At 40.0% G+C, this 72,089-nt stretch overlaps 1 protein-coding gene across 4 annotated transcripts; it reads right to left on the bottom strand.

Annotated features, from left to right (window-relative positions):
* Positions 1-20,616: 20,616 nt before the first annotated feature.
* Positions 20,617-50,163, bottom strand: LOC137262287 (ETS homologous factor-like). Of its 4 annotated transcripts, XM_067800102.1 has the most exons (8): positions 49,610-50,026; positions 43,856-43,929; positions 38,281-38,327; positions 33,014-33,143; positions 24,896-25,048; positions 24,151-24,372; positions 22,857-23,055; positions 20,617-21,994 (listed from the first exon to the last, which is right to left on the bottom strand). In XM_067800102.1, exons 3-8 carry the CDS (start codon positions 38,314-38,316, stop codon positions 21,892-21,894), a joined length of 843 nt encoding a protein of 280 aa, XP_067656203.1. In that variant the 5' UTR covers positions 38,317-38,327; positions 43,856-43,929; positions 49,610-50,026; the 3' UTR covers positions 20,617-21,891. The 4 variants fall into 4 exon arrangements, with proteins under 4 accessions (XP_067656203.1, XP_067656202.1, XP_067656204.1 ...); XM_067800101.1 differs by lacking the exon at positions 43,856-43,929 and having other exon boundaries at positions 49,610-50,163; XM_067800103.1 differs by lacking the exons at positions 43,856-43,929; positions 49,610-50,026 and adding an exon at positions 42,186-42,328.
* Between the last annotated feature and the right edge of the window lie 21,926 nt (positions 50,164-72,089).

Genomic DNA, 72,089 nt, shown 5'->3' with positions numbered 1-72,089 from the left:
GGGTCACAGGGTCGGATGTAAACACATCTGATCTCCCGTGCAAAAAGTATTCTGACACTTGACGTAATTTCCATGGATTTAGATGTTATTTCAGTGTGGCATAAATAATTTTCATGAAGTGAGTTTAGAGTGGATCCATAGTGCACAGTCACATAAACCGCCATAAACCGAGGCCACGGTACTGTACACATATTTCATAAAATGTCGCCGTTTGATATATAAAATTACAATTATACCCTGTCAGATATTATGTGATTGTCGGTAAGATTATTCCCCACAAATGTGAAAAAATTCACTTGGGTCTCACGAAAATCAAATCCATGAAAGTTATTTATGCTACACTAAATTAACATGTAAATGTATGGAAATAACTTCAAGTGTCCGAATACCTTTAGACGCCTCTGTGTAACAATGCTACCCGTAGCATCAGACCATATTCCCCGATGCAACGTATTCATCCTATCGCCATGTTAAGTGTACAAGATATCACCTTTTTGTATTTTGAAGATCACTAGTGACTCTATGACAAGTAAACAAAATACCCCTTGACTGGATTTTAAAAAACAGTGAAACATATTCCGGCCAGTTTAAAACTACTACACAAATGGTTGATTGTGTATAAATTGAGTCTGCAAACGATTCTGTATATATAGTAGTTTAAAGAATGTAGTGAAAGCCGGTAAATTAATGTGTACTTAGTGTACTAAAATCCAGTTAATCGAACGGTTTTCGAACACCAGGCAGTATATGCGTCTTCTTATGACGGAAACCGTTGTTTGCGCAGAGTTTGGCGGAAGGTAAAATCATGTATATTGTAACAACATTAGGTACACATGTACGGAGGCGCGTGCAACGTAAGTACACGCTTTACCTTTTGCTTTTTTAATCAAGGACAGATATATACATGTATTTATTTACATTTGCGACATGTGAAAAATACTGTATTTATGTTGGTATTGTTTTAGGTGTTTTGTTTTAACTGTAAGTCTCAAAATATTAATTTCATAATGAGTTAAGAACCCCAGAAGCATCCATGGGGAGCCTCGCCACCTGTGTAAGGCTACGTCACAGTTCATACCTTATACAGACTGCACTGATTGGCTTAAAGTTGATGAAGAGCTTCTCACTGGATGTAAGCTTATGCCGATACTTTTCATGCAAGGCAAGAGGTTCAGTATTTTCATCCTGACAACTCACAACAGAAGACACATGATTTGATCTTGAGGAAATCTATGACGTACTGAGAAGACGTCTGAGGAAAGCATCTGCCAATTAACTCATCCCACAGCTGAATTGATCTCTCCATCTTGTGGGATGTATTCACTCTTCTTCATCTGGTCCTTCTAAGACAAACCCGTTTACATATTTATAGGCCAGTAATGCAAAGGTAAAATAAGGCAACACCATAGGAGCGAAATTCATAGTCGTTTGAAATATGTTTAATTAAATTCATTCCATGTGACCAATAATTCACAAACCAGGATCTTGTATAACGTGACACACGTGCGGCGTTTATCTGTCTCAGTATGACCGAATCTGGGGAGGCGTTATGTGAACCACAGTATGGGCCTTTATTGGCATTTTGATTTGATGAGGGTGATCTATGAAAGGGTTTAATTTCAGTTGCGTGTATCGGAACCCGTTTCCACTTGGCAGCAACTTGTCACTGCACGTTGGCAAAACAAGTGATGATATGCGCCAAATAGACGTCTAGTTATCATTGCACAGGGGCCGTGAAGATTCCTGTTAGAGTTGGCCTCCTTTTAAAAAGCACTGAGGTGATCGTAAGTCACTAAGGTGTGTGTTAAGCTTAAGTTTATTAAAGGTTGCTTCGTGGAGTCTTCAGAAACCCATGCTTACCGTAAAGGGTAACTAAATGAATCAGATGGCAAGACTCGTTGACTTGGTACATGCACCAACATGCTCGTATTACGGCTGTCTGTCTAAGGTGTCATAATATGGCCTTCACCTTGTGTGACATTGCTTAACACAAAGACTCGTTTACTCCTTGTGAAATTTGAAACTTCTCAGAAGAGCAGCCATGCGTTGATTCTCGGAAAACATATATGCCAAGGACAACAGGGAAAATCATGGGGAATCCCCTAGTCTATAAGTACAGCTGACTGCCAACACAATGCCAGAAAACAGATATCCTTAACATGCAAATATGCAAACACTATAGATATTATTCTGTAGATTTTCTCGCATTCCAGCAACTGCAGATGATTGTATACTGCATTGGCAGGTGTTATCACCAGCCGATCAATAGTAATGGTTTAGTTTGGTAAGACATACTAGTATGCAAGCTTTGAAAAGTATGTAAAAGGATAGACTAAGATCAGCATCAACCGTCCGGCTTTTTGGTATCGGACATATATATCAATTGTTTTCTACAGAACGATCTACATCTTAATGGTTTGCTATAAAAACACACTAGCACCCAAATCAACATATTCTACCAAGGTAACTCGAGGGGCATTCATATGCGATGAACATAACTTAAACATTTAGTATCACAACTTCTGTTTTTGTTTAACACAACGTTTCGAGTCAACAGATAGGTGACATATTTTGTTCTACACATCAGTCACACAACGCCGTGTGGACTAGGTTTATTGCACCAACACTCAGGAACAGATCTAATCTACCTAATCTTGTTGTTATCTGCACGTGCAACCCCCTTTCTTGTTCTGTATCAACTGATACGTATTTCCGTATGTTATTGTCGTGGCATCCCACTTCCTTTAACACGTTTCCCTTGTAACCACCCATCTTCCGCCAGCGGTACATGCTGGTATCCGTCCGTTGTTCCAGCTATCGTTGTATGTCCCGATCACTGCTTAAGATTGTGGGCCAGCGTACTAAGCTGCAAGTAGAAGAACGTGCAAAATGACCCTTCCACAGATAGCTCTTTAAGTAGTCTTTGTTTTTCCACCCAATCCTGGCTGGTGGAGTAGCCTACTGGTCAAAGCATCCGCTCGTCATGACGAAGACCTGGGCTCGATTCCCTTCATAGAGGTCCATTTCTGGTGTCCCCCGCCTTGATACTGCTGGAAAATTGCTAGAAGAGGCGTAAAACCATACTTACTCACTCACTCCTCGCACTTACTAACCCAACCGCGTCCCATGCTGTCCCAACGGCATATTTCGCCACTGATAGTATCTTCCCATCATAGGCGACAGAGGCCATTCAACGTCAAAGCTTCTCAATTTTCACCACGAATGAGCAACTATTCACCAATCAGGCAAGAAAAATAATAAAACCGCGATATCCTAATATGGGAATAATTTCTTTTACGCCTTGTCAGTGGGGATATCAGGATGGGGTAGCCTCGTGGTTGAAGCATTCGATCGTCACGCCGAAGACCCGGGTTCTATTCCCCACATGGATACAATGAGTGAAGTCCATTTCTGATATCCCTGTGATACTGTGATACCTCTGTGATACTGTTCGAAGATTGCTAAAAGCGGCCCCAAACTATACTCATTCACTCAAGGAATATCAGTTCAAGAAAGGTGTCTTAATAAAGGTATTCTTATCTTTTTGAAATTGTCTTTTGCTAGCTTCACAATTGCGACATCTTTCTCAAACATGTCACAACTCTGACAGCCTTCATTTGAACTGATCGGCCAATTTTCGCTCGAGGGTCAACAAACGGGATTGCATTGAGGCGCCCTCCGAGTTAGTGTGTAGGATGAAACTGTCTAATTTAAATGATACTAACACTGCACTTTCTGTTCTCAAAGATGTCGCATGTCACAAACAGATAGGATTCAAAATATGTAGACGACACATCTTCGGAAGGGAACCTTTTATAAATATCAACGTATTTCCCAATGGGTCCCTCGTACATCCGTAAAACCAGGACCTCCCTCGTCAAAACAATGCTTGTACCACCAAACACACATTTCAAACGGATATTCTGAAAATGAAAATCTAACTTGGATACCACATATGGCAATGCTTGTGAACATTCCAACAGTCAAAGGACACCATCGAGTGACGCATGAAGACTGGAAGATTTTCAGTTACCCTTGCCTAAATAACTCAGTCCACAACTACACCTTCACCTATATGAAATCCGTCATCAAGTGAAGTAAAGTATTTCTCTTTCATTGACTTATATTGAATTATATATCTTTATTAATAAGATATTCATACAATACCAGTAAATCCTGTATCTGTATGCATCACAGTTTTGTAGAGACCCGTGAAGGTCCCGGGATAGAATAGGCCTTCAGCAACCCATGTTTGCCATAAAAGGCGACTCAGCTTGTCGTAAGAGACGACTAACGGGATCGGGTGGTCAGGCTCGCTGACTTGGTTGACACATGTCATCGGTTCCCAATTGCGCAGGACGATGCTCATGTTGTTGATCACTGGATTGTCAGGTCCAGGCTCGATTATTTACAGACCGCCGCCATATAGCTGGGATATTGCGGCGTAGACCTAAACTCACTCACTCACTCACAGTTTTGTACATATGACATCTTGGAAACCAATTTTAAAAGGGTGATGTAGATATTGAGAATCCATCCACGCAACATGGATACGTGGTCTTCCTGAAGTCAGCGAGCGTGACTGCCCAATCCAGTTAGTTGCTTCTTCCAACTTCGCACAGGATACAACAATGCAGTCTCTCAAATATCCGTGGCCAATTAATATGTTGACAAACTTGTAGCTACATCCTACGCTCAAGAGATGCTGATGCTACAATTACCTACACAGCGACATCTGCTTTCAAGAACAGAAACCTTCACACACGTTCTCGAAGTGAGGAACATCAGGTTGCTAAGAGACGGGGATTCTCATTATCGACTCTGTTCTGACAAAAAGGAAGTACACTTCTCTTTGGTGATTGGGTATCACTGGTTGATACGTGGCCGAATACTGTGAATCTCAACCACCTGTCACCGTGCTACTTGCAATTGTTTGTTAAAGCGTTCAAATGTCATTAAGAAATGGAGTGAGTGAGTTTAGTTTTACGCCGCATTCAGCAATATTCCAGCCATATTGCGGCGGTCTGTAAACAAATGGAACGACGTTTACGTTATATTACAGAACCTTTTAATATATTACTTGCAGTATCTTGCTTTAACCCGCACATAGCAGTGCACTCTCCTCTACATAATCGAGACAAGACAATATTTACCCGTGATGGATATTGTCAACTACAAATAACTGAGTCACCGAGACAGAGAGACATTTCCAAGTACCGGTAGTTTGGGTGGCTGGTTGAATGGCTGTTAAGACATTACGATGTGTTGCGATATGTTATCGCACTATGCATAGGGTTTAGGATCGACCAAAGGGTATGTTGCTGACCCAATCGATGTCATAACCGACAGCTGGTTAGATAAACACGACCCCACGTCAAGCTCTGTTCGTGCAAAGGAACTTGATAATCATCTAGAACGGTGAACATTGTTCCGCCAAGAAATATTTGTCGAAAGAATTTATTTTGCACAAGCATTCCTTGTCAGCATTACATACATGGTGAGTGTACGTGGACTGAATGCTTGTAATTGTTACTCTTACTCAGCGACCAGTGCCTGTGCTTCTGTGTGTGTAGGTGCATATGATCGTATGGGCTAACTTTGATTACATCATGCTAGTTCAATGGTTCAGTTCCTCTTGAAATGTCCCTATCGCCAGTAAAGAGCACAGTTTTAGCAGTCTTTTTATTATAGCATTCTTTCTACTGATAAAAAAACACCTTATGCCATCAACACATCTTTTAACTATCGAAAATATTGTATTTTCCAATATAAACTTTTATGTATTATTATATAACATACAACGGGCGTTGTTCATGTAATTGTATATGGAAACAATCTGGCCTTAAATGTAAATAAACACGTCACTTAACACTTCCGATCCGATATCTGCCCCATGTGTTCTCCGTGGAACGATTTGATTGAACCTAGTAAAGGCTCAGGGATATTTAATGATAATTTCATATCTGATTATAACATTCCGAATGTGTGTCTCAAATGGAACAGGGAAGTACATGATTTGATAAACTGGAAAACCACATCTTCACGATAAAGAACGTCCACTGCAAAATTTCAGTATAAGTTTCTGCACGGAGCCATTTACATTAAAATGAAACTGATAGATAATGACCTATATGCATTATATGGTTCTGTAAGTGAGGATGTTTACCATGTATAGCTTGATTGTCCAATCATCAAATTATTCTGGACAGGTTTTAACAATTTCATACGTCCTTGGTAAAGCGTACTAATTGTCAAATCATGAATCATGATATTCTATTTTATTTCAGTGGAAATACTCAACCACATAATAAATACTATTGCCAAATTGCCACACTTTTTTAAATATAAAACTGCTCAAATCTAGCTTCACAATCTACAGACCATCATTATTAAAGGACGTTTATCACAATAAGAAATGTGTATATAAGAGAAGCGACAATATGAAACATGTTTACAGAGAATTGGAATGTCCTAGACGCAGGCCTGTAACCAAATTAGAAGTTAGTCTTTTACATTATCTGTATTTATAATGCAGCATTAAAGTTGTGTAACCTAAATATTCCCCGTGCAAAATACATGGTACTGTCTGCTTTATAATATACTATTTGTAACTTACTATTCAATACTACTCATGTATCCTGCTGAACTGTAACCAAGTACAGTGAATAAAAATATTTTATTTTTAATAAAAACAATCATGGTATGTGATTTATTACGTCATGATATACATGTGTCAAAGGTTGAGAGCACGTCTAGTGTAAAAATGTACATGTGATAAAGAAACTCGCAGTTATCACCTGAACGCTATTGTCGCGCTAACAACAACCCGTCATAACTGTCGTGAGAACGACAGCGTTTTCAAGCAGTCATTTTATTAAAAATGAAGGCTGAGGTGAAGTTTCTAATTTATTCTTAATACCACAATGCATACATTTGCTTCTACAGTCGAAGCGTACTCGTATCTGTTTTCGTTTCCATGGTGTAGATGTTTATGGCAGATGCCTTTGTTTGTCGCTTTCAACGCTATGCGTTTGATTCACCACCAGTGTGGGCCTGTTTCCCCATCACGTTCACATGCTATGACGAAAGCGTTGTTAAACCAATCCCACTCAGTTTCTGTCTTAACATTGTGGTGTGAATACAACTTTCATAAATCGATGAGCATTTACAATTAGCACAGCAGAGTAGGTGCCCACTAGACGTGCCATCATCCGACAAAAACGGGTCGAACCCCTCATGTGTCCTGAATATGGTTCGTAGTGTGTCATCAGCTACAGGGCGGATTTCTCAGTGATAATAAACATCTAAGTCTTACATAAAGTGTGGTGTCTTATCATCTGAAGATTACACCGTGGTAGGGTAGTAGCACTTTTAATCTGCTACAACTATCAGCTTTTCCGTGTGTGCGACATCTGCAGAGGAATTGTGTTTCATCAGAACATATTTGCATGCATGTCCCATACTCTGAATGTGCTTCTCATTTGTAATGCATTGCTATTCATTGCTTCGAAATCACTGACTCGGTATGTCGAGCTGTCTAAAATTATTAGACCACAATTATATGATACTAGTGAGTGAGTTTAGTTTTACGCCGCTTTTAGAAAATGAGCTTCACATATTGTACTCATGTGAGGAATCGAACCCAGATGACGAACAAACGCTTTTCCCACTTGGCTACGCAACCACCATGTTATTATACTAAACTGTAGTGCCACCGATATGGACTGACTACCAAGTTACTTACTGTATGTACTGACTTACCTGAAGATAAACGGTAAAGATGAAACTATGTTAAAAAGAAGATGTTTTGTGTCGGTAAGCAGATGTAGACTGACATTTTCCTCACCTTTTGCTGCACCGGGAAGACGATGGCACAAAAGCAAATCTCAATGTATTGCCAGCCAATGAGGCATCAGGATGACACGGTAATCCAGACAGGATCACCTTGAAACACTATAGCAGTGTTTGAGGTAACCCATGCGAATAGGTGTCTTCTGAACAGCCTCTTTGTATTTCACTTTTGACTTTGAATGCTATTCTGATCGTCTCAATGCTCCGTTGATTATTTGTGTACTTGTATACGGCATGGTATGCTGCAACAGGAATTTTGTAATTGAAGGCCGGCTGGTTAGCCAAGTGGTCAAGGCGTTGGTATTGCTTCCTGGTGTGGTTACAAAGGTGTCGATCTCATTACCAGCTGTTCTTGATGCACGGTATTGTTGTTAGTGGTTACAGTGGAAATCCCGATAGTAATAGTAATAATAATAGCCCGTCTGTATGACTGTATATCCAGGCACATTACCGTATCACAGCAATTCCGTATATTACTATCCTCGGTCATAGAATACCATCCAACTGTCTGATACTTAGTCAACTCCCTGGGGATCATACAGCCATTGTGCCTATTGAAACGAACAATGAACCTAACACCCTCATTGGCAGCACATCCTTATGGGTACCCATTTTACAGCTGTGTGAACTGAGTCAATGTGGATTTAAGGATGCTACACAAACATGCGTACCATGGGACCCGAACCTAGGTGCCTCCACCGGGGATCGAACCCATGCCTTAGCGTGATAAGCAAATGTCAGGGAGAAACACAACCAAAACAGAAATAGAATCTGTAATTTACTATGAAAACGTAATCCCAGACATAACGTTTGTTAAATTTGACCACTTTCCAAATGGCACTGAGTGTTAATAGTTACAGCTGATCTTAATCACCCGACCCCATCCCCCCCAACCCCACCCCCACCCCAACCCCCTACGTGAGATCTATTGTTGCTGTGACCCGACACTGATCTATTTTTGTGATATTGCATACATGTCTAGTTCTAAATATCAGTTAAACCGCAAGAATATTTTCAGCAACCAATAGGCACTGCCCAATGGGCACACACAAAGGCAAGCCAGTTGGTCACCTGAAAAACAGGAACATATGCTAGAGCTCATATTCAAATTAGACAATGCAACACTGTTTAAACACGTGCGGTATTCCGGATCAGTGTTTCCTTTGCCCGAGCAAATCATATTGTACGATCTTTGTTGAACTTTTATGAGCTTAAGATGAAAGGGGGATTGGCAAGAATCACAACTGGCATGCAACAGGGCTGCCATTTAACATAGGCTATGCGTTTTTCTTACCAAAGGCACTTTTCATTCTACCCACCCAACCGCTCAAGTCCCGGTTATCACTGAATGACTTGTTTAACCTGTTCATTTCAGAGGCAAACCTTCATCGGGGCACCGTATGTATACTGGTAAAATACAATACGAACTTCACAAGCGTCAATATGATGAACAAAATGTGGAAAATACACATGTGCTTTAGCAATAGTTTTTCAAAGAATCAGCTTTCATATTTTAAAATGCGTTTTGATTGACATGCGATTCACAAACTCGTCTTGTGTAGACGTTGCTAACCTTTTGTGCTAGGGTTACTTTCATTTTGCGGGTCACTTGGGCAGTCGGTCTTCATTTTTAGCTAAAGAAAATGGCGAATGTTATTTGTATTTATGTGTAAGGCGACATAACACTCTCTACTCTCCATAAGAAATCTCGATCGCACAATTCATACCACATGATGGACCATCAGTTCAGTTGATGGACCATCATGTGGCACCAGGTGTTCGGGAAAACTGATAATTATAATTGCATTATAGCAAATATCATTTATTGGTCAAGACAAGGTTGGTGTGTGAGACAGGTTTGGTATGTCCCCATGGTCCCAAGTATGGTGATCTATGTTCAGTTGTCGACGATCTATATCCTGTCTTTTATATTGTCGTGCCATATATAGTTAAACTGTTTTAAATTTCGTTTCTAGTTTTACATTATATATCTGTGGTAGTCTAGTTGCTTTAGTGTCCTTCGTTTTATACATTATGTGTCTTACATTTACAGCTCTTTGTAGTCACGATACGGCTGAAATACTGCCGATGTGGCTTTAAAACTTAACTCATTCACACACAGATTTGAGATTTGAACTCATTGTTCGAGCTTGAATCACAGCGGCCACTGCCCCTTGGACTTCCATTTGGGTCAATATCTGAAGGTAACATACCAACATTTCTGACAGAACTGGTACAGGTTTACGTTGCTAGTAAAATACGCATTCACACATTTACAGATAGACATTTATTGGGGTGCCATAAATGGATGCTTCAAAAGAAAATCTGATGTCAAGCAAGTGTTTCAACTGTTTTAGAAATGTGTGAATTTATTTTCAGTCACATCAACGGATAAGCTTGGTGCAAGGTGTGACCTTCAAGAGATGCAAACCTCGCCAACGACCATTAGCAAGGTGCTAACAAAATGACCCCTTTACAACAACATGTGTTGTACATTGGTGGCATTTGGCAAACAAAATAAAAATCAAGTTGATTGTATGTTACCACTAAACACGTTCACAATTACTACCATTTCTGTTAAGCTATGTGGTGTGCATCCGGGAAATCGTGCAAGTGAAACACAAGTGTTGCCTCGAGTGTCGTGTTCACTTTCTGTGCCTCTCAAAGCGGTCGTTGAGCCCAGTTGATCTAACTCCCATACTTTAACATAGAGTTACGGCAGTCGTAGCGCTGAGTTGATTTAACTCCCATACTGTAACATAGGGTTACGACTGTCGTAGCGCTGAGTTGATCTAAGTCCCACTCTGTAACATAAGGTTACGACTGTCGTAGCGCTGAGTTGATCTAACTCCCACATTGTAACATAGGGTTACGACTATCGTAGCGCTGAGTTGATCTAACTCCCACACTGTAACATAGGGTTACGACTGTCGTAGCGCTGAGTTGATCTAACTCCCACACTGTAACATAGGGTTACGACTGTCATAGCGCTGAGTTGATCTAACTCCCACACTGTAACATAGGGTTACGACTGTCATGGCGCTGAGTTGATCTAACTCCCACACTGTAACATAGGGTTACGACTGTCGTCGTGGTCAGTTCCCATACTGTATCGTTACGATCGCTTTTTGAAACGGGGTCAAGGGCACAGGGTTTCGAAGCTCTCTTAGCGCTAAGATAGTCGTAAATACCACACATTAAAATGAATTTACGACTATCCTAGCGCTAAGAGAGCTTCAAGAATCTAGACCACTGTGGGATATCCTCCAGGGCCCTGTTCCTAGAAACGGCCGTAGCCCAGTGTCATTCCCACGGCTATGTTAAAGTACGAGTTACGATCATCTGATCATCGTTTTGTGGAACAGGGTCCAGGCAAGGTTACTTGTACAATTGTAATATTGTACAAGACTTCATATCAATGGAGATTGTGACTAGTCAAATACAAATGTGCACACAACTATATTTAACACAAAAGCTTCACTCAATACAGGTTTTTTATAAGCTGGGTGTTTTGGATAGAGAATTAAAATTTTCCAGGTTTAATTCGATGTACTCTCCACTACGAGTGAATGAGTTATTATTTAACGTAACATCGGTAATATTTCAGCCAGAACATTTAACACTGCCACGAACTAAATGTATATTATAAAAGATCTGCCGACAAAGGACAATAAACCAACTAGAATATCACAATTAGAATTAAAAGTAGCGTGGAAACTTCAAAGTGATATCACTGTTTGGACAACACAATATAACCACCGGCCATAGATCGCCATCAACTGAAGGTAGATCTCCAGACCAGGGACCATGGTGACTTACAGTACCTTTGCTGCCCGCATGGGCCCAAGCTGGACTTACACCATCCCCTCAGATGCTGGCGATTGTGGGAAATGTCATCCAAAATTAACACAATATGAATGCTACGTATAAAAAGCCTGGTAAGTTTAAATTTATTTTGGAAGTTTCGGGACTTACTTACCCTCTCAGGAGGACAATAAATTTTAAACACTTCAACCCCATTTGAGGGTTCAGCCACTAACAATCTCAGTTACTAATGTAAACTGCCAATAATAAAGTATTTACTTATTTACAAGGCATTTGACAAATATAATTCTTCTAAATACGCAATAATTATATGAGAACTTACTATTAGTAACAAGATGCCTCATAGTTCGTGATTATACATATTTATCCCTTGAGATGGAATATTCAACACAGTCAAGCAAGACATGATTGATTGTGATTTTTTTCATCGAAAGGGATACGGAACGAAGGAACCTCACCTTTCAATAAATATTGAATGATGACGCGTGATCGTCGCATGTTGACCTCTTCAAATCTGGACTGACAACACGAGTAGGTGTAGCCAATATAGGGTTTCATAGTATGTAATTGTCTAATACCTACTTGAGTGTCCCACTTCTTTCGCATCAGATCTAATCTAATGCTGTCTTTGTAATCAGAATGTGGAATAAAAGGTCGTGTTACAGATCTGTTAGATGCTACCTTGGCAGCAAGATCGGCCATCGTATTCCCAGAAATACCAACGTGGCTGGGTAACCAACAAATGACGATGTCGCATTTGGTCAGTAGCAAGATCATTATACGGTTCAATAATTTCTATTAAAAGTGTATGTTTACGTGATAGTTTTAATTCGTCTGAACACATGAAAGAGAGTCTGAATAAATTCTATATTGTTTATGTTTATGGTGTCTTTGAATATGTTTAAGGGCTGTTAATATAACGTTTGCTTCAGCTGTAAAACCTAGAGCAGTTATCTGGTAACCTAGAAGATATTATTGAGAATACTACGAAATGAAATACATGGTTGTTTTGCTTGTTTACCATGTGACGACATTTTCAGATGTAATTTTCGAATTTCTTCTGTTTTGGTAATTTTTCTAAACTATGCCATTTTATGTCATCTGCTGAATTAGAGTAGGATGCATTTTCAGCCAATCTTTGGAGCCTATCGATTCATTTTCATGCCTAAAATCAACGCCCGATGGCCGCACGTAGCATACATTTTAAAGAGCTATTGGTTGTGTAAGTTAAGGGCACAAATTCAAATATAACTCTCTTGTGCATGTAATATGTTATATCTCGATCTAGACCGTGAGTATGTTTACAACTATCCTAGCATACAAATCATCGATCGGTCTTTCAGTGTAATCAACACCGGCAAGATGACAGTTCTTTTCGCTTGCTAAGGCGAGACACATGTTTTCATTTCCCGGCAAGCAGCCAGTTCCTGTGCTTGAATCACATTTTTTGTGTCACAACGCTGAACTGACAGGTAATGTCCAATAACTGCTCTATAGCGAATTTTTTGTGCAAATATACTTTGTTACGTTACTGAGGCCTGTGTCCTCTGTTGTTAGGTGATTTCGTAGGGGAGGATTTAAACCAGTCAATATCAGTTGTTTGAAATGTATAGGACACATTTGCCCAAATATTCACCACGCCTTGTTTCTCATTACCAAATTCGTACTCACAATGGGAACATGCCTTTGTCGTGCTAACCTGAGAGTATTTGTAACGTTCCTCATTGATCGTATCTTCCCCATGATCTGTTTATTTTGATAGCAGGTTCGTGATTTCTTCCTAACGGTTGTGCATTAACAATGTTCTCACTTATGATGCATGTATGTTGGAATGTCACTAACGTGTGTAAATCTTGGACCAGTCTTTGGATGAGTCCTTCTAGCCACTTAATCTTCATTGACGACTTCATATAAGAATGATTAAAATATGTTCGGTGCAATGTGTGCTCGTTTGTATTGTGTGTTCCAATCAGTCGTGTTACCTCTGAAAAAAACTGTACAAAAAACATTTGTTTGCGTTCCCCGCATGTCTCCCATGAAAGATCATGTCAAGTCTACAGTGCAAATATGAAATATTAAACCATATGTTATGATAAGATAAGACAGGTATGTCAGAGTGTGTTAACATATGAATCTGCAAACAAACATATTGCAGTGGGCATTTGAATCACCTCTGAAGTCAAAGTCCAAAGATTTTTGGGTGCTGTACATATGTGATTACACTCACAGGCATAAAGTAAACACTTTAGGGCGTGGTGGTAGCCCAGTAGTTACAGGTTGGCATGATTCACAATTTGAGAAGCACCTTTCTGGTGTCTCCCACTGTGATATGCAGGTAATATTACAGAGCACAGCCTGCAACACACTTGCTTACATACCCATCTGACCCTCAGCACTTCGCCTTGTTATGAACGATTATTGCTGGGATATTAAGCGTGTCTGGATGGGTACATTACTCCATATAATGAATGAATACGGGTACAGTTACTTGGCGTGAGACAGGGGGTATAGCAATGAAAAAACTAAATAGACATTACTAGATCTGTTTTAAGAAACAGTAGAAGTCGGGCACTTGAGTAAGAGCCCCTTTGCTCTGAGTCATGGTAGATGGGAAGAATATGGGACAGGAAGCATGGTTGTTACCTTAATTCTTTATCTATTAATCTGCTTTATCCTAAGTACTTGCAGAAGCACAGTGACTTGGGAATTAGGAAAACTATGATCTCAAGCCCTTGCTATAACCAGCTCTCTGAAGATTTTTTAAAAATATTTATCAGGGCATTTTATGTGATGGTTCTTTTATTATTTGCCTTGATGTTAGTTTAACAATTGTAAAGACAATGATATTCTAAAATAGAGAATTACCAAATGATGAAATATATCAGAAGTTATGGTTGATTTTAAATATTATGGGGTTATCCTTGAATGATAAACCGTGGAGGATTTTCTTTGTAATAGTATCTTAAGTTTACTTCACTTCCCACTCCAATTGTAGGAACGTATAATTTCTCGCTTCACAAGAAAGGAAATTAATGCAAATGATATTCATAACATTGGGGAAACATCCAGACCACTCAACATACGCATTAAAGAACACAAAACCTCCACAAACAAAGGTGACACAAAATCAGCCATTTCGGAACACATCACCAAATTTCCTGACCACAACATAAACTGGGACACTGTCACAACACTTGCTAGCAACAAACATGACTTCAAACAACGCAAACTTGCTGAAGCAGTACAAATCCGCAGACACAACCCAACAATCAACAGGGATCAAGGCGTCTTTGTCTCTCCGGCATTCAACTGCATCATTAACACTAATTAATCCACTCAACCCACTCTGGCCCCCAGTCTTAATTAATCCACTCAACTCACCCTGGCTTCCACCAATTAATCCACTCATCTCACTCTGGCTTCTGTCAACTCACCCTCTTACCCCCTCCCCCCTCCCCCGCTGGCTTCAGTCCTTAATCAGCTTACCCCAACACTTCTCTAATGTATTGTTACCTCAAATAGTTATTGTTAATCCTGTTATTGTTGTATTGTCATCACATGCTCATCTCTGCTGTATATATATTGTACTCCCCCTGCCATTCCCCACACGCTTGAAAACGGTATAAGAATCTATACCGAAACGTCGCTACCCTGGAATAAAGAAGTTGATCATCCATAAAAATTCTTGTCATCGATATTCATAACGGTGGAGGAACTTACTTTAGTGGACATCGGTAAAATTAATTTACATTAATTTCATAACAGCCTGAAAGAATTCGCGTGCAAATTTAATAATTGGGTCACAATGTTTAGAGATTTGAGTCGTAGTTACTATGGGTCACATTTTGTATCATGGTAAAAGTATTTTAGTTTCACGCCTTTTGAGGTAGCGCTTTAAAGTTGCCCCCATTTAGGCGCTTTTCTGTATATGCGAGTGTGTTTTGATTGTTGGTAAATACAAGACCGAACGGGAAGTTCTACGTTAATGGCGATGTTGTAGCACAGTGCTCGGATGTTCAAGAATCTGTGACTGTATATTTAAGAATGGTTGTTGAATTGACACACACACATGACTTATACTCGGAGTTCTAATGAAGTTGTGTCACCATTCGACTTACCTTCATCTGTCTGGCTCTACATCAACGTTTGACCTACATTTAAGACTACTAGCTGATTAACATTTAGTATATCTGTGTCTCACTTGGTATTATATTTTAAATTTGACTCAGTTGTATTGTACCAGAATCCTCTATTGTGAATTGTTATATCTTGTGATTTGGCTGCTTAATACATTGTATTGAATATTTTAGACTTGTCTGCGTTATAGTTTTGCTGGTTCACAGAGGGGTATTACACCGTTTGTCAAGGCAAAGTTTTAACCGCTGTTGTAAGAAAATCGAAAACGTTGTATATGCGTATAAACCTTGAACTTGCAGTTGCACTTCATTTGATTTCTGCAGGGATTCTGTTGTGTCGTTGTTAGCTGGATGTGTACCGTATTTACTCAGTTTGGAGACAGTAACAGTTTCACACTACAATCAGTAATTAAGAAATATTCGTTAAATCCCGGGAGAATAAGTTATGATTATTATTCAGATTTCCAGGAATCCTTTGACTACCACGAGAACTAGAAACATGCTTGCTTCCAGTAAACCATGGAGACGAAGGACGACATTGAACATTATTACAAATAGGAGAGTTACAAATTATGAAAAGTATATAACTAAAGTATATATGTTGAGGGTGGTGCTTGGACCTCTTTCTGAGTTCGTTTCGTAATCTTATTTCCAGTATGATTTGCACCTGATGTCATCATACCAACTTTCTTATATTTAAAGGCTAACATTTTTTGTGAACACAAATATTTCTGTATTCTGTTGGAAATTCACTGCAAATTAACTGTGAAACTTTGTCATTAAGTGTTCAATGCATTGTAAATATTCAAACTTTACGTTCTTTATGATGAGAATCGCAGTCCGTTACCTGCACGTTTTACCACCTCTAACGTTGCTCTAACCTATGTATCCATGTTGAATTCTGTGGGTATAAGACATGGTGTCTGAGAGACACACCATAACAAGCTAACGCTGAAATGTCTAGGCTACTCCTTGCCCCTCGTCGGAAATGGACACTTCCTCAAAGCCAATTTCAGGGACCATCCACTCAGTTCAACTCTCAGCGCGTGCTATGAAGCAGCATCAAAATGCTTAGAAAATACGTCTTAAGCGAAACATTTCCTTTATCTCACTGTCATTTATCTAACACTGTGTGTATGATATCAACTTGCGATCTCCTGTATGTTTTTAGAGAGTGGGACGATATATTGCAAAATATGTTAATGTTCGTATATATCCCTGTCCAAAGTAAACCGCTTATGTCGAAGAAAATATTATTGTTGCATTTGACAGGATATATTCGGTTTAAATGTTGCTAAAAAGGAGCGATAAATACATATCCACAATATCGCTCATGCAATACGTAAAGTAGACACTTTAAAAAGATTTTAATAATTTGTACGAAACCGGTGCTCCCAATTCCCTTGATGGTCGTGTGAAATTCACGTACTCGGAAAATGAAAGAGACAAACCCTTTTCCTAACGTATCATAAGAACCTGTCTACGTATCACTTTGAAATGAAACAAACACACTTTAAAAGCCATAATTGTCTATGAATTCATATCTTACAGATGAGAGTCGACCTTACCCTGCAGGTGTGATACTCAATCCTGTATCAAGGACTTTTGGATCATGAAAACATTCAAACTAAAAACGAAATAAAACAGGTAATTGCTTCAAACATTACCTGTGTAAAACCTGTTGCATATTTCCCTTAAACTAGTTGCCAACTAAGCTGCGACACCAAATTTAAAACCCTGAAATTTTGCCAATATTTGAAATAATAGCTGATGCCATGGATGCTGCAAGCTAAAACATGCAAAACTGGAAACCTGTTATAGGCTTGGAAATGCAACTCCGAACAAGCAGCTGTTTACAAGGTTGTAGTAAGTGCATTCAAAGAACAATACTGACACCAGTTGTATTAAGTACATGAACACATGTATATACTCTTGACGACCATGTCAATTAATATTCTGTAAGCAGTTTCTCATTCAGTTCTCAGTGACGCTTAACGTCTGAACGAGAATATTATGCAGAATTTAGGAACATGCAAGGACAAAACAAGATCGCAGTTCACTCATGTCACTGAGTCTGGTATTATCTGCAGGCAAATGGGTTCGGGTGACCTCAGGTACTGAAAGGAGGAGAGAAGCGTGTTTGTCGTGTCCAATAGTCAGAACAACCTAGGATGAACAGTAAAATGCATGCAGTTATTTAAATCACGAATGCATATTCGTAACCTTTCAATTTACTTCACAATCACTTTGTCGTCCGGTAAACCCACGAAAATGACACCGACAAGCCTATATTAAATCAAAGAGGAATACATGCACATTTGTCTTACCTCACACATAAGTGACGTTTTCTGACTGGCTGAGCCAATCAATGTACCTAGATTACAAGCGAGTAACACGTTCTACGTTACTCTTTGGAATAGACCAACTGGGGGAATTCATTTGGTACTTCGTGTTAATAGTGTTTGGGCTGGTGCCCAACTCTGTTACTCCTTATTATGATTCAATAGCAGTGCTTCAACCAGTTCAAAATCAACATGGAGGTGTTCGGTAAGGGGACACAAACATAGACGGTACATCAGCCCATGTCCCTCTCGATCATGAACACCTTACATTATCTTACCTCACATATAAATGTCGCCGTTTGATTGGTTGAGCGCTCTTCTATTATTTTCAGTGTACCCCGTCTACAAGTATCATGCATGAGATTCACGGACATTACCGATGTTTTACGAAGGGAGATAACTATATAACTGTCTTGTGTCGTCCGCCAAATCTAGCGATAGCTACGAAAAAATTTGCCTCGCATTCCAATAAATAAATTTTGACAAAACGTTCAAATGTAGTCCCTGTGAATATCAAGGAGGGTTCTTACATCGTGGCGACTTTACTTAGTCAATACCTACGTAACAAAACCAGCAAGATGCAAGATTCGAATCGGTTGATTCACGCAGTTTTGCTAAGTGTACTATCCGACACTCGTGCTTGAGTCAGTTCAGAATTTGAGGTGTTAGGTAAGATAAAAACGTGATGACAAAAATCGAACGCCTTCAACGACAGTACCGTAGACGAGCTTATCTAAATACGAATGTACAGTGTATCAGTTGTATACATTCATGTATACATTCTGTGTCCGAATGAAAGTGCACAACGCAGTTAAAGGGGTATATATGTGAACTGATTGTACATAGATTTCAAGTTCAGCTCTACATCACTGATTCCAGGGAGAATACTATTCATTTATGTCTAGAACCTGTATGGTATTACGTTATATGTTTTCCTAAAACAGTCGTGAATCAAAGAAACAGCAGGAACACATACCTATTTCAACACAGAGCTCATGTAACTGGTCTTACTTGATAATAATTACCTGGGTAATCTGTCTCTTCTCTGTGTGGTGCGTCTTGGGGGCATTGGTGGGGGTGAGGGAGTGGGAGTGGGAGTGTATAGGGTGGCTCAATACGGATTAATATTATTATTTCTTGTGTCCTTTAATTATTTGAAAAAATATTAAAACACATCTCTCCTTTACAACTCGTATGGCTGTATTCTTTCTTTGCTTTCATTTTCATTAAATCGCACATAAATGAAACATCAAATGTCCCGTCGATTGAATATCTTGAGTGATTTTGTGCTCACATGGATCAACGCGTGTCCTAATTTATCTCAGTTGTCTTCAAAAGGGAAACGACATACTTATGTACAGTTCTTTCCCTCTAAAGGTGTTGTCAACTGGAGCCGTGTTTGTATTGTTTTATTAAAGTAGGAAACATGTAAGAACATCGAATATGCGGGTCTACGTTCAACTCTGGAGTCCACTCAAATGACGGATATGTTGTTCTGGGGCCCCTTTCACAAAACTCTCGTAAGCCTAAGGTCTCGTAACTTTTCTCGTAGCATTCGTAACTCCTATACCATAACATAGGAGGTGGAAATGCTACGAGAAAAGTTACGAGACCTTAGGCTTACGAGAGTTTTGTGAAAGGGGCCCCTGATCGTTGTTAAACCGAACTCCACAGCAATGCACTCACTCTCATATCAATAGCGTTACATGATTATATCCACCTGGCTGTTGGATGTACAGCATTGGGAGATTACGTGTGCTGTGTCCCACGTGAAGTAACTATGTAAGCTGAAAATATTGGTGTGTTGTTATCAGAATATATTTACGAGGAACAAAATAATTGAGCAGTTTACATTCCATATATCGTATTTTCATGCCAAAAAGAAGACGAAAAATAGTAAACCTTTAGTTCCAATGAGGTGTGGTTTGTGAGGTCACGAACAATATGACGTCACATTTTGGTCATGCAATGAAGATTGCGCACGCCGATGGAGCTAACCAATCAGCACTGTGTATCGGTAAAATCAACATGTGCGCATATCGGCCTCTTAAATATTACCTTGTTGGCAATAGCATCGGATAAGCACATGGGGTGAATGCTAAATCAAGTCACAGAACTTGTCTCCTATGTTATGGAGTAGGGTGCGGTCATAACACCAACGCTAGGTTGATAAAAATGAATCGATACTAATGGTGACATGAAAACACTATATTTCCTCGCGTGGTTCTGTCACCGTGCAGTTGGAATTATTGTATCTTTATCGATCTAACGATTATCGTCAAAGGCAGATATTGGATTCGATGGCCAGGTTATTTTTATTGATTGACTGCATGTCACAACTTCGTACGTACATGTTCCTGGTATCCATCACATGATTTGTTGACTTGAAGATTACTATTAAGGTGTTGAAAAAATACAACCTTCACAAAACATGATCGTCATAGAAAACTCGAACCATGATAAACGGTAATAAAACAATAAATTTATTTTAAGAAAAAATAGAAAACAGTCTTATGTCGAAGTGGAATGTCGTTTGCATAATGAAGGTTGAGCAAATTGATAAATACTCTAATAATACCAAGTTCTCAGGTGTGCTGTTACGACCTCACCACACCCAACAAAACATAAGGCACTTTTATGATATCATACTTTTGTTCCAAGGAGATCCTGTTCTCATAGTGATATCGATCTCACAGAGATCTAATCGAAACATCTTCAGTGCAGGGCTGCCTGGACACCATAGAACATTCCAGTCGAATCAGAAACACTTTGAAGTGTATCGAATGCATGAGACAAGGCTAAATGTACGTTGTATAGTGAAAGTGGTTCTATATACACTGAAACCTCCTTAGTACAGATTCCGCTAATCCGAACCCACAATACTGAACGTCCCAGACATCATTTATGAAAAGGGATTCGTAATAGTAGAATCACGGTAAACCGTACGATGACAGAAGATTCTTGCGTACGGAGTACATTCGCTGTATAAAGCTTTTGGTCCATGATCTTGATGATTACCATTTTTGTTCTTATCGATAGGAATACGGACAAAACAGTTCAATAACATACGATATGCAAGTGTATGAAAGGCCAAATGATGGAATGACTTGTGACACCTATCGAACGGCAATGCCTGCATTGTCTCAAATAGGACTGAGCTTCCTCTGTGTTTGAAATGCTATAGACCTACACTGTCGGACAAGATGTTCATGCATTCAGATCCTAGCAACATAACAGAAATATATATTTCGTTGCACAATGATAATGTGATGATTACAGGTGACATGAGACAGTTCGACAGATTTCACATCATCAGAATCCCTTCACTTATTTACATCTCTCCACAGATGTCGAACTTTGGTTTGATCTTCATAGCATGACTGCTTTTACTATGAAAATATAAATGAAAATATTACAATATGAAAATATGAACATGTCTGACAGTGCGTTATATACACAGTGTGGGAAATGGAAGGGTAAAATGAAATGAGCCCTCGACGATCGACACCCTTGGACTTGAACAGTCATTGTCAGCAGTGGGAAGTTACTGTCCACGGTTGACTGAGGAACGTCATCAACAAGCACCCGCCTTTCAAACACAAAGCATAATGAGATTGTCCACAAGTTGGTCTTTTGTCACATTCATCCAATGAAAAACAGTTCCTCATAACTGACAACAGGAATGGCGTCGAGGTTCTTGACTGTTCATGAGTTCACACGAATGTGTTAGGAAAATGTCACTGCCAACCCGTCGATTTGGGTCCGAACCGGAAGCAAAGTTTTTTAGGGTAGCCACTATTTTTAGGCAGGTCGATGAAATAACCTTCTTTTCTTGAATACCTGATGAAATGAAAATATTGCTTCAGCATACAGCAAACGCTAGTCATGCTATAAACATATAATGTCTACTCGTCAATGTTGTATAAATGATCATACACTTTGTAAGGGACGGATAGAATCTTTTTAAAGAAGGAGAGTGCATAGTTCATTTTTGACCCGTTTTAACGAGCTTCAAAGGTAATTTAATGACTTTCAGATCAAAAGGGGGTGCTCACCCCTGCACATACCCCTCACCACCCTCCCTCCCCTCACCACCCTCCCTCCGGATCGGCCTACACCCCACCCCCCGAGAAAGCTTTATCATTTTTCAACTGCAAAGGCTCGTGTCTCAGACATTCTCTTCCCACAGAGGTTACTTGTCATATCTTCCTACGAACCTCTGTTATAGTACGGCCAAAAAAGGCAGCAGATTTATCTGTCTTTTTTCTGTCTCATCAGAACACGTGTTACATCGACTTAGATTCAACTTGACAAATGCAAGCAATGTGGAGAAACAAATATGCCATGATTGAGTTCTGTCTAGAAGAAACATTTGAGTATCGCGCTCGGGAAGAGGTTCTAGTTTTTACGATGCATCCGGAAATTACCGAGATCTTTCGAACGATCACTTTTGAAACAAAGTCGCTGATTGCACTACTAAATCTGATTGCCTCCAATCACGAGTCTTGAATACTCGCACCATGAAAGGGTCGTATTAGAACAGAGGTTAGGTAGGAGGAAATGACAAGTAACCACTGTGGGAAGAGAATGTGTCTCAGATAGCAAGTGAGAAATAGGGTTCATCTTGAACGTACATACTGTCACATAACCTTCAAGCCAAGCAAGGGTGAAATGAATTAATACGTTTTTGTCGGGTACCCACCTCATGGACCTGCTCATCTTCTCATATGTCATCTCTTTCTTGTTTTTCTTTTTCTGACCCCAAAGAGTTGCAACTTCCGATGATTTGACGACTCTGAACACACCCTCTTCTTTGTTTTCCCATTGGATGATGTTACCGTTGCATTTGGGATCTTTGAGAAGGTCTCTGATGAACTCCCATAAGTGAAGGACCTTGGAAGCTGTAAAGGAAAACAAACAAATTGAGAGTGCTTGAGAATTCTCAACGACTCATGTCAGCAATGCTAGAGCTACAACAAGATGGCTCATACCAGATCTCCGATATTGCAATTCAATCACCACTCACTAATTTGGAAACTTATTAATCTGACGATAGGTCCAGAATGAAGCAGTTACGTAGAGAAAGCTTGCTGTTTTACCCATTAATAGAATCTGGGTTTAAAGAAATCGAGATTTGTTTTCTGAACTTTAAACTTTAAGGTGTAACAAATGTTAAAGATTACCGTTTTTTAATTGATATAACACAGTAGTGGAAGTGTTTGCTAGTTTAACCGAAAGTCATGGTTTGATTCTCCACATTGGTACACTGCATAAATTCAGTATCTGGTGTCATCTTGGAGTCATCTTCCATCACTAAATTTTGATCGGGTTTTGCCAAAACAAGAAAATCATAATCACTCAGTTTCTTTAACTTTCCAATGCTTACTGTACGACCTACACAGGGTTGATCTCGTGTCGCTGCTTGCTCTATATAGAAGAATATCTGCTCGTTTGCTTCCGGGTTTTAAACGTACACGTGAATGACCGGAATTCCTCCTTGTGTTACTTTCAGATAACACCATGACTTACACAGACTTCTCACTATGCATGAGAACCTTTATTTATTTATCAATATCTTCTTACTAACCGAATAATACTTTGTTTGTGATTCTAATTATTACCACAACGGTTGGTGCACAATACAGTCTGTGTACATGTCAGTTTGACTAGGCGTCTGTATCCAATTCTGTCGATTTGCTGAGATATGAATGAATGTAAAGATGTTTAGGAGTCTGGGACGTTTTGAATGTCAATTTCCACATACAAAACATCACACGAAACAGTATTCATGTCACAAATGTCACATGAAACAGTATTCTTGTCACAAATATCAAATGAAACAGTACACATGTCACAAATGTCACATGAAACAGTACTCGTGTCACAAATGCTACATGTAACAGTATTCATGTCATAAATATACATAATCCCCAAAACAGAGTACTAAGAATCTCAACTATTTCCTTGCCCAACAGATATTCTTTCCATGAACTTACTCTGGCCCTTTTTCCGTCCCGGCTTTTTCTTCTGGGGAGGTCTGACGGGGTCATGACTTGGCATATCCGTCGCGAAGACTTGACTTAGTGGGGAACATTGGAACAACTCCTCTGGCTGGTAGAGGGATTCGTTGTAGAAGCTGTTCTCGTCTTCTTTCATGCTCATGATGCTGGCTGTGTTGTCATAGGTGTCGCTGTAGCAACTCCCGGGGTCGCTATAATCTGAGGAAGGAACCACACAAGACTTGGATAACGCTGCACATATTGCACAGAAACAGTTTTGTTATCTACATCTATTTCCTGAACATTTATAAATCCACAGTCAAGGAAGTTTGTTCGGTAAGATAAAGTGAGTGAGTGAATTTAACTCACTCACTCTTAGTAATATTCCAGTAGTACCACGGCGGGGCATACCAGAAATGGACTTCACACATTGTATCTATGTGGGGAACCGAACTCTGACCTTCGAAGTGACGAGCGAAGGCTTTCACCACTTGGCTACCCCACTGTGCGATAGAGAGGAACACCGCATATGCGATACTCAGTTAAGGCGAATGTATCTTGTTTCATACTGGTTCATTCACTATTCGTCCAGCAGAATAGAAAGCCTTTATTCAGTGTTGCGATTTCTGTCATGAAATTCATAGATGATTCGCCATAAGTTTCAGATATTTACACAAATGCCTTAGCACATATGTGCTGTTCTCTGTGTTTAAATATTCTGGATAGTACGTAAGATACCTACCTGAGCCGCTATCATCAACACCATCTGAACCCAATTCTGTTCGTTCAGACATTAGTTCAGACTGAGGTAGTTGAGACATGTCTTCAACGTCTGTCCAAGAGAGATGAGCTAGAGGTGTGTATTCCGTCCCTTCAAACGCACCAAGAAGTTCTTCTGCAACAGATGAGGGAGAAATTTTACGCCGCTTTTAGAAGCATTCCAGCAATATCACGTGGAGCACATCAGAAATGGGCTCCATACATTGTACCCATGCGAGGACCCACTCGAGTCTCCGGCGAGACGCTGCAATAGATGGCAAGTTGTTCACATGGTATGGACCATGCATTGATATTGTGTGCTGTATACCTGGTTCAAGCAAACTTTTTTCTTAATCACAAAACGAGAAAGGACACACAAAGCGGTTCATATTTGACTAAAGTTTGGTACAGACCTGGCATTGGTCTAAACAGTATGCATGGTTCATATAAGCCTGGGTAAATGCGGGTATTCTACATGTTATATTTAATCATAATTTTCTCATCTATGGTCACATTAATATTTTGTATATTTCATTAACGTATCTCGTGCTTTTTAAAAGCGGACCCTTCTTAACACACAGGGGTTTCAAAACATGTACAGTTCTCCTTCCTCCATCTGATATTGATGAGTGAGTGGGTTGCAATTTATATAGGTTTGGGCAATATTTCCAGAAATATCACTATATTATACACATGCAATAGGCTCCATTCCAGTTTCAATCACTGTGGCACCCATCCGTCTCCCTCCATTAAAACCATCCAGCGTGTGTACTATTTTACGTCTGTACAATAGGTCTAGAATAAACTTTGGACTGGAAGTGTTGTACAGCAGTATCTTGGCATCTTAGACATGACACAATGGGGCGGTGGGGTAGCCTAGTGGTTAAAGAGCTGGCTCGCCACGCTAAAAACCTGGGTTCGATTCCCCACATGGATACAATTACTGGAATATTGCTAAACGCGGCGTAAAACCACACTCACTCACTAACTGACTCATTTGACACAGCATCAACAATACCAACATATATTAAATAATTCCCTCTTTGAAAACTGCGATAAGAAAACAGGCGTATTTCATGGAAGTTATTCAGACCCGAGCATTGCGAAAGAAATCATTCAACAATATAATATGTATCAATAAAAGCCGGAGAATTCACTCCATCGTGCCCATTGATAATAACTCGCGTTCAGTCACCGACCCAGTTTACTAAAAGACGACATGGGGCTAATAAAACCCTAAATTCGCCACAAGTAATTTCAAAAGGCATGCTGACATTATAGTGATACGACACATGTCAACATGTTAAGGAGAGTAATCCGAAACATGCAGTTCATTTTTATCTTACATGCATTCGTGATTCATATTGCAAAATTACAAAAGAACTACTATATCGCAAATACGCGCGGTGGGAAACTTGCTATCTTGTGACAAGAACATACATCGCTAATTTGGTCCCAAAACAAAGTCTACATGGACCAAGTTATTGCGAGAACAAACAACTGCCGCAATTTGAAACGGAGTATATAAAATTATCACCAAATAACGCTGGACTGTAACTCCATGGAGGGCTCAGTACGGTCCGATGTATGGTTATATGCGGTACAGATTATCACAATACTTTGTCTGATACAACTTGTAAAAATTTCGAACTGGCAGAAGCAACATACCTGCCTACTGATTAGCAATGTAAAGAGAAACTTCAATGAGGCTGGCAAAATATGTGGTTAAAAGAAGTCATGCAAAGATTGATAGCCAGTGGATTAGCAATAATGTCAAAGCATGATGGCGAAGCAACTTTTTCACTTAGTAGACAGATTTTCATGATATCCTGGCAAGAAAGGTATGCGTTCGTAATATAATAAAATAAAATGTTATACCTTGTATTCAGCTGAATATTCAGTGTATGATGATACGTTATTCCTTCCGTTTGATAGTCCCAATGTAGAATGAAACATGTCGCAAGATGCACACAAGGAAACAGAAACATTTGGACAGAAACAACGGCCATCTGGTTTGAATTGTGTCACACAAGTTTTCCTCAAACTAGCATTAAGGAAACGAAAACAAATACAAGGATTTTCCTCCTAGTTAAGGCTTCGTACAATGAAACAACCCCCATGTGTGGACAAATACTCTGATCGTGCAGATTAAAACTCTCAACCAGGAAGAAGATTTTTTCAAGAATGCAAACATTGGACTTCAACTGTGTAATATTATTGTAGTGTTGCTGTACCCTTTTTTAATTGATATCTGAGAATGGAAGCACACTCACCTACGTCGATCATGTCCAATATGGCGGGGACGAGGTGCATGGACACTGGTATAGAGGGCTCTCACGTTGGATTGTGTTATCCACCATGAGTACCCGGGGAATTTATAGCGGCTTATCTGGGAGTAACTTCACGATATGCCACTGTTTAATGAGTAACTTTCTCATAGAACATGACTATTAATGATTATATTGAACTTGGTATTTGTTTTCGTGTACAAATTCAGCCATATGTGTGATAAGATACCACGTCGAGGGATAAAACACCAGGAGTTAAATCACTGAACTGTCATGAAACACTGACAATGTATCACGCTTTGAAACATTTCCTTTCAATCCTTAGCATAGCTGTGGCAACTGGTGAAATTACAAGCTCACAGGCCATACAGTTTTTTTTGTATTTTTTCTCAAAAGATTGGTGGCAACATTGTGGTGTTTTACAATCTCTTTAGGAAAGTGCAATCTTAACCCAAATCGCTCTAGAAGGGTGGTTCAATAGTTTATACTTTGTGTTAAGGTTTACACTTAATGAATATCTTTCCCTGAAACGGCTGGGTGTTCTGGAACAACTTTTGGTTCCTATACAGTTTAATCTCACCTAATGAAGCAAGTGATACGATTTATGAAAGTGTGAATCACCACAAGTAATATGTTTGATTCATATTGATAACATTTTCAGTCATAAAAAGGCCGACATACATAACTGATGTTTTCTTTGACACTGTTTTAAATACAGTCATCGATAGGCGCGTAACTCGGTTTGAATTATATTTCAGTTATAACATCAGTGGAAGAAAACTTGAAGTTGCATGATGCGATCAGATAGTGCTATCCACTCTTCATACAGGTCGAGATCAGTGTTGTTTTGGTTTCTTAATGAAACTCGTTCCATATCCATAAATAAAAAGCGCCAAATCCCCTTCAACACATGCAAGGAATTTCTGGTAAAGGTAAATCGGTATAGGACATTTCTGGAGTACATGGCACATTTCCACAATGGCTTGGTATTTGTGTTTGTTTAACTATACGACATTATTACAAGCGTATTACAGTTTGCATCAGCCAACTGCGCGAGTAACATTCTGAGATAAGACAGAACTATCACAAACGGTCACTACGTCGTGATGATGCTACGTATATATAAGTCAGTCGAACAACTCAGACCGAATGGGACAAGTGACAACCGGATATCATTGCATGGGGTATCATGTTTGTCACTGATGCATCAAATTTTCATATGTATTCCATATGTCTTCCATAACATCTTTTGAAAGCTTTACTATGGCGTAACCTTGATTGAACACCTTCTGAACCAGAGTCCGTATGACGCTCTTTGAAATCTTGGCAATAAGGGCATGCTTAAAAGTACTTTAGAGAATGTGAAATATGAGCTTTTGAAAGTTTACAATGGGAAAGGAGAAAGCATCCCTTGTGCCGCATAGCCTTGTATTGAGTTTACTGTCACTCTCAAACTGTGTGCACAAAGCTGAATCAATGGTAAAGGCTGGCGGTCTGGTTGAATTGTTTCCTTTATTTCGAGTTCAGATTGGGAAAGTCATGAAAGAGAAAAGGGTATATGATAACTGCTGAACGAGATTAGATCATCGATAAACATGATTCATAAATAAAACTTCTTGGCATAATCACCCTGGGGATGCCTACACCATGTCTGAATCTCAAGTGTACACTTCCTATAACAAGAGAATGTGTTTGTGAATGACTTTCAAAACTTACAAACTTATGCGGTTGATGTAGTTGGAATCTTATCAATAATAATCTGCTACTTATACTGCCTGTTATCTGTTTTTCTTGCGCAAAGGGTTTCCTTGCATTTGTTACAATTACCCTTTATACCAAACAGGGCCCAAGAGGTTTCAGTGCATCATATATTTCACTATACACGGACCATGATGAGTTTCAACAGTCACAATCCGATTACCTTTATTAATCCCATGGATCTAGAAACACACTAACACAGGATTATCACTAGATAAAAAACAGCTTCTTCGGTGACTAACTGTAACCATAAATGGTCTTTCGCATCCCATGCTTGTCGTGAAAGTCCGCTAACGGGATCGGGTGGTCAGACCCGCTGACATGGTTGACACATGTCACAGTGTTCCATATCCTAGATTGATGCTCATGCTGCTGATCACTTGATTGCCTGCTCCAGACTCAATTATTTACAGACCCCAGTCTTATAGGTGGAATGTTGTCGAGTGCGGCTATAAATAGCCAACCAACCAATTGTACACTGCACAGTCGACGCATAACTTTTAGGTCAAGTTACCGTTTAAAAAGTAGATTGGATCAGCGCCAGTAGTGTATGTTTTGTAGTTTACAGTCTCCAAACATGTTAAACCCACAGCGACAATGGATAAACAGCCAATCAAATGAAGGCAGTTGAACAATTCACAATACTTGTTTACTCTATCTAACTTCCTGATTCAGTTTTTTTCATATGTTTGTTTTGGAAGTGGAATGTCTCCAGCAGATCATTTTATGATTCCGATGAACCGATTTAAATAAATATAAGGCATGTAAACTGGTGAACAACAGGAAGCAATGAATGATTGTACCCAAAACCAAAACACGCACGAAATGGGTACTGTTGACACTGATATCACTTTCATGGTCTAATCCTTTCTAACAAAATCATTCGATGATTTGACAACGTTTTTAGGTGAAGCAAAATAGGGTTCAACGCCGCACTTGTATGTGTGTGAGTATGTGTGGCTGCTTGTCCCAGACCTACGGTGGTTTTATAGTGGGAGCCCACTGAGATATCATGTCGCAGTTTAGCATGAATACCCCACTCAGACACAGTATACATTATGCCATCCGACCAGTCGTTGTTGTACTCATCAATGCCGCGCGCCAGACAGGGACCGGGGATCGAACCGGCGACCTTCCCCTCTCCGGTCGAACGCTCTATCCACTGCTGTTTATGTTGTCAAGTGCAGACGCGTACTCTCAGCAACCGAGTGATTTAGAACGTGTGTTATGAAGAACGGATCATTTTATACTCGGTGAGGTACGCAGTTCTTTTTATCACTCGTTTCTAAAGAACACTGTGAAAAACTGTTGAACCCAATTTAAGAACCATAAGATTATTCACCGGGCGTGTGGTATGTGTTATGAAAAACACCGTGGACACCAAGTACTAGCAGTAGGGATTCGTACTTTGAACTGTGGTCTTTTTCGATTTCGTTGAAGTATTGTTCGAAAGACCCAATCAGACTTTCATAAAACTCAGGGCCTATTGATTCTACCCTAGTGTTGGGTTGTTATAGATGCATTCTGCATGTCACAATACATTCAAAGCACCCATGCAATTATGCTACAGTTTAAGCATAATGCATAAATATCATCAACAGTAGTTAGAAAACATTGTAAAGGGTTACATGAGACACGTGGGATTTTAATGGCATATAAATGATAAATGAATATCTGTATAAATTATCTTTGCTTACTCGACCTTGAACGAATACATGACACGTTTTATGGACACCGGCTTGTGTTTGTACTTTATCCGAATGTTTCAGAGCTAATCAGTAGCAATAAACAACAAAGAGAAGTTATTAGATCGTGCACAGAAGACATGCATCCCTGAGTTTATTAACTAAAAGACGCCATTACTAAACTATGCGCGTGGTGCAGTAGCGATATTTTGAGTGATATATACTATTTTGGTGACAAATTTGACAATGTGGGTTTTTCCCGGACGTGGACAATGTGACAGTCACTTCCTGTTTTCAATACGTCACACGTCATAGTCACGGTGATTTTAGCAGAGTAAGTAGAAACTGGGGACTGGGTGGGTAAGATGGATGCAGGGTGGAGGGCGGTAGGGTGTGTAAAAACATCATACGTTACAGAAACATACGGCTGCTCTATTCAGATAATGTCTTGAAGTAGACTTGATCTTAAACATAGCCTCTGTCTACCCCTTCCTCATTCACACCCCCACCCCACTCCTACTCACAACCAACCCTACCCCACTCCACCCCCACCACAAGGAACACAAAATACACTGCCTCTAATTCACAAGCAAATAAGTGGTACACAATTTATGGACTATCGAAATACCCCGATATAGTTAACATCGATTCGTAAGTTAATGAGAAATTGTGGACTTGACAGTTATGATAAATCGATATATTTGTAGTTACTGGTTGAGACCTGAACATGGCGGGTTCATTGAAACAGCATTCCACATGCCAGGACGAAACAAAGCACGTATTGAAACAGATGTAGAAGAGCAATTTAGTGTAGTCGTTAAGTAAACAAACTGCAGTTTACATGGCATGCAGACGTTCACCCCATGTTCTGTCTGGCTATATGAGTTAGTGTCTGATATGTTGTGCTGTGTTCTTGATTTGCCAGTGATTGCCGTATATTTGACGGTATGGTGTTGCCAGAAAGATAGTGCATGGAAACACCTACAGACATACTTAAACATGTGGCTTTACATCGTACAGATTACATCATTTTTATTTCTGACGTGTACGTGTATCCCCCATATATAACCATCACAATAATAAAGTTCAATCCCCTTCATAAACCCAAACACCCATAAATACCTTTCATAAACATCCGTTTTGATATTGTACATGCAGGTGACAAGAACCTACTCGTATGCTTCTTTAGGCATACTGTACTCATAAAGCATTTTCACCTCCCCGGGGATAATGCAATGCAAAATCGATACATCCCACTGACGAAGCATATGATGACACGCAGCGACTCTGCGGGTGCCAATCATCACCCTGTTCTGTACAATGGACTATCAAGCGTGTAGGAGCATGCCTATATAACAACGAAATGATATATATGGCTCCAGTCTATTGCCATATATTGCAGTCACAAACCCAGGACAATATCACTTACATCCATAAATAAATAGCTTCATTAATGATGATAATACTGAAGACCTTTCCTCATTGACCTTTCGTGCCGCCTCAGATCGCCATATATGTGGTCCATTTCCAGGGACCTATCTGACATAACTGCACCTGCCATGCACACATAAGCCTTTCATGGAAATGCAAAAAATGACAAACTTGCACATAGCTAATGGGAGTGAGTATATTTATGGGATATCAATAGCAGACTTGTTAGTGGACTTTCGTTTGAATCCGATCAAGCATGAAGATCAAGGTCGTTTACTACGTGGAACCATGTAGTGATGAGGGTCATCTTGGGAATCTTAAGCGATTCATGTGATCTTATTGACATCACTTCTGTATTTTGTATGTTTCACGACACGTGTTTTCCCCAGCCATCATCACACGTCTCTCTATATATTCATATGTTTGCATCCGCCCAACTCTTCCTCTAGCATTTGAACCTTGTGTTGATCATCACTTCCGGAAATTCAACAGTTTCGATGCATCTGAGAGTGCGGAAACTATTCATCTGAGCACTTAAACTGCGAGTGCACCCTAGCTAATATAGAAACACATATACACACCAAACTGTCAAATAGATAACTAGAATCTAATTGCCCTGTCGCAGAGGTTTAGTAATGGCAACAATACTCAACCTATCCGTCAACCCATTTCTGAGATGACTGAACCTACTATAGTCCATTGCTCATACAAACTTATTCATAATGAAGAGTGCGTTCGAAATACCGTTATGTGTACGCTTATATCTGTCAATGTACTCAACTGACACAGATCGAGCCATTAGGTCATATCAAACGTGCTATGGATCTTAGTCTGCAAAAGTTCATAAATCGTTCCTTGCTCAGTATAACCTGATACCATTGAAACCGACCATTTGACACTTCCTTCAAGAGTGGACTCATTCAGAGAACCAATACTTACCATCAATGCTGTTATGGATGTCAGTATTCATAAAGTCATTCTCTTTCAGGTACTCCATTCTGTAGTAATCCTGTGGGGTCGGGTGGTACTGATGGTAGCTGAGGTACTGTTCAGACGGATACTGGGTAATCTGAAACAATCCGGCCAAAGTAGGGAGATCATATGTGTGTGCCACAACCACCGACTGCTAGTGTTATGAGCAGGCAGTACACAGTTCATATTATCTTATCAACGCAAGGAGGAAGTTCACCGGCTAGGTCAGCTAAGCCGTGTATATTGTGTAGTAAATGCATGGGGGACATGAATGTGATGTCATTGTATACTCCAGCTAGGGTTTCTAAACACATGTTAAAAGATCGCGCACTGAATGTGAATCATGATATATTACGTATGTCATAGTACAAGCTTGGTGAGAAAGCGAAATGATATGCTTGTTTCACTGCGATGAATTCTAATGAGGTGCATGTTCTTTCTTGAGTGTGCGTATGTTTGTGCGCGAGTGCCTATGTGTATGCGCGCACTTGTACTAAGCTATGGGCGGAGGAGTAGCCAAGTGGTGTTCCTCGCCGAAATATTACATGAATATTGCTAATAGCGGCGTAAAATGTAACTCACCTACTAACTTAATAAATCAATCACTAAAGAAAACAGATAACGAAAGAAAGTGAATGGTGAAAGTTTGCAAAAAATGTCTCATCGGATGATGGAAGACTCGTAAGGCAAGTGGTGATGTTATTGATTGAAAGCCTGAATTGCCATTATGAACTACTGCGTGAAAGTAACTATTAATGCAGTAAAGGGTGGTTGTAATAGTCGCTGGATTGATTACTTTGCACTAATCGCCCTTCGCCTATCTACTACTAGACATAAACCATGTACCGGTGATACACTTCGCAGAATGTATTCAGCATAAGATTGGACAGACTTTTTAGTGTTTTATACTGAGTGAGTGAGTGAGTTGGGTTTTACGCCGCTTTTAGCAATACAATAGCTTTTTCACACCCTATACCCACATGGGGAATACACACTGTACCCACGTGAGGAATCAAACACTGGCCTTCGGGGTGACTAGTTAACCCTTTAAACCTCAAGGCTACCCACCGCCCGTTCTATGCTGCACAAAATGCCTTACCGGGACAGAGAGCAGTTGTTAAAACCCATTGTGTTCCATGTTCATGTTTGCTATGTGTAGCTGGTGTAAGTTTATATTATTGAGATCAGTCCAACCAGGAAGTTGCATCAGGTAACAACTCTTTGAGGACTTCAATGCCAGGTTATCAGCAGTGTACATTTCCCGCCGAAACACATCTTCTTGGGGACCATGTGAATCATTGATGACTTTGCATGTTCACAAAAAGGATAAGGGTGTCCTTTCCCACGTATAATTTGTATAAATATGTGACTGTTTCGTCAAATCTCGGTGTTACGATTAATACGCATTTATCCTTCCTGTCTTCACCGTCCATTAACCTTCTACACCAAACAGAATCTTTTTCGATGGATAATCGTGACTGTGTATTCTCTGGCCTTCACGTTTTACAACAGTTATTTTTCCATGTATGTACTCAAACCGGATAATTAGATGTGACTGTAAGTTTTCAAACGTGAGACGGTGGGCAGGCCTGGAAAACTGGGTTTTGCCATTTCAAGCGATTCCACTTTTAGGTACATGGTGTGGAGCCAGATTCTGGCATTAGACTGTGGAATATTGCTAGAGGCATAGACACAACTACCCTTTCGTCAATTCTGAATGAATTTGGCCTTCCGTTGGGGGTGGGGAGCTACATATGTACAGGAGTATCCAACTTAAAACTACCTAGTGGCTTGTAGAAGTAACCTCATATCTGATGTGTCATCGTGCCAAACCAAAAGAATGCATGGTCTTGATTCGATCACTCGTGTACCTCCTACTCATCACCTGACTGACGTTTCACTGCTCCACAGACAACGGATATGTTGCTGCAAGGTTATGTGCAGGCGTTGGGCAAGGGAAATACTCTCAATCTGCACATCTGCAGGCCAAGCAAATTTATGTGTATTTCTGCAATATAATACTTGTGGTACTATCTGCATATCCCCAGCTACCTCTTCTGGTACTAAAGACCTATGACTAGCTATCCTCCTAGTACTACCTGCCTATCCCCAGTTACCCCTTCTGGTTTTACCTGATAATACCCATCTGTCTCTTCTGGTACTATCTGCCTGCCACTTGTTATTCTTGTGCTATCTGCATATCACTAGCTACCCCTGTAGTATTATCCGCCTATTCCCAGCTATATCCTGTAATATTATCTGGATATCCCTAGCTAGCCCTCCTTATACTATCTACATGCCCCCAGCTACCCTTTCTGGTACTATTAACCCACTGGTATCCCTCCGTTCTCCTAGGTAACCGGTCTTTCACTATCTGCTTATCACCAGCTACCCATTCAGGTACTATCTGCCTATCACCAGCTACCCATTCAGGTACTATCTGCCTGTCACTAGCTACTCGTTCAGGTACTATCTGCCTATCACCAGCTGCCTATTCAGGTACTATCTGCCTGTCACTAGCTACTCGTTCAGGTACTATCTGCCTATCACCAGCTGCCCATTTAGGTACTATCTGCCTGTCACTAGCTACTCGTTCAGGTACTATCTGCCTATCACCAGCTACCCATTCAGGTACTATCTGCCTATCACCAGCTACCCATCCAGGTACTATCTGCCTATCACCAGCTGCCCATTCAGGTACTATCTGCCTGTCACTAGCTACTCGTTCAGGTACTATCTGTCTATCACCAGCTACCCATTCAGGTACTATCTGCCTATCACCAGCTACCCATCCAGGTACTATCTGTCTGTCACTAGCTATCCTTCTGGTGACATCTTGCGTATCCCCTGGTACTCTCTTTGAAACCTCAGCTATCCCCTTCTGTATGGCTTACTCCAGCTCTCCTTCTGGGTAATATCTCACTATTCTCCGCTACTCTTTAGATGAAATTCTACTTTCCCCTTCGGATACGATCTGATTATCCCTAGCTATACCTTCTGCTACGATGTGCCTGCACGTTTCTACTCAATCTGATAGGATCCCCCCCTTCTCTCTTACTCTCCTTTTGCGATCTGTCAACCCTTCTGACAACCTTTCTGATACGATCTGACAGGTCCTTCCCACCTATTCGGGTACTATCTATGTAATTCAATCACGAGTACGGTTTTACGCCATTTTAGCAATATTCTAGCAATCTCACGGCGGGGGACTGTGGACATGGGATTCACACATTTTACCCGTGTAGGGAATCGACCCCGGGTCTTCGGCGTGACGAGCGACGTCTTTAACGACTAGGCTACCCCACCGTCCCATTGTATTTTATTTTCACGAGGTAAATCTACCCACAAGCTTGTCTGATGTGAGCAGTTCGTCGTTATTATGAAATTATCGCAATTAATTGAATATCGTATCCTTCTTTCTTCATGAAATCATAGGCGGTTTTCCAAAAAATAATCATTAAGTTTAAAACAATGGTCATGAATTGTGTTTTACGTTGCAAAGGCTTTTATTAAGAAAATGGGGAGTTATAATTCAAGTTTGTGAATTATGAATAGTTCGGGGAAACAAATCACTATTTTGAACTACTGTGTCATGTGAATAGGACAAATGCCTCACAACCCGCTTGTAGCTCACATTCGTTGTCTACTTGGGACTGTGGGGGTGACGAAACGGGACTGTGGGGTAGGCAGGTTGCTGAAGTGTTTGCTCGTTAGGCCGAAGGCCCGGGTTCGATTCCCCAGATGGATACAATGTGTGATGCCTATTTCTATTGTCCCACGCCGTGGTGTTCGTGCAATATTGCTAAAAGCGGCGTTACACCAAACTCACTCACTCACTCACTCACTCGTCTACTATCCCGTTATAGTCTGTGTCTCTGTCTATCCATACCGATCTGCCTGCGTCTACTCTTCATCAACCCCCCATTCCTTATCCATTCACTCGTCTCTCTATCCATCAACTCACCTACCTATCAGATCAGTTCGATCTTTTTTGTATTGAGGCAGTCTTGAAGTAAGGATAGACTTTGGACAAAACACCATACTATACCCAGTGAGTATGATATACACTACACAGGCGTTCCAAATGATATGAATTTACTATGTTCAAGTACAACATAAACAATTTGTTTCCTTGTTATCAAATTTGGAGAATATATTTTCCTCGTTTATGAGAGATTGTGTTTTCATACCACCAATCGCAGTTAGTTCCTTAACGGTGAAAAACGGAAGTTTCCTCGTTGAGATAAATAACCACATAAGTCACGTGATAAAGATACAACATCAGTTGGTTCTAAGGCGTGTCATTTGTGAGGAAAATATCCATATTTGGAAAGTATCACTTGCGGGGACATTGGTGTTCATGCGTCATCGTTCAAAATGCTAGGATCATTGTAAATTTGATATCAGGCAAATTAATATGTACAGGAGGCTTGTATTAAAACATATTCATTCTGGTAGATTATTACCACATTATGCGTGTATGTATAGTTTCCAAGCAGTTCGTTTATCCACTGATCGGAGACGATTACCGGTTTGAAAATGAAACTACATAACAGACCAGTAACAATCGAAACAATCGTTCACAAAGTCAACTGGGAAAGTTCAAGAGATGCATCTGATCATTATAATCAAAACATACAACATGGAAATTCAAAAAAATTGCTTATGAGAACACGACTGAGTGACATTGACGTCAAACATGTCAGCGACAGTCTAAAACACACCCTGTAATCTACAAAAGATACTATGAGTGAGTGTTGTTTTAAGTCAATTTAACAACATTCCAGCAGTATCACGACAGGAGACACCAGAAATGTATTTCACACATGGTACCAATGTGAAAAATCGAGCCCGGGTCGTCGGCCTGACGAGTCAGCACTTTGACCACAAGGCTACCTCATCGTCCCCATAAGAGACAGTGTCGATGAAAATATGCTTCGTGTGCCGTGAGGAGAAATTTAGCAAAGTGGGATGAATCTAAAACGACACGGTTTCACATATTTTACGGTACTTAAGTTATAAGTTGCTAGCGTATAGCTTATATCCGTCATGTCACCAAAAAAAGAAAACGAACTTTACTGAGTAGGTCTTGCAGCATCAAAAACACCAGTTGCCTGCATTGAACTGACAGTCCACCCGTCTGTCACCCATTAACAATGAACATTTAGTGATGCAGCTGTGCTTGCCTGAAACTGTAATGACCAATTGTTCGAGTAATTGATATGTATACTTACAGCATGGGAAATTGAGTACGGGAGCGACGCAGCCATGTTTGCTGTACCTGTAGCAGAAAATATCAAAATAATTCACCCGGGAACATTTATAATAAGCATAACAAACTCAAAAGATAAGAAACATAATGTGTATTGTTGGGGCGAACTGCTGTTTGAAGTGAGTTATTTACAATGCAGCGAGGCATTTCCTAATATTGATAGATGAGTCGTTGACCTCCCCTCCATTTAACCCCGCCCCCCTCCCCAAAATGACACACACCCTCCTACATCCCCCTCCGCACACATACATTCAAACGAACATACACGTCATGTTGTTGTAAGAGCACATGTATGCTATGTTCATCAACCAAGTGTATTTATGACGCCTTTCCTCATTCGATTTGATTGCTGATGGATATCCTTCAGTGATACGTTTAACTCCATTCACAAAATATCGAGTAGACGAATCTGAACAGACCAAACCAGCCAGGGTTCCGTTCCTATAGACAGTCGTAGCGCTACGACAGTCGTAACTCCCATACTTTAACATTGACATACGACTATCGTAGTACTACGATCATGTTGAAGAACGGTGACCAGGGCTCGCTTGCACAAAGCGATCTTAGCGCTATAATGATTGTAAGTCGCATTCTACAACATCGGCTTGAGGTAGTCGTAGCGCTAGGATTGCTTTGTGCAAGTAGGCACAGGGCGTAGACTTTCGAAGTTCTCTTAGCGTTACGACTGTCGCAAGTACCATACAATAACATAAACTTACGACTAACTTAGCGCTAAGAGAGCTTCGAAAATCTAGGCCACATTCCCAGTTTAACCTCCCAAATTAGAACCACACGTGACTGGCTAGTGCTTCTGGAACACACATGGAGCTTGACAATGAAGTGTTCAATGGCGTATTGAAAATAAGCTTTTAAATTACTATATGCCGAAGACATGCTTGAATATAATCGTGCTAAACGTATCAGGTAGTTCACACGTGTTTATGATTGTGGGTGGTTGGTCACGAGAATCTTCAAACCCAGCTAAGTGCGAATAGCCTACATCCGGTTAATTCGGAAGTCTTCGGCGAAGTAGAGTCAACATATTAACATATTATTGAGAACATCTTAAGGAACAATAATTTATACAGGAAAGGCACAGCTTCGTGAACGTCAGTGACAACATCGCGGAGACCGCCGGATATTTTTATCCTTATACTGCGTCTGTCTTAAATGTTTCAGTGTACATATTTGATAAAATATGTGTGGCTGTGGTAAATGGTATAGCAATGAATATTGAATAAGGTAATTTATATCAGCATTGAGTAACTACAAGGGGTATAATGAACTGTGGATGAGTGAGTGAGTTTAGTTTTACACCGCATGCGCCAATATTCCAGATATATGACGTAGGTCTGTAAATAATCGAGTCTGGACCTTACAATCCAGTGATCAACAGCATGATCATGATCAACTGGGAACCGATGACATGTGTCAACCAAGTAAGCGAGCCTGACCACCCAATCCCGTTTGCAGCCTTTCATGGCTAGCATGGGTTGCTGAAGGCCTCTTCAATCCCGGACCTTCATGGGTCTATAACGAACCGTAATGCAAGCACGCTATAACGAAGTATGTGTAGAGTATGGTTCGTTAAATATAGGCACACTTTGATAAATGGTAAAGAAAGGTTTAACGAAATGTCAAGTAACTGTATAAAATCATGAGAAACGGTAGAGTTCTGTAAAAAGTGTCCGATGAATGGTGCGAATGGTGAATTATCTATCACCTATGGTGAATTGTAAACTTACTATAAAGTGTGGTGAATGGTGAACTAACCATACAGTATTGGTGAACGAAGAAGTTACTACAAAGTGTTGTGAATGGTAAACTCACCCTTTACTTTGGTCAATGGTGAACTAACTATACCTTATGATGAATGGTGAACTAAGCAGACAGTATTGATAAATGATGAACTAACTGTTCAGCATGGTGAATGGTGAAGTAACTATACAGTATGGTGAATGGTGAACTTACTCAAAATTGTGGTGAATGTTAAACTAACTATACATTGTAGTGAATGGTGTACTAACTATACATTGTGGAGAATGGTGAACTTACTCAGTATTGTGGTGAATGTTAAACTAACTATACATTGTAGTGAATGGTGTACTAACTAAACATTGTGGAGAATGGTGAACTTACTCAATATTGTGGTGAATGTTAAACTAACTATACACTGTAGTGAACGGTGAACTAATTATACGGTTTTGATGAATAATTAACTTACTACGATGTGTGGTGAATGATAAACTCACTCGCTGGTTTGGTGAATGGTGAACTAGGTATACAGTACGGTGAAGGGTGATATAAACGGTATAAAAACTAAGGGTAGAGGGAATGATAAGCGCTACAAAAAGTGTTAAGAGAATAAAGCATGGTGGACACAGTATACGGAATATGATGAAGATAGCGTATGTCACAGGACAGGTAAAGTTAGCATGCAAAACATGATGCGTGGTAAAGGGCTCATACGGAATATTTGATTCAGGTTGAAATAACACAAAACTAAACATTAATGAAAGACAAAGTAAGTCAATATACACGTGACAAGGTTAAGAAAATCATATTAGGATGCACCATGCAACAAAAAGACAGGAATGTTCTGAAAGCTAAGATTGTATGTTTATATTCGTCATGAACGACCAATAGCCTGTGATAGGTCAATGCATTATTGTCATCATATATTTCTGGAATTGTTTTTAGAGCAGAGGATTGTAAATATAATATTTGTGAAAAATGGAGTTTCTTGTAAAATAATTCTTAATTGTGAACGTTCAAAATTACAGAATATGTACTTACTCGTTGGCGTTGGACAACAAATATATGATATAATCACTCCCACTCCCTGCTTCACTCGCACAAGAGCAGATTAAATTACAAAATGAATCGTTCCAGGGAAAGATAGAAAAGGGAAAATACACAATACGCTCCTATGCATAAATAAGTGTCTCTTGAGGAATGCTGGTTTAACAGTGCTGGATAATTGAGGACCGACTGGCGTGCGGTTGGCAATATTGTTAAAGAGAAATCATGTGTTCAATACATATTATTTTGAATTATAATGATAGCATACGCGTTAAGTATCCACCTTCAAATCGTTAGAACTCAAACCTTATAATCATCCACAACTTTACTGACACATCTGTGTAAATTGATGCTGTAATTAATATTGCACCCACATTATACTCGTTGACCTGGATTTATAGGAACACATGAATATGCATGCTGGAAACTGAGAGATGAAGTAAGACGGGTTTTCTTCTCTGCATAGAGGATATTGTTACACGGTAGTGCATCGAGCGGAGTGTGTAGACTACATTAACAACCAGTTCCTGCTGAGTAAGCAAAAATATTTCGTGGTCAGTGTCAGTGATGAATTCGCCTCACGATACCTTTGGAAATTTGGGTATTATAATGCCACAGTTGGAATTCATATTTAATTATTTTTTCACAAGCCTGTAGTTAACGCATAGCTTGATAGAAAATATCGTGAAATTAATTTGATAAAATGGTCTACATGTATAGCTTAAGAAATAAGGTTTAGGTTTTCACTTTACTTTATACGTTTTTAAGGAAAAGCAAAAAGATAGGGCTTTAGTACATTTACTACTACTGCACCCCAACCATTGAATGGTCAATGCAGGTCGTTTTTAGAGTCAATAGGAACAGGAATACAACAGGACGGCGCCTTTTGGTGCCTATGTTCCTATGGATTTCATCGATGGAAAATTATCATCTCGTACTCCGTGATATGTTAATGAAACAATACAAATGTAAAACGTCACATAGGGCAAAATGATATAAACACAAAATGATACAAATATATTAATAATGAAAATATTAGTAATAAGAAAATGGACATCTCCTTACCTAGATGACAAATGTCCGTTCCTATACCTCAGTGACTATGTCTGAATTTAACACAATTGTTGAAAGTTCCAAAGAACAATGACCAAAAGTGTTGCCGTCGCTACATTTATCTCGACGCTTCAGTGGTTGGTTATTAATGATATGGCCTGTATCAGACAAGCGACTTCAGCATCTGCATCCGGAACGGATGGAGAGGTCTCACTGATATCATTACATACTGTGGATCTACACCAGCCAGCCTTATCCATGATCTTGCAGCGATTGTACGTGTGGGGGGTGGGGGAGGGGCTTCCATGCAGTCTGGTTTAATGTAATGTGCCTGATCAATAAAGAGCGGTAACTTTTTCAAAGACCCGTGTAGGTCACGTGTGATTTACGTTTTTATGTATGATATAGCTCATTTCGACAGCTGGAGTATCAATTTATGACATACTCAGAGACATTAGGAAAGAAAGTAGATATCTGTGTAATGTTTAACCAATACTAGCAAGGGACGATCTAGCACAGTCAAATACCTTGGTCCCAGTCCAGTGCCTGCCCCAAAGCACTTTACATTAATTTCAAATGATGTATTTTCTTCAAAAACTATTGGATGATTTTTATTGTTGGGAGTGGGGTGTGGGGTGTGGAGTGTGTGTGGTTGTGTGGGGGTACGTTTTGTTGTAACTGTATTCGCTTTATTGTGGACACCATGCTCTAAAGTTAATAACACTGTGCATATAACTGATGTACGTCTGTGTCCTATTTACAATGACACAGACATGCTAAGTGATTTCCTTCCTAACTCCCACTTACGAGAAGACTTTCTAGGAATATAGTCTGTCCTGTAAAATGTGCCACGCCACAATAACATCATCACGGATTAGACAGTTCCGTGAGCGGGACATGGTCATAAATAGCTGAATTATCTGTCACTGAGAAGGCTGTTTCTCTTGTGCTTTGAACATGGGACCCGACACTCACTTGTTGGGTTTTCATTTTGTCTCGTTTTCTCTATCCGTTTCATCCAGAAAGTTCACTTAAACTCGTTCTCCTTCTTTACACTAATCTGCCATTCACCACCAGGAAATTGCAAAAGATTATAAGATTTCATATATATTTTTCTTGCCACTCCCCCTGATTAGGGGAGCTGTCCTGCTAATATCGGTTGATGTATTAGTGTTACGAATAACAAACGTTGTATTTAGGATTACAATTTCTCAGTAAAGTGCAGATTCTGGTACCATTTGGGTTGATTGCCGTGCAAGATTCGAATCAAAACTCTCCAAGCGAAGGATGAGTAAGTGGGTATGGTTACGCTGTTTTTAACGATATTCTAGCAAATAGCATGACGGTGGCCACTAGAAGTGGGCATGAAGCTCTTAAGCACAAGGCTACCCCACCACCCTACATACTCCCAGAGTACGGCACCAAATCACCAGCACACAAAGTCAGCGGTCTAAAACACTTGCTTCCACAAAAAGATCACCCTGAGAAGTACAAATCGGCTTGGCTTTCTTGGTCGGAGCTATTTTCGATTCGTGTTATGTCAAATAATTGATTTCCTTCAGATGTGATTCTCTTGAATTCATCTTTGTATTGAAATGCAATGATACATCAAAAAGCCAAAAGGACTGAGCATGCAACCTTGTCACATACCAGGGAAAAAAGCGACTAAAAATTGTACATACGTTATACGTTCTGCTGGCGCAGGATCCCGGTTAATCTATGTCCCTTTCGTCGCACCGCGATCCTTTTTCATGATCTATGATAACATAAGCATATGTTAGTGACTTTAAAATCGCGGTTTGTCTGGCTTTATTGAACTGACACGTTGTCATCACACCAGACTATGCTAATGACAGTTGCGTACACGTCATATCGCCGGTCTGTACATATAACAGTAGTACAAGACGTAAACGCGATAAAATCTTCCCTGCAGGCTTGGGTGTTTTGCATGACTGAAATTACACACTATTGAACCAGATGTTATTTTGTGGACTAAAGACACAAATCACGTGTCTACAAAAGAGCACACAAATATGAAAACGTGATCTTTGAGTTTTCCTGTTATAGTGTTAATGAACTTTCTCGAACATCACTGAAATTGTCAATGATATTACTCTGTATTATACGCAATGTCAGTAGTAACTTTACATACATACATAACAGGTGAGGTTAACAAGAGTCTAAGGAGCATGACACCATTTAACATCAGTTAAAAACTCACGTCGGAAACGAACAAACACAAATTACTGAATTGTTTGTTGATATCAACAAGAGGCGTAGTATGTCATACAGACCACCGAACAAATATATCCAAGAAGGTTCATGCAAACCTAGTAGAATATGGGACAAATATAGATTGCCACAGTTTCAGGGTGAAAGAGAAGAAAATATCTGGGCTCCTTTACGTTACACATTTCATCATTATTACTGGTCGTCTTCTTCTGCAAAATATGTTCATATCAGAGACTGGATGTTAATCTACGAGAGGTCATGCTAATGGGACGGGGCTAGGGGTGGAGGGAAGTTGAGGATAGGAGGGTGTTGTGGGGCTGCTTGCGACTCCCTGGCGGAACAATTCCGGGTTGGCCATGTTGGCCGCTCTAGATTTCTAGATGATTATCAACTTCCTCTTCTTGGGGGACAGTGTTTGACGTAGGGTCACGCATATTTAACAAGGAGGCGGTCACAGTCCCGATTGGGTCTATCCTGAAAAATCGCAAGACCATGTAGAATTCTGAGAGGACAATAAGACGTCATGACGTGACGTTATCGAGGCAGCAAGTCGTATTTTCAGTCAGTCTTACAGTCGCATTACATGTAGAGTGAGTGAGTTCGGTATAGTTTACGCCACTTTGGACAACATGCCAGTAATATCACGACAGGAGATACCAGAATTTGGCTTCACATATTGTACCCATGTGGGGAATCGAACCCGCGTTTTCGGCGTGACGAGCGAGCTCGTTTACCACGGAGCTGTCACCGCGTCCCTAGGTCAAGTGATAGACTAACACAAATCATGGATTCTGATCCTGGAACAGACATCATTAATATACCTGTCTCTAAAGGATAATAAAACTGATCATGGCTCTGAGTAGCTTTTAGGCGTGTTCCAGATGCAATTCTTCAGGGCACACAAGAAAAAGGCTTCACTGATTTTGTCTAGGTGGCATCCAGACCTTCCAGTTGAAAATCGCAGCCCTTTGAGGACATAGTCTACTCCGCCGTTTGAAGACTACCAGGCCACTTTACCGTCGTTTAAGGACCACCAGGCAACTGTACATCAGTAACAGCTTTCTTTTCCTTATTTGGGCGATGGGACAGACTTGGGCACAAAGAGTGAAGCCCATATCTGGTGTCTCCGGTTGTGGTATTTCTGGAAAATTGCCGGCGTAAAATCATACTCACTCACTCCTGTTGATCAAACCAATGTATTAGACTACACAAAGACAGCTTATGCCACAAGACATCACAGGCCTTACTAGAGGTGAACGTACGAACGTACATACATACGTATGTATGTATGTATGTATGTATGTATGTATGTATGTATGTATGTATGTATGTATGTATGTATGTATGTATGTATGTATGTATGGATGTATGAATGTATGTATGTATGTATGTATGTATGTGTGTATGTATGTATGTATGTATGTATGTATGTATGTATGTATGTATGTATGTATGTATGTATGTATGTATGTATACGTTAATGATAATTGAAATATCACCCGTCAACGGCATCTGATTATTTAACAGGTAATTTTATGTGCGTGCATGTGTGTGCTTGCGTGTGAGCCCGTGCCTTTGTGTATTGTAATTAAATGACGGCTAAAAGATCGTTAATGTGCTGTAGATGGATAAAAAATGTACCAGCATGGTGGAATTCCTGACGATCAGTGATTATGTAATCCCATATGTTTTGAACTCCAACCACCAGCGTATTTGTCATTCGAGTACAACAGAAGTTCAGTTATAGCAGCGTATTCAATAGACGTAAACACGTTCTGCTCTTTGTTGTTTTATATATAACAGTAAATTGTCACGCGATGTAAGAAAACGGTTATTTCAAAGGGACCAATATTCTTTGTCATCCGAGGTCATATACTGGATTTCAAAGTTGGTTAGTGGAACTATTTCGTCTCAAGGCCGATCTTTTATGTGGTTCTTTTCCGTCTATCATAAGGACACGGTGAATGAAATATGTACACATGATGTAAGTAGCTTGGTGCGTGAATAACAGCCCAATGGGGTGGAATAGCTTAGTGATTAAAGCGTTCGCTCGTCAAGACAAAAGGTCAAAGTTCGATTCTCAACATGGGTGCAATGTGTCCATTTTCTGGCGCCCCCGAAAGTAATATTTTCCTGGTATATTGCTAAAAACGCCTTCGACTCAAACTCACACACACACTGTGATGAAATACTGTTGAGCCTGCTCTATGGAATGCGACGGGATGTATTGCATCTTCGCGATATCCAGACTTTCGGAATAAGCTGCTTTGATTTTTTTATGGTGGGCCAGGGTTACCATTCTTCCTAAAAAACCTGAATCAATCCAGTTTGTTCTTCCAAACAAACAGTCCACTTAAAACAAATTTACTTTAAAAACGAAAAGCGCTTGAAAAATAGTTGCTCATATATAAAAAAATAATGCTATTGTTCGTTTGTTTGTAGCTGTACCAAAGCATTTGAACTTTTGTAACAACTGTCAATCACATCTGAAAATAGATTTAGCTACCAACATTTAAACTGTAGTGCTACGCGACAGTGAGGGCTTTTATGCTATTAACTGTCTATTTCTCAATCAAAGCTCAACATAAGCGTCTTTGAGTGTAAAGGTTCGAATAACACTGGCGTCGATTTATAGTCACATTGGCGATGGTTGATAACGACGCTAGTGATGGTTTACAACCACTGTGGGCGAGTTAGAACCGATGATGCTAGTTTATAGTTTTACCGCTCAGGTGAGTGAGTGAGTATGGTTTACGCCGCTGTTAAATAAATATTCCAGCAATATCAGCGGGGAACACCAGAGATAGGCTTCATACATTGTACCGATGTGGGGAATCGAACCCGGTGTTAGGTGTGACGCTGTAAGTATTAGTGTATCCCACCGCCCCAGTTCAGACAAAGGCGGGGACACTGTGCCAATGTGGGGAACAAACCCAAGTGGTCAGTGTGACCAGTCAACACCATGTCCACTTGGCCACCAGATTATGAGCACGCGAAAATAGGGTACGTCACTGAAAAAAGTATGACGAAAAAAACTGGCGCATATAAACACAACGGCAGACGTTTCACAACAAGTCGTCGTCGTCGCCGTACTAAAGGCGAAACACCACAACTAACTATGAATCTATTATGCACCGTTCATGACGGTAAGAGTTTACGATTTTTATTCACGTTTCAAGCATCGCCATGAAAAAAACGACATGACATAGATCGACAGTGAGTGAGTGAGTTCAGTTTTACACCTCACTCAGCAATACCCCAGCTATATAGCGGCGGTCTGTAAATAGTCAGATCTCGAACAGATAATCCAGTGATCAACAGCATGGGCATTGATCTCCGCAAATGGGAACCGATGACCTGTCACCTAAGTCGGCGAGCCTGACCATCTGATACCATTAATCTCCTCTTACGACAAGCATAGTCGCCTTTGGTGGCAAGCATGGGTTGCTATTCTACCCCGTATATCCACGTGTCTTTGGTGGCATGCATGGGTTGCTATTCTACCCCGTATATCCACGTGTCTTTGGTGGCATGCATGGGTTGCTATTCTACCCCGTATATCCACGTGTCTTTGGTGGCAAGCATGGGTTGCTATTCTACCCCGTATATCCACGTGTCTTTGGTGGCAAGCATGGGTTGCTATTCTACCCCGTATATCCACGTGTCTTTGGTGGCATGCATGGGTTGCTATTCTACCCCGTATATCCACGTGTCTTTGGTGGCATGCATGGGTTGCTATTCTACCCCGTATATCCACGTGTCTTTGGTGGCAAGCATGGGTTGCTATTCTACCCCGTATATCCACGTGTCTTTGGTGGCAAGCATGGGTTGCTATTCTACCCCGTATATCCACGTGTCTTTGGTGGCAAGCATGGGTTGCTATTCTACCCCGTATATCCACGTGTCTAGTATGATAATAAATGTATATTGTAGCAAAGATTTATAGAGTACTGCTCACATAATTGTTCATGTTTACATTTTCGGAAGTAAGGGAATACCATACAGGGACAAAGAAGTGAAGACGGTAAACCTAGACGTTGAGGCAGTATCAGATATAATAGAAGTCAAGGGCTACACCTGTATATTAGCATACTCTTAGCGTGCGTGTTCGGCGTGGCAGGGTTAGGCAGTATTCACGAAGAACCTCAACCACCTAAGGTGAGGAAATAAACACGTAAATACGCACTCAAAAGTGCAAAACGTTAGTTTCAGTTTTTATTCACAGTTTTTTTTGGAGAGACAATAGTTATTGATAGTGTGAGCGTCTGATATAAACACTCAGTCGTCACTTGAGAGCAGCCAGTTGTCATTATCACCTGGATAAAGAGCATCAAGAACCGTTGTGGTATTCTAACCCGATACCATCAAAGGTGACGGTGTGTGTCAACACCAACAAATACAGACACAGTGACAGGCGATAATATCAAGAAATGTGTAATGACACATGAGAAGGAAAACAATAATTTTCGAAGTCTTCGAAGGCTGTCATAAGAATGTTAAATGTTTTTCCAAAAGACAGATCACTCGTCATGCATACACCTGCGTCGGTTCAACTCTATCTTTCGTTGAAACCGAAGACTGTAATGGCTGGAACGGTTAAAAATGTTAAACTCTTGTCCTATAGGCGCATTGGGTCAGGAACATAATACATTATGGTTTTAATGCACCCATTTCCTTAACACGAGGCATCAAGTTACGATGTCTATACCTAAAGTGAACGCTCCGCTGGGTTTCGAATACTCACATTAATGCGCATCAGACCGACTCGTCTGTTGTAAACCAGATATAGACTCCGTGCACGACATCGAAAAACACACTGCTTCAATTTTGTTTCATTTAGCATTTATACTTGGAACTGTTTGGCTGAGAGATCCAAATGTATTACTTAGGGCTTATGACTACATGTACATGCGTCAGTATGTTAACACAAACGCCAATATTAAATACTTTTGATGCCTCAAAAGTGCGTTAATTAAGAATTTTCAGCAACCTTCTGAATAGTAGGTTCTATTGATGAATTGTGTTTGCACGTAAAAATTAAGCAGTACTCCAATTCATTAGGTGTGAAAATATATCGGCGAAGTGCCTGTTCACACCCTTTCATTCGAGAAAAATACATGAACAAACCACATGAAACCAGCCGCTTTAAAACCAACAGCTGGGACCCTACATGCTAGTATTCAAAGAAAAGATTCACTACTTACTCATTTTCGTGCTTGGAATTCGCCGGAGATGCTGACAGTAGTAACTGTTGACTTCTGCACCGGTTGCTGTAGCAGACGACAGCCTCACTTCCGCCTTAAGGAGCAGCCGTCGACACCGCAACCTATCGTCTGCTCTTTCCAAGTCGATGACAGAGACTTAATGTCAAAATTCAGTAGTCTTTATAAGCGTGGGAAAGGCAAATTTAAACAAAACGAGGCTGACGATTTGAGATCGTTAATTAGTAGGAAAGCGAGCATGTAGCGCGAGGGGAATTTCCCATTATTCGATCTCCTTTGTAAAAGACGTGTAATGATTGGCCCCACAACCTTGTGTTTACCTCCTTCAAAGTAGGTCATGTGTTGTCAGCGTTCGGCGTGCAAAGCCCTTCCAATTTCTCCCGTGTTCTACCACTTCCTGGATATGTCAGGTAAAACGGCGATAGTCAGTATCCGCATCATCAAGGGGCTCTAACTTATGAGCATGTTTTCAACACAAGGATATCTTCGACACAACAATGCTGTAGTCTCATCCTATTGTGTGTTTATGAGGGTATGTTGCATTCACACACGTACAAAGCAATTGCTTGCCCAGAATAAAACTTTGAAGCAACGTGGCATGTCTGGTTTGATGGATGTGTGTCACAACTTTTAGATGACGTATTGCGAAAATGAAATCAACATTGACACAGTGATAACTATAACTACGAAAGTTGTATTCATGTATTGTTTTTATACATTTTAGTTAAATAGCCCAGGGTTGCATCATCTTTCATAAATGTATTTGAGTAGGGGTAAGTTCAGGAGGGACACAGATTGGTTTTACAACTGTCAGAAAGATATAGTTGTGAGCCAGATTTATGTTACGCCCCGTTTAGCAATATTCCAGCTGTATGGCAGCGGTCTGTAAATAATCGAGGCTGGACCAGACAATCCAGTGATCAACTGCATGAACATTGATCTGCGCATTTGGGTCCCGATGACATGTGTCAACCAAGTCTGCGAGTACCAGTCTGACCACCCAATCCCGTTAGTCGCCTCTTACGACAAGCATAGTCGCCTTTTATAGCAAGCATGGGTTGCTGAAGGCCTATTCTACCCTGTAAAGGTACAGCAACAAGGTAGCAGGAAAAAACCCAATGTTCTACATGTTGATCATCATCTTGAATTCCATGATCACGTTTATGGTATTTGCTAGCCGAAACGCTAGGTTAAAGCGAATCTGGGACTCGAACCAGGGAATCACGCATGTTGCACAACGAACTGCTTACATGCTTTCAGCTCAGGAACTGGTATGTGGTTCTAGGAACGGTTATTAAATTATACATTGAACATGGTCTTCTATACAGGACAGAACGTACTGTCCAGTAGCTGACTTTCAGGAGGGTTGTATGTGAGATATGGAGATATGTGTTTTAGTTCACATAAAGTGAATATATTCCGGAAAATTGTCAAAGTGTGTAGATTACTCCGTGTTTATTACCGGTATAGAATATTCTGTAGTACTTGTCATAAACAGAATCATATGTTAGCAGAGTGAGTTTGAAGTGTGACGATATGTCACGTCACTACAACAGCGATCAACTACAAATCACGAGGCATCAGGAATTGGTTATACTTCGACGACTGAAACCGACCACTGTATTTAAGGAAACGAATAAGATATTTAACACTGCGCAAGCCACGCCCCATCATCGTCTTCTTCGTAACATCAACCACGACATCTGAAAACCGTTTGAAATGCATGTGTCCACTACAGACATGTTCAAGGTTCATATACAGTCGTCATCACCTGTGATGCACGAGGGTGCACATTATGAAATTATTCGTCATGCGGGAATCGGTTGGGTGAGACTAGCATACACAACGAACTCTAGGTAAAGGTAAGCTCCAAATATACGTATTGTGAGGCAAGATGAGATGGTGACGTGACTGTAAGATAATTTATTGAGACTTTTTTAAACAAAGTATTTGCATTCGTTTCTTCTGAGTCTCCAATGATCACAGATACTCCAGCTGATCAGACGCGTATACATATACTACAGAAATGGAGTTAGTTGTGCAAGCTCATAATTCCACGGACAAAAGAATTCGCGAACATGTTCTATATACACATGAACCATATTACCCAAAATCCCCTTCTTAGGAGATAGCGAAGAAATTATGAGTCTCATCTCCCCGCATACGGGTGAAGAACTTTGTGAAGGATATGTCAGAAAGTACAAGATTGCGAAGAATACCATACTCAAAATACCATAATCGTGATATTTGTAAGGAAAAGCGCAAGAATCTCCCAAAAGTTAGATGGTGATGGATGAATTAAACAGGAAACATTAATCCTATACCGTTTCATCGTGTTGGGGATATTAGAAGATGATCTCTTGTTTGTCTTCCCTGTTGTGGGACAAGTCTAAACGAGTGTTAAATGAAGCTCCACTCTCTGAGGAACTCTTCCTGAGTTAGGTTGACGACTTTCCTCAATGACCTTTCCTGCAAACTCTAATTACTGACACAATGACCTCAAATGGGTCGTCTCACAAACTATCATGATTCATGAACTCTACCGCGACTGATATAGCACGTAGCTGTATTCACTGCAGTGGCATTTCCAACTGAAGACATTTGCCATGACAACTATATAGACACTTAGAATTCTCCTATGCATCGCTGGTGATGCAGAGAGATGCATTGTCACTGTATGTATATTGCATTATCGATCTGTTTAACGCTGAACTGCTTCTTTGGAGTCAGTTTCCAATGTCTTTCTATGTTGCATTATCGTCATTATGTTCTCAAAATATGATACGAAGGGGTGTCAAAGATCTAATTATTACCAAGACGCATTCAGCATACAAACTTTATTTTGATTTCTTGTCCTTAAGATTTCCCTAAATAGTCCCATGATGTCTTGACCTTGAGCAGACCCCCAATTTTATAGAAAACCAACACTCCACCTCTTCAATGACCCCGTTGGTATCATCAAAACGGGGTCCACTTCTCGACTCACCTGTCAGGGACTATGACAAAAAAATTCCTTTTCCATCTCACAACAGTATCTTCACCATAAACAGGTTACATCAGGATCTTGATTCTGTCGTGCAACCCTTCAAGGGCAAAACTTTATAACAATGCATGACTCAATCTTCTGCAAGTTTTGGGTTACTCGTGTTTATGATCAACTAGCACAAGACTAAATAAATTGGAGTCCATTATCCAGGGAAGGATCACTAATGTTACCTTAACTTTTTCAGCACAATCTCTCAATAAGTGAGTGAGTGTGTCAAAGCCTCAATAAATTCGCCCCGTGAAGGCACGGGGAAGAATAGGTCTTCAGCAATCCATGCTTGCCATAAAAGGCGACTATGCTTGTCGTACGAGGCGACTAACGGGATCGGGTGGTCAGGCTCACTGCCTTGGTTGACACGTGTAATCGATTCCCACTTGAGTAGATCGATGCTCATGCTGTTGATCACTGGATTGTCTGGTCCAGCCTCGATCATTTACAGACCGCCGCCATATAGCTGGCATATTGCAGTGTGCGGCGTAAAACTAATTATAAACTCACTCACTTACTCCATAAGTTCCTGGCTATAATTACAATTTTCTATATTCACTCGTACACGTAATCATATGTTTGATGATTCAAATACCATCTTTTCGATCTCACACGAAACTGCCAAATAGAAAGTGGTCAAATCTAACGGATGCTCCAGCTTGGGCTACACTTTGCCAGTGAAGAACAGATTATAGTACTTTCGTTGGGTTGAGTCCCATCTGACGTGTGACGTAGCGGGAATGCAACAATAAGTCGTGCACGTATGTCCAGCTCCTTTGTCTTTGGGACGCACGTGTTTAAAACAGTAAATGTTTCCTCTCTTACGAGTGTTCCTCGGACAGCTTTCACGCGGTGACGGAGTGTGCTGAAATAAACATCACATCGTGTGAGCGGGGATGTACAGTATTTCAGCGCGTGATAAAAGACATAGGAAATGAGCATCTCTCATTGTGTCCATGTTGGGAATCAAACCTGAATGTTCGGCATGACGACGGAGGCTTTAGAAACTAGTTTACCTTATTTTGCATTTTCCCTATATTATCTAATGAGGATCGGGTATCGTCAACCTGACGTATTAGCCTGGCCTGGGTGTCTGTCCCTGTTGCAAACTTGACCCGTTACACTCCGACAAGATGTAGTTAAAATACCCTTTGGTTGCGACAATATCCAACGTTCACTCAACAGAAACTCTCTTTCATTGTTTCACCTGTCCATGATGGGGCCTCTAGCCAGTCGATAACACTATTGTTCGTTTCCGATGACTGTTTTGACTTGATTTGGTTCCGATATGGAACCCTGTAGGCAGGTGTAATAGGAATGATATGTGAGAAAGGGATGGATCCGGGATTTTAGAGAAGGGAATGTGTGTGCGTGCGCGTTTGCGTGCATACACGAATCATGAAGTCAAAGGGACTCTGGGAATTTCCTTACGGGGGTCATGGGGAAATCCGACTTTTACCACTGGATCTTATGACTCGCTCGAAAATTTCTTCTTGTGATCTAATTGTTCGGAATGGCGACGATTGGAACGTTGCCTTCGCAAAATTTTAACTTGGGTATTTTGAATTCCTTAACTGTGTAATATTATGACAATATTGTTATGACAAAACGTCCTTAGGTTCTTTTAGGGCGCTAAACAGACAAGAGACGTACGTTTTCACAAACTGAGCTCGATAAGAAAACACTGTACCTTTCATACATAAAGACACGTGATCAAAATTAACATTACTTTTTGTACTTTTCGGTTTGCTTTGTTTTAACCTTCAGTTATTTTATTCGGGGGGGGGGGGTTGTTTGTTTTGTTTTGGTTTTTTTTTTTTTTTTTTGCTTAATATTTTCTACACCAAGTTTAACTAAATTATAGCCTCAATGTGCCCTGAATCAAACTAAATTCCCCTCGCACATTTTCATGAAATTCTTTATTTGCCAGACATAATTTTCCTCACATGCATTATTATGTTGGAAGGGAGCACGAGCTGGCTTGTTTGCCAGATGTACTCTGTTTTTCCTGTTCAAACAAGTCACACTACTGTCTGTCATTCTGTGTCTGCTTGTACAAATCCTATCTGTGAAGAAGCCAGCGGGCATGATATCTCCTTGTCAAGTACCCTTCAAGTTTGTTCTATAAATTTGGATCAAATTGATACAGTGGTGGGAAGGTCGCTGGATTCCCCTGGAATCAGGAAGTAAAACTTGCTTTCTGTGATTTTGTTTGTGCAGAAAGACAGTTCTCCTATGTTTCCATGAACTGAAACAAACTGCAATAGAACACGATCATGTACTGAAAAACATGATTGGTTGACCAAAATGTTTGGTATCACCACTGAAATCAATTGAGTGAGGACATGGAGGGGGTGGGGAGTGTGTGTGTGTGTGTCTAGGGGTGGGCGGAGAGGGGGGGGGGGGACTGGATATCTGAAAGGGAAGGGGCGAGTGAGTCAGTCGGTCAGTGAAAGATACATGTGTGTACGTGATGGTGATGGAGGGTGGGGTGGAGTCTTGTTTAGTCACCACACCTCCCACCTCATGTTTTCTTGGCGAATGGGGATGCCTGACCTATGGAATTAACTGAGACGCATGGGTCGACGGTAACGGTGGCTATGTAATGGTTTTAGATGATTCCGTTTTCCGATCCGTATTGTACATGGTGGAGTCACAGAACACCATCGGGGAAACACTATAGTACAACGCGTGGTGCGATTTGCACAACCTGTTGTGCAACGCTATATCTTTCAAGACTATAATTAATGCAGATATCATTGTGGGTTATTGTGGACCTCTAACAGAATGATATCCTTGTCTGCCACTGAAGCTACTACCCACTCTTACTGAACTCGGTGCGGCTCTTCTTGAGGAGTTGTGTCAACATGAGTCTTGAGATTGTTTGAATCACTAGTACCCGGGAATATTTCACCAGAGGTGGTTTCACCCGAAAACGATTTTCCCCCGAGCTATTTAGCTACCTAGAGCTGTCCACCTCACCTAGCACTAGGACCTGTTTGATCTGATCGGCTACTCCTCAGCAACCATGATCAGGTCATGCCATTTGGAACATAGTTTGTGGCCGGATGATTCCCATTGTGAATAACTGTTTAGGTGTATGGTAGCGGTTGCTGGCTAGGCAATGTGGTGCCATCAAACCGACGTGCAAAGGAAAGTACACAGGTTGTGTTTCTTCCACTAAGATAAAAATAACAAACTTTTTGATGAAATGCAAACTGTATGAAAAAGCACCCCGCAATACACGTGTTTTATCAGCCAAATGGCATTGTAACAATAAACAGCAATGTACTGATGACCACTGCAGACAGTTCCTTCGATGCTGGAAGGTCAAGGCCATTCCACACAGGGTTGGGTTGGCAGTTATGCCAACAGCATGTAGGTTTCATGTCACTGTGAATCGACTAAAATCGGGTGAAATGATCGAATGATGCGGCTACTGATGACATCGCCGTCAACATCCGTTTGCGTTGGTGACTAACCCACAGATAGCGATCGTCTTGGGATCTTGTGGCTCGGCGACGTCTACTTCAGGGTCGATCACATGTCTTGTCTGCCATACTGAAACGTGTCCTTGCAATATGCCTATTCTAAACACCTATTGTTGACATTGCTATGGTCCATCCTCGTTAAGAAGACGTCAATCCTGGCATTGCCTCCTGATATTTTTGTCAGGTGATTGTTCAGTATTCACGGCAAACAGGTTTTATACCTTCCGTTCAAAACATACTTGTGGGTGAGACAATAATCACAATTTTACCTATGTTTTGGGTTGCATTTTAGCAAATAAAATATCTGATAGAGCTCTATACAATCAGGGATTCTCTTCAATAATTTTACTAATAACGCAAATTTGGGACTGCGGCAACAATACACCCGTGTTCTCTGTTATGCTCGTCAGTTTATGTCAATAAAGTGCATAGGGAATATCTGTCAGATCAAGGTTGGCAAGCCATGCTTGTCGTAAGAGGCGACTATCGGGACTGGATGGTCAGTTTCGTTGACATGGTTGACATGTCATCGTATCCCAGTTGCGATTGCTCATGCTGTCGACCATCGGATTGTCTGGTCCAACTTTTAGCTGGAGTGCGGCGATAAACAACAAAGAAAATAAAACAAATATAAATAACTGTCAATATGAATGGAATCATGACATATGTACCGATATATGTTATCATGAACTGGTCAGAACGAATGTATAACACACATTCCGGCGTTTCTCAAGGATTCAATAAACACATCAGGTTACGCCAACATCCGGGGATCACTGCCATTCCCAGGAAATCCATTATATATGCAATGCCAATATAATGGGAAATGCACTGACTTGATTCTAAAACACTAACCGCAAAACGCCCAACAATTGTTTGCCTTCAAATTGATTTATACGATATCAAACTTTAATGATAATGATTTCTTTGGGATTGCATGGCCTGTCATTGCGTTCTTTATGATCTGCTCTATTATTTTCACATCAAGTTCAACCTTGAATCTACGTGTTCAAGGAGTGAGTGAATGGTTTAATTCTATCTACAAGCCCAGGGACACATCCATTTTTACGACCACACAAGTTATGTATTTATATACAGTCGGAAATACCGACAAAAGTTTCTCACGCATCCCTCTACAAGCGTTTCCGATGACTTAACGCCTGACTTATTCTTAACAAACCCGTCTGAAATCCTTGAGTCGAAGTGAAGAAGATTACGACTCTGGACTTGTATATTGTGTCTAAACTTTTACGATGAAAACATCAGTTTTTTTCAGTTTCCGATTTACTGTGTCGACCTTGGCATTGTCCATAATAAAAACCGTGGGATAATGTTTAAGTAGGAAAATACGTTCCACGTGAATGATTACTGCTTGGAATTAACCTTACTTCCTAACACGCTTAAACTTTGTGACTCAGAAAGTTCAGCTACCCGGACTTGTCTGATAGGAAATTGGAGTAACCTGTCGGTAAATGTAAGTGTTCGATCTCCATAAGGGTTCGGATTGTGAATTCATTTGCCTTCGCATTGGTATCTCTGGTATGCTGGTAAAAAGATAATGTGCACATTCATCATTCGTTCATATGAATTTTGACGATTTGTGTGTATGTTTGTGTTTGCGTGCGTCTTTTCGTATTCGTGTCGTGTATTTCTGTCTCTGTGTTAATGAGTGAGCGAATGTGGTATTTCTACCTGCGAGTGTCTTTGTGAGCGTGTGAGTGTGTCTTTGAATCTGTGTGCATCTTTGTGTGGGTTTGCATGTGTCCTTGTGTGTCTTTATGTTAGTGTATACGTCTTTTTCTGTGTTGATGGAGGTGTATGTTTTTGTGTGCTTTTGTTGTGAGTGTCTATGTGTGTCTGTGCGCGTGCATGCGTGTGAACCTTTCTCTTAGTGTCTCTCCGCGTGTAACATACCATATATGCATTCACAAATTAGCGACACGGCGGGAAATTACTCTTAGATACTATGATCGCAGGTTTCTGGTACGCCCAAGGGAGGCAACTCTGTACAACCGTTAAGGCTGACGAACGAAATGAGGGAGCTAACCTTATTTAAAAAATACGGAGAGTCTCTCCAAATGGCATGCAAATAAAAGTACATGTAGGAGCTAATTTCAACACTGCTGTTCAGTTGCTGTTCAGTGCTACAAACGACACGAACCTAATATTGGGCGTAAATATTTAATGTTTCATTATTCACTGGGTAACACGAGTGGACCCCCTGCAATGACTCTCAAATTCAACAAGCGTCATGTTATAAGTTAAGGTGATCAATGTTCAGCCCATGTTCCCGGACACCAAGAACAGGAAGTACCTATGCACTGAAGTTTGCTTAATAGATTTCAGTTCCACAAAGTGAAAAAATAAGTCCAAGTATTTAAAAAATATATCCACAAAACCATGAACCACAAAGATTCAAAGATTATCGAAGGCTGGGCCTACCTTGAACATTATGACATACATGTATCCCAAATACAGTGATACAGCATGTCTCGTCCTCCTAGACTCCAGACAGGGGTCAGCCTTACACAGAAATCGAGAAATACAGAGAGAGAGACAGAGAGAGACAGAGAGAGACGGAGACACATAAACAGATACACACGTGTCTTCGTATTACAATCGCGCAAACTGAAGCTCATGTTGTTGATCACTGGATTATTGATGAATACTGCGTAAATCTACATTCAGGCACTCACACAAACACATATATACGTATCACCAAACACTCACTATGAGAAAACCCTAACTGACTAATACATACGTGAAATGTAAACGTTCATTTCAACAAGTGATCTAAACATTTTATGCTGGTTGGTTGGCTTCAGCTACAATTTAACAGTGGTAAACTTTTATTTACACATTTCTTAAAAATAATTAAAAGATACTAATTATCATGGAGTCAAAAAAATGGGTACTTCTCGTACACGGTGTAGGATAGCAGGTGTGTGTGCACGTGATCGAACTCGCTGAAGCGAAACGATGACTGGAAAGGCCAGTCTTTGAAATTCGACCCTGACACATATTTAACCAAACAAGCAGTCGTTATGCCCGCCAAGGGTATTTAAGTGACGATATGGAAAACCCGTTTATGTCACTATCAAAATAAAATCCTTTGTCTAAAATCCTATTTTAAATGGATACACGTGTGTTTAGAATGACAGCTTATCGGCGTGGAAAGAGGAAGTAAGGTCAACTAAGGATTTCCACCAAAGTGAAACGCAATGGAATTGTTCATCCATTGGTACGGTTCTGCTTGGCATAGTCTGTCTCACAGTCCCTGAACAACATTATTTTCCCTACTTCCAAGCTCTGTCTGCAATGCTAAAGCCTTAACTGAAGCAAGCCTAGATTTCCTCAGATTCGATTACGGTCCATCTTTACTACATGCTTCAGGTCTGGTCTCTCTAGAGCTCTAGTTTGAAAATTACTATACATTCAGAGACTAGGCTTGATCTAGGACTTGTTGAAGGTTACACTCGTAACAAATGTTTGTTAATCATTGTGCTGTATATGTCAAATGCTTTAGAGCCTTGTCGGGCACAGACAGGCAAAACCAATCATGACTTCACAATTCCTTGCATGCTGTTTCCCTTATGATTTCCAAGAAGTGGTACTAGCTTCTGTACGTTCGCATGTTTAGACTGGATCCTGCCCGTAATTGTGGGTTTTATCAAAAAGGCCATCTTGACCGTCTACATCAAGGGTCCTCCAAATGATTATGTAACTGTTAAATTGAGTTGATTCTATGTCATCGCTATCATTAAAGTTGGCCAACGTCTCCTACATCCCTGAGTACTGGTTGGTTTGAGATACAAGCTAGACTGCCTGACTGGTATGTATAAACGTTGTCACTATTGTTTATAAGTAGTGGGTGGGTGAGTTTAGTTTTACGCCTTTTTTACCAAAATTCTAGCAAGGTCACAGCCGAGGACACCAGAAATGGACTTCGAAAATTGTACCCATGTGGGGATCACACCCGAGTCTTCGGTGTCACGTGGGAACGCTTTAACCACTCGGCTACCCCACTTCCCCTGTTTATAAATAATGGCGTTTTAGCTTCATGTTAGGAACGATGGTTCGAACCCCCTCTGCGCCAGAGAGAAATATATTGACATATAATATACTTAACACAATGGTGGTCAGCTAAGGACTGGTCCCCTTCAGAGTCCGTATACTGAGCCTATCCAACCATTACTTACTACAGAATCCCAGTGTGCCCTACTACCCCGACCTACTTACCCGCTATTTCACCATACCTGTGGGCGAAACGAATATAGACCTTCAGCCACTCATCCCACTTCACATGGACCCGGCCCATATCTACCCCTCCTACCCACTCCTCCCTGCCACCTACCCTTAACCTACCCTACCTTTCATGAAGGTTCAGATACATAACCAAATCTGTTGTTGATTTGTGAAGTGTCAAAACATATCAACAAACCTGGATTTTCAGTGTTAGTCAAATATTCCAGAATCACCTAAGGTTTCGATGACATGTGTCAACTAAGTTAGCATGCCCCACTATCCGATCTTGTTAGTCCCCTCTTACGACATGCATGGGGGAGTGAAGACCAGACCCGTGCCTCTCTTGACAGAAAAAATGGATTTTTCTATTTTCCCGGGGTATTCAACGACGTCATGGCATCGTTATGCATTAACTTCACGACGGCATTGTGACGTCAATACTAGGTCACCGATATAGGCCCCTTACCCGCTACTCGGATATCTGATCTCGGTCCCCCATGAAAAAAAAACACATTCACATACCTCTACCCTATAGTTAGTCATGAATACCCTTTTGTAAATGCACTCAGTGAATCCTTTTCAGGCCATTCATTGTTGGAAGGCGTTCGATGTAGAAGTTGAAAGTTGTGATAAAAGTAAAAGTAACATCAGTAGCTGTAGTAGTTGTAAATGCCACAGTAAGTAGTATTCATGTGATTAGGAATAGAAGATGATTAGGAGTATAAGATGATTAGGAATAGAAGGTGATTAGGAGGTGATTAGGAATAGAATGTGTTTAGGAATAGAATGTGAATAGGAATAGGTGATTAGGAATAGAAGGTGATTAGGAATAGAAGGTGATTAGGAATAGGTGTCCACAACGTGGCAAAGTCTATGCTCCTCGAGTATGTATAGTTTCGTTATATTATCGTTATAACTGTATTATTATTGCTGTTATTGCATTTATCTATATATGTCTACTTCTATATTGGTAGTAAGTAGTATTCGTGTGATTAGGAATAGAAGATGATTAGGAGTATAAGATGATTAGGAATAGAAGGTGATTAGGAGGTGATTAGGAATAGAATGTGTTTAGGACTAGAATGTGAATAGGAACAGGTGATTAGGAATAGAAGGTGATTAGGAATAGGAGGTGATTAGGAATAGAAGGTGATTAGGAATAGAAGGTGAATAGGAATAGGTGTCCACAACGTGGCAAAGTCTATGCTCATGGAGTATGTATAGTTTCGTTATATTATCGTTATAACTGTATTATTATTGCTGTTATTGCATTTATCTATATATGTCTACTTCTATATTGGTTAATTCTTTATCGTAAAATAGTGACAGATGTGATTAAAATATACATTTTTGGCTGTAGTGAAACGACGCAAAGCGAATTTTCCACCTCGTACATACCTCAGCTTTACACACACACACAAACACAGAGAGAGGGAAAGAGAGAGAGAGTTTGAGAGAGGGTGAGAGAGACACACAGAGAGAGAGAGTGAGAAACAGAGAGTGGTATACTGGACTTTGGATTCTGTACCCTTTGCTGTGGTCGAAATCGAACCGGCAACATGAGGAACGGTCGCTTGAACCACCGGCAGACCTGGAAAAGTTTGTTGTTTATCTGTTCAAACCTTTATCACTTGCTTATGCTCAGGTACATATGAGCCTAAATGTTTTGGATACCTTTCTTTCCGACATAGGGTTGACAGGCAGCACACACAGATCCTTGCAACCTCACATACCTACCCCGAACATGACCAGTGACCCGTGCAGCATTGTTATTCTGCACCACTGGTCTGATGACTTGGCACAATGATTCCTTTTTGCGACGTAATTTTACTGTCCCGCTATTATATGTTGTTGTTTTTTGTTTTGTTTTGTATTTTTTATCACAGGATGATGAAACTCTGTTGCAAAGAAGCACATTACCCTTAAACCAGCAATCATTTATAATGGGTTTGTGACCTAATTGAAAGTCACGTGTCGTATTTGGTGTTTTGAAAAATCTGGCCTTAAGATGACGTCAACTGTTTGATCATTGTTCATTCATTGATCTCAACCCAGGACCCAGATTTTCAAAGCTCTCTTCCCGGTGACACTGTCGGAAATGTTATACATTAACTCCACCTTACGACTATCTTAGCACTTAGAGAGCTTCGGAAACCTTGGCCCTGGGTAATGTGATTCAAGCAGTAAGGAAGGCATGGAATTTGTTTCACCTTCGTGAACGGGGAACAGTATGTCCACAATCGGAAGTAAATGTGAAATAAGTCGAGTTGAAGAATTTGCACTTGCATATATAATCAAATGAGTGTGCATGGTGTAAAACAATACATGACTGCGTTGTAACATATTACGTGAACGACGATGTAACACAATACGTGATTATTGTGGGTATAGTGAACTGGTGTAACTCGATCGGTATTTATGATTCGCCATAATAAACGATTACGGTGTAACTCAATAACTCATTATTTTGTCACAATATGCGATTATGGTTTATTTTGGCGTAACACAATCGGTGATTATGATTTACTACAGTGATCATGGTGCAACACAATCGGTGATTATGATTTACCACAGTGATCATGGTGTAACACAATCGGTGATTATGATTTACTACAGTGATCATGGTGTAACACAATCGGTGATTATGATTTACTACAGTGATCATGGTGTAACACAATCGGTGATTATGATTTACCACAGTGATCTTGGTGTAACACAATCGGTGATTATGATTTACCACAGTGATCTTGGTGTAACACAATCGGTGATTATGATTTACTACAGTGATCATGGTGTAACACAATCGGTGATTATGATTTACCACAGTGATCTTGGTGTAACACAATCGGTGATTATGATTTACTACAGTGATCATGGTGTAACACAGTCGGTGATTATGATTTACCACAGTGATCATGGTGTAACACAATCGGTGATTATGATTTACTACAGTGATCATGGTGTAACACAATCGGTGATTATGATTTACCACAGTGATCATGGTGTAACACAATCGGTGATTATGATTTACTACAGTGATCATGGTGTAACACAATCGGTGATTATGATTTACCACAGTGATCATGGTGTAACACAATCGGTGATTATGATTTACCACAGTGATCATGGTGTAACACAATCGGTGATTATGATTTACCACAGTGATCATGGTGTAACACAATCGGTGATTATGATTTACCACAGTGATCATGGTGTAACACAATCGGTGATTATGATTTACTACAGTGATCATGGTGTAACACAATCGGTGATTATGATTTACTACAGTGATCATGGTGTAACACAATCGGTGATTATGATTTACCACAGTGATCATGGTGTAACACAATCGGTGATTATGATTTACCACAGTGATCATGGTGTAACACAATCGGTGATTATGATTTACCACAGTGATCATGGTGTAACACAATCGGTGATTATGATTTACCACAGTGATCATGGTGTAACACAATCGGTGATTATGATTTACCACAGTGATCATGGTGTAACACAATCGGTGATTATGATTTACCACAGTGATCATGGTGTAACACAATCGGTGATTATGATTTACCACAGTGATCATGGTGTAACACAATCGGTGATTATGATTTACCACAGTGATCATGGTGTAACACAATCGGTGATTATGATTTACCACAGTGATCATGGTGTAACACAATCGGTGATTATGATTTACTACAGTGATCATGGTGTAACACAATCGGTGATTATGATTTACCACAGTGATCATGGTGTAACACAATCGGTGATTATGATTTACCACAGTGATCATGGTGTAACACAATCGGTGATTATGATTTACCACAGTGATCATGGTGTAACACAATCGGTGATTATGATTTACCACAGTGATCATGGTGTAACACAATCGGTGATTATGATTTACCACAGTGATCATGGTATAACACAATCGGTGATTATGATTTACCACAGTGATCATGGTATAACACAATCGGTGATTATGATTTACCACAGTGATCATGGTGTAACACAATCGGTGATTATGATTTACCACAGTGATCATGGTATAACACAATCGGTGATTATGATTTACTACAGTGATCATGGTATAACACAATCGGTGATTATGATTTACCACAGTGATCATGGTGTAACACAATCGGTGATTATGATTTACCACAGTGATCATGGTGTAACACAATCGGTGATTATGATTTACCACAGTGATCATGGTATAACACAATCGGTGATTATGATTTACCACAGTGATCATGGTGTAACACAATCGGTGATTATGATTTACCACAGTGATCATGGTATAACACAATCGGTGATTATGATTTACTACAGTGATCATGGTATAACACAATCGGTGATTATGATTTACCACAGTGATCATGGTGTAACACAATCGGTGATTATGATTTACCACAGTGATCATGGTATAACACAATCGGTGATTATGATTTACTACAGTGATCATGGTATAACACAATCGGTGATTATGATTTACCACAGTGATCATGGTGTAACACAATCGGTGATTATGATTTACCACAGTGATCATGGTATAACACAATCGGTGATTATGATTTACCACAGTGATCATGGTGTAACACAATCGGTGATTATGATTTACCACAGTGATCATGGTATAACACAATCGGTGATTATGATTTACTACAGTGATCATGGTGTAACACAATCGGTGATTATGATTTACCACAGTGATCATGGTGTAACACAATCGGTGATTATGATTTACCACAGTGATCATGGTGTAACACAATCGGTGATTATGATTTACTACAGTGATCATGGTGTAACACAATCGGTGATTATGATTTACCACAGTGATCATGGTGTAACACAATCGGTGATTATGATTTACTACAGTGATCATGGTGTAACACAATCGGTGATTATGATTTACCACAGTGATCATGGTGTAACACAATCGGTGATTATGATTTACCACAGTGATCATGGTGTAACACAATCGGTGATTATGATTTACTACAGTGATCATGGTGTAACACAATCGGTGATTATGATTTACCACAGTGATCATGGTGTAACACAATCGGTGATTATGATTTACCACAGTGATCATGGTGTAACACAATCGGTGATTATGATTTACCACAGTGATCATGGTGTAACACAATCGGTGATTATGATTTACCACAGTGATCATGGTGTAACACAATCGGTGATTATGATTTACCACAGTGATCATGGTGTAACACAATCGGTGATTATGATTTACTACAGTGATCATGGTGTAACACAATCGGTGATTATGATTTACCACAGTGATCATGGTGTAACACAATCGGTGATTATGATTTACCACAGTGATCATGGTGTAACACAATCGGTGATTATGATTTACCACAGTGATCATGGTGTAACACAATCGGTGATTATGATTTACCACAGTGATCATGGTGTAACACAATCGGTGATTATGATTTACCACAGTGATCATGGTATAACACAATCGGTGATTATGATTTACCACAGTGATCATGGTGTAACACAATCGGTGATTATGATTTACTACAGTGATCATGGTGTAACACAATCGGTGATTATGATTTACCACAGTGATCATGGTGTAACACAATCGGTGATTATGATTTACCACAGTGATCATGGTGTAACACAATCGGTGATTATGATTTACCACAGTGATCATGGTGTAACACAATCGGTGATTATGATTTACCACAGTGATCATGGTGTAACACAATCGGTGATTATGATTTACCACAGTGATCATGGTGTAACACAATCGGTGATTATGATTTACCACAGTGATCATGGTGTAACACAATCGGTGATTATGATTTACCACAGTGATCATGGTATAACACAATCGGTGATTATGATTTACCACAGTGATCATGGTGTAACACAATCGGTGATTATGATTTACCACAGTGATCATGGTGTAACACAATCGGTGATTATGATTTACCACAGTGATCATGGTGTAACACAATCGGTGATTATGATTTACTACAGTGATCATGGTGTAACACAATCGGTGATTATGATTTACCACAGTGATCATGGTGTAACACAATCGGTGATTATGATTTACCACAGTGATCATGGTGTAACACAATCGGTGATTATGATTTACTACAGTGATCATGGTGTAACACAATCGGTGATTATGATTTACCACAGTGATCATGGTGTAACACAATCGGTGATTATGATTTACCACAGTGATCATGGTGTAACACAATCGGTGATTATGATTTACCACAGTGATCATGGTGTAACACAATCGGTGATTATGATTTACCACAGTGATCATGGTGTAACACAATCGGTGATTATGATTTACCACAGTGATCATGGTGTAACACAATCGGTGATTATGATTTACTACAGTGATCATGGTGTAACACAATCGGTGATTATGATTTACCACAGTGATCATGGTGTAACACAATCGGTGATTATGATTTACCACAGTGATCATGGTGTAACACAATCGGTGATTATGATTTACCACAGTGATCATGGTGTAACACAATCGGTGATTATGATTTACCACAGTGATCATGGTATAACACAATCGGTGATTATGATTTACCACAGTGATCATGGTGTAACACAATCGGTGATTATGATTTACTACAGTGATCATGGTGTAACACAATCGGTGATTATGATTTACCACAGTGATCATGGTGTAACACAATCGGTGATTATGATTTACCACAGTGATCATGGTGTAACACAATCGGTGATTATGATTTACCACAGTGATCATGGTGTAACACAATCGGTGATTATGATTTACCACAGTGATCATGGTGTAACACAATCGGTGATTATGATTTACCACAGTGATCATGGTGTAACACAATCGGTGATTATGATTTACCACAGTGATCATGGTGTAACACAATCGGTGATTATGATTTACCACAGTGATCATGGTATAACACAATCGGTGATTATGATTTACCACAGTGATCATGGTGTAACACAATCGGTGATTATGATTTACCACAGTGATCATGGTGTAACACAATCGGTGATTATGATTTACCACAGTGATCATGGTGTAACACAATCGGTGATTATGATTTACCACAGTGATCATGGTGTAACACAATCGGTGATTATGATTTACCACAGTGATCATGGTGTAACACAATCGGTGATTATGATTTACCACAGTGATCATGGTATAACACAATCGGTGATTATGATTTACCACAGTGATCATGGTGTAACACAATCGGTGATTATGATTTACCACAGTGATCATGGTGTAACACAATCGGTGATTATGATTTACCACAGTGATCATGGTGTAACACAATCGGTGATTATGATTTACCACAGTGATCATGGTGTAACACAATCGGTGATTATGATTTACCACAGTGATCATGGTGTAACACAATCGGTGATTATGATTTACCACAGTGATCATGGTGTAACACAATCGGTGATTATGATTTACCACAGTGATCATGGTGTAACACAATCGGTGATTATGATTTACCACAGTGATCATGGTATAACACAATCGGTGATTATGATTTACCACAGTGATCATGGTGTAACACAATCGGTGATTATGATTTACCACAGTGATCATGGTGTAACACAATCGGTGATTATGATTTACCACAGTGATCATGGTGTAACACAATCGGTGATTATGATTTACCACAGTGATCATGGTATAACACAATCGGTGATTATGATTTACCACAGTGATCATGGTGTAACACAATCGGTGATTATGATTTACCACAGTGATCATGGTGTAACACAATCGGTGATTATGATTTACCACAGTGATCATGGTGTAACACAATCGGTGATTATGATTTACCACAGTGATCATGGTATAACACAATCGGTGATTATGATTTACCACAGTGATCATGGTGTAACACAATCGGTGATTATGATTTACCACAGTGATCATGGTGTAACACAATCGGTGATTATGATTTACCACAGTGATCATGGTGTAACACAATCGGTGATTATGATTTACCACAGTGATCATGGTGTAACACAATCGGTGATTATGATTTACCACAGTGATCTTGGTGTAACACAGTCGGTGATTATGATTTACCACAGTGATCATGGTGTAACACAATCGGTGATTATGATTTACCACAGTGATCATGGTGTAACACAATCGGTGATTATGATTTACCACAGTGATCATGGTGTAACACAATCGGTGATTATGATTTACCACAGTGATCATGGTGTAACACAATCGGTGATTATGATTTACCACAGTGATCATGGTGTAACACAATAAGTAGGTATGATATATACTATAATCATGGACGTTTTATTGTAAGCGACTGTGGTGTAATTACCGCAAGCGATGTAACGCCACATTTGGCAACATTCATGCTATACATGGAGGCCAGAGATACGAGCAATTCATCCTACACCTGTTGGGAATAGAACTCGATTCGCCATGGCGACAACACTGACCACTCGCCCATCCACCGTGCCCTACTCACAGCGACTATATCTTCGCATCGGTGTAGTTCCTGGTGGGCCAAGATTTACCAAGACATTCTGTTTATTTCGTGGCTAGACAGATAACCCAGTTTCCATTTAATAAAACAAATTTGATTTAATATATCCGGAAGGTGAGAGCTTTGTGAGAGCTGATTGTTGCTCAGTAATCTGAGCTCTAAGAGGTAACCATATACATGTATGTGTTTGACAGTTAGAAGGGTGCACCAAATATCTGGGCTCAGATTGCTCTGTGAGTTTTTAAAGGACGAGAACTCTATTTTCATTGCACGTTGAAAACAGCATGTGTACCGAATTTAATCACGTAGTGAGTTGTACATGCGATAAGTGTATTTGATGTAAGTCGGCATTTGAAATCTCCCCCTGTCCGAGGAAGGTAGGGTACATACTAATTTCACCATATCTGTTGTCGAAACGAATATAGACCTTCAGCCACTCATCCCACTTCACATGGACCCGGCCCATATTTATCCCTCCTACCCACTCCTCCCTGCCACCTACCCTTAACCTACCCTACCTTTCATGAATGTGTTAGTATAGTTCCTTAGAAGCACATATAATATCTATCACCGCATATTGTTTATCGAGGGTGAGATAGATAACCAAATCTGTTGTTGATTTGTGAAGTGTCAAAACATATCAACGTACCTGGATTTTCAGTGTTAGTCAAATATTCCAGAATCACCTAAGGTTACCTTGCAAACTCAAAGTTTGATTTTCCCCATCAGGACAATTAAGGACTGTATTTACTGATACTGCATGTTATAGAATCCATTATTTTCCAAGAAATAATTTGATTCCTATATATTTCCCCTCAGGGACACCGAATAAAATATACCGGGTAAAATAAGTAAGGGATATTGGTATTTTTATGACTGATATTTTATCTGTATGTCAAGGAAAAACTACATCAGTATTCATTATTTCAAAATTTACAAATATCCCTAACTATTTTAGTCCAGTATAGTTCCTGTCAACCCATGCTTCGTTGAAAGGTGACTACAGTGGTAGGGCAGTTTGACTACGTGACTTCGTTAGTTGCGAGATATCGTACTTCTACAGATTTTGACTCATGATATCAGTCAAATGTACCAGATATCGGCATATTGAGCCATATCTTACCTTGATGATTCAACTGAGCATTTCAAAAGGCGTACAAAAGCCAATCCGGAAGCACGTTCGCTGGGTTTTCTCGGCTGTATCTTTAGTAACCCATGTTTGTCGTAAAAGACGAAAAACGTGATCATGTGGTCTGGCTCGTTAACTTGACTGACACATGTCATCGTATCCCAGTGCTCATGGCTATTGATATCTGGATTGTCTGGTCGTGACTCAACTATTCGTCTCCATTTAGCTGGAATATTGCTGGGTGTAGCTTTAAAGAAAACTTACGCAAACCCACTCGCTTTTGTCAACGCAACAGGTATGTTTAATTCAGAGGTCAGAGTGTATCATAGGTCTCCCAAACAAACACCCAAATCAGGGCTGTGATAAAGCACGCGGGTAAGCTGTGGGTAGATTTACATTTTCGCAGAGAAATCCACCCGGGTTATTTCAGTCTCAAGTCACTGAGCCTTTCATCTTGTCTAAATATAGTCTGTAAAAATACCCAGGAAAATCCATGGTATTTTAGAATCCAGGTAATGTAGCCTTATTGAAATTCCGTCGATCATGTCCGGGTTATTCAATTGTTTGCCAAAGCCTGGCAACATAAAGATTCCATTCCATTCTAAAAGACTGGTAAATATCTGTGTTCTATTCTTTTTAAATGTTTCCCATCGAGTTTGTTCTTAAAATGAAACAAAACCCGTAAATATTTGGTGTGCATTGTGCAAATGCAGTATGGCTTACCACGGAGAAAGCGTATTTCCCCTAAAGACACTATTGCATCGGTAGTTTAGATGCACTGAATCAAAACTATAGCAACTGAGAGGTTTTAGTACTTAGTACAAGTATCATAGCCTTTGTGGGATTTCCTCCCGCAAAACAACAACCCCTGAAATAAAGAGACGAGGGGAATATTAAATGCAAAATCCGAAAAAATAGAGAGTTGTAAAATAAAACGCCATCCTCGAAACCTTAGTAAATTCTAACAGATGGAGATGTAAAATGATGAGATCGAGTTTTGATGTTTGTGTTGAGAGGTACCAGGGCCTTATTCTCGAAAGGATCCTAGCCCTAGTATATCCTAACTTTGATCCTAGGGTCTAGGATAGGTGTCCTACCTTATTCTCGAAAGGATCCTAGCCCTAGGATATCCTAACTTTGATCCTAGGGCCTAGGATAGGTGTCCTACCTTATTCTCGAAAGGATCCTAGCCCTAGTATATCCTAACTTTGATCCTAGGGTCTAGGATAGGTGTCCTACCTTATTCTGGAAAGGTGTCCTAGCGCTAGGTTATCCTAACTAGGTGTCCTAGCGCTAGGTTATCCTAGGATAGGTTCTGACTTGTCCTAAGTCCATCTCAGTGGAAATCATCTCGTGATGTGGTACTTGTTTTTATGAGTTAAGAAGATTTTGTGAGTTTATGTCATCAATTTATCAGTTATAGATAAGACTTACTTTTTGCAACCGACATGTATTAAATTTTTATATTCGTACCTATTCTATCCCTTTTTATTTACAACATCTGTCTTTTCTGTCACATTCATCTGAAATGTCTTCTTTTTTTCGTAAGTGAATTTTCACTTTGTAAGATGACGCATAATGAAAATTCAAGTCATGATTCAAGTCATTAAGAAATTCAAATGCAACTATTTTTTGCACGTCTTAATTCTCTTTTTGGCAGACTTTCAAAATCTGACGACAGATGTTATGTCCTAGTTTAATAAATGAGCTTCATGTGATGAAAATGTTAAATATGTTAACGCGCAACAATGCTTAGATATGATAAAATAATTTAGATCTATTTGAGTACAAGTTCACTCTATTTTTCTGGATACACGGTACGATTTTATATTATAAATATAATTAATTACAATTTCTTTTAGATCAAATACGTCCACCCAAAGCTGAATTTCACCACTTTCAAACATTTTACTTCGATTTCTAGTCTCATTTGTCTTGTAAACGAGATCGTAGCTGCCCTTACATATGTATTTTTCATGCAATGAATTATAGATAATATTCAGGTGAACTTGATGAAGTTTTTTTA

The sequence above is a fragment of the Haliotis asinina genome, chromosome 14, assembly GCF_037392515.1.
Source record: "Haliotis asinina isolate JCU_RB_2024 chromosome 14, JCU_Hal_asi_v2, whole genome shotgun sequence".
NCBI lineage: Eukaryota > Metazoa > Mollusca > Gastropoda > Lepetellida > Haliotidae > Haliotis > Haliotis asinina.
This window is presented reverse-complemented; position numbering and strand designations above follow the sequence as displayed.

Bases quoted from the DNA above. Each gene is read 5' to 3' on its own strand.
- LOC137262287 (XM_067800101.1), bottom strand. The intron at 33,144-38,280 runs GTAAGTATACAT...GGATTGTTTCAG, and splicing joins CGTACTCAATTTCCCATGCT to ATTACCCAGTATCCGTCTGA. The intron at 23,056-24,150 runs GTAAGTTCATGG...TTTCCTTTACAG, and splicing joins GGGACGGAAAAAGGGCCAGA to CTTCCAAGGTCCTTCACTTA.